The sequence below is a fragment of the Pocillopora verrucosa genome, chromosome 12 (assembly GCF_036669915.1).
Source record: "Pocillopora verrucosa isolate sample1 chromosome 12, ASM3666991v2, whole genome shotgun sequence".
NCBI lineage: Eukaryota > Metazoa > Cnidaria > Anthozoa > Scleractinia > Pocilloporidae > Pocillopora > Pocillopora verrucosa.
The window spans coordinates 4,483,327-4,555,090 of record NC_089323.1 but is presented as its reverse complement, the minus strand read 5'-3'; the positions used below and the strand labels follow the sequence as shown (position 1 = coordinate 4,555,090).

Here is a 71,764-nt window from a genome sequence, read left to right as displayed (position 1 = left end):
TTGCTATTCAAAAATGAAGGTTTAACCGATCTTGACTTAGAGGGTGCTGATAAAACGAAATATTCCTCATTGTAACTAACGATAAATTGCAAAAGAGAAGAAACGACAGAACTGAGATATAAACAGATTGTAACTTTAAGACGCACGTATCTCATTTTAGCTATTATGTGGATTGTATGTCTAGTTCCTAGACCGCGCTTTCAATCATCATCAGGATCAGATATAAGACTATGCACAACCAAATGCACTTAAAAGAACGCGATATTGTGATCTTTCTTTGCACAAAGCCATTTTCTAATTTCATCAAAATCCTGGGAATGGCAAATGTCTTAGTGTTCCTTAACACTGCTTTAAACCCGTTCCATTACAGGTTGAAGATAAGTGGAAACAAGCAGTAAAGCAGACAATCAGACGAGCAATCTGCTATGCATTGGGGTAGACCTTTTTTAATGTTGACATTTATTTTTTCTTCTACAGCTAATTTGAAAAACTTTCGGGAGAGAGGGTAAGATGTGTCATTTCATGTTGAAGAGAGTAAGAAAATATATGAAGAACTATAGTACGAAATAGTACAATATATTCGAATTATCTAGCGAACAACTAACTGGTCAAAAATTGTAGTTTAATAGCCATAACAGAACAATAACTTGTCGCCAATTTACGCATTTATAATAAAGTACTGCATGCTATTAGTTATTTTGGAATCAGAATGCGCTCAGGATTTTACTTTGTGATCAAAACTTGATGTGATATGTCACCTGAGCTCAGAGATGTGGTTTGTGATAATGTGCTGTTAACGAAGCTAGCAGCTCGATAAAGAAACTTTGTAAATTAAAAATGCGGACATCGTTAACATCTACTCAAATACACAGAAGGAAATGCTTAGAAAAGATGTTGATCATCTCTATTTCATATGGAGTTATCGTTTGATTAAGATTAAGCTCGAAAATTACAACAGGAGAAAATAACAAAAAGAAATAATTAAAAAAAAACTCTAACATGGTTAATAAGACTAGCTGTTTTTCAATATGTTACTATCATCGAATAAGTTATCAATGGTTATCAAGAGCAAAGTTATATTCCTCAAAAGCCTATCCGTCGATTCTTTGGGCAAGTAATTTTAAAAGCACTTTTATTACCAAATTCTACTGAAGTTAAAACAAGTAAATTGTAAAACATATTATTTTGGTAATAAAATGCATCACAGGAATATCATGTGCCGAATTCGCACATTTATAATGAAGCAGTGGACACATTCTTTTCAAGCAGAATGCGCTCACGATTATGCTGTTTTGTCAAAACTGGATGAGATATGTCACTTTGTCTCAGATATACGTGTAAGTATCACTATTTTTACATCGATTTAACATTTGAGACCAATCGCTTGCCAGAAAGCAACCAAGTAAGCAAATTATTACAGAAGAAACTCATGATAAGAAATAGAGCAAAAACTCCAACATGGTTATTAAGACTAGCTGTATTTCAGTATGTTACCAGCATCAATTAAGACCGTTTATCGAGTGCAAAATTGTAGTCCTCAGAAGGTTATGAATAGATTTCTTTGAGAAAGTAATTTTAAAAGCACCTTTACAACCAAATTCGAATATTCAAAAATATTTCGTGACTTTATCTCAGGCTTGGTACATACAGCTGGTCTTTGCGAACTCATTCTCTCATTTAATGACAATCGAGTACAAAGGCTGCTAACACCCAATCTTGAGTACCTACCACTGCTCCTAATTAAAAAGGTTTGTATGACTGCTCATCACTGCTAGGATCATCTCCGCGTTTGAATTTCATATGATGGTCAAACAAAGAACTTAATGATATTAAAATTAACGATTGATGGCGTCCCATAATCAAGTGAATTTATAATTACGCTTGTATCCGGGTAAGGCAACGAATCCGATTTATACAATCAACGCAACAACGCATCAGCCGATGCGTTGGACAAAGGTAGATTGTCGGTATCCTATCACTGGATGTTTATTCATGTGAAGAGGTTTTTGTTCTGTTTTCCTTTTCCCCTTATTACTAATTCAAATTTGCACAGAAAAACCGGCCTGTTCTTTTCTCTTTCGTGTCACTAACCACACAGCTTTCGGGCATTTCACATAGTCAGACGTTACTGATGAATTTTTACTCTCTATAACTGTTATTCAAAAATACAGGTTTAACTGGTCTTGACTTGAAGGGTGCTGTTAAGACGAAATATTCCTCGTTGCAATTAAGGATAACCTGCAAACAGTAGAAACGACAGCAGGATGATGACAAAAACAAATATAACGGGAAATGGAATACACACGCAAACATTTGAAATATTGTTATGCTCTCCGGTTTGGGTAGGTGAGTTGAAACAACAGTCCATTTCATTTTCAGCAGTCAACATTCTCTTCTCTATCACAGCAACTCTTGGGAATTCCCTTATCCTTGTTGCCCTTCACAAGGAATCTTCCCTCCATCCGCCATCCAAACTCTTGTATCGTTTTCTGGCAGCAACTGATCTGTTGGTTGGTCTTGTTAGCCAGCCTCTCCATGCTACCTATTGGATGTCTGTAGTTCAAGAACATTGGATTCTTTGTCCATACGCATGGCACGGAGGTGGCATAACAGGCTATGCGTTATGTTCAGTTTCCTTGTTGACGCTGACGGCCATAAGCGTGGACCGACTTCTCGCCATGCTGTTGGGACTGAGATACAAGGCGATTGTAACTTTGAGGCGTATGTACATCGTTTTAGCCATCTTTTGGGTTGTATGTCTAGTCACTGGCTTATTCTCTCATCTCAATTACCGTATAGCCTTTTGGTACACCCTTATAGGTACACCATCATGCCTAGTTATCTCAATCGTCTCGTACACCAAGATTTTTCGCGCTCTCAGTCATCATCAGGCTCAAGTACAAGACCACGCCCAACGACAGCCGAGCCAACCAAATGCACTGAACATGGCGCGATACAGAAAGGCAGTGTACAGTGCACTGTGGGTACAGTTAGCTTTAGTTGTCTGTTATGTACCACTTTCTACAGTGGAAATTGCGATCTCTCTTAGTAAAGAGAGCTCTCCGAATTTCATCATTATCAGGGAAATGGCGATTGTCTTTGTGTTCTTTAACTCTACTTTAAACCCGTTCATTTACTGCTGGAAGATAAGTGAAGTGAGACGAGCAGTAAAGCAGACAATCAGACAAGGAATTTGTTATGCAGAGGGGTAGACCTATTTTAACGTTCGCATGTACTGTTTCTTATATGGCTAATTTGAAAAATTAGAGATGTTAGAAGAGAGGGGAAGATATGAAGATAAAAGAGTAGGGAAAAATATGAAGAGCTACTTATAACTTTGTTAACATGTTTAAATACACATAAGGAAATGTTTAGAAAAGAAGTTGATCATCTCTATTTTTTTCATGGAGTTATAGTTTGAGACCAATTGTTTGCCTAAGATTTAGTATGAAAATAATAACAGAAGAAAAATGTAATAAAAAATGATTAAAAAACTCTAACATGTTTGATAAGACTAGCAGGCTGTGTCTCGGTACGTTACCAACATCAATTAGGCCTCTTTACTGGGTGCAATATTGTAGTCCTCAGAAGGTTATCCGTAGATTTCTTTGATCAAGTAATTTTAAAAGCACTTTTATTCCCAAATTCTAATATTCAAGAACATTTCGTGACTCTATCACAGGCCGCGTGCACACAGCTGGTCCTATGGGAAAACGTTCTCTCATTTTAATGAAAATCGAGTACAAAAGCTGCTAACACCCGCTCTTGAGAACTTAACACTACTCCTAATTAAAAAGATTTGTGTTACAGCTCACCACTGCAATGATCATTTCCGCGCTTGAATTTCATCTGAGTAGTAGTTTCGCATGCTACCCCTCCCTTCTTAGTAAAAGTCAAAATTAATTTCGATGAAGCTCAGAAACTCACGTGGAAATAAATAGAATGTTTGTATTGTTTAATAAAAAGAATAAACTCAAATCACATTTCCGAACTTCTAAAAATGCAACTTGAATCGAGAAGCTGAAATGTTCACACCTACGGGACCTGTAACGGGTTGCTTTCAACACATGCTGTGACCACGCGGAAGAGCATCAGAGGCAGCCATATTGGTAAGCCGCCCATTTGCGGTCGACTTCAGCTTGTATAAAATAGTCATTGCTCTATCATTGTCCTTTCCTCAGGAGCTCTTCAACAAAAAGTCCACATATCAATGATAGCGGCCAAGATAGTCAGCACTTTAAGAAATGTATAGAAAAAGGTATGGAGAATATGTACACTGATATTAAGGTATAAAAGCTGAATGAATTCCTGACAGTACCAATATCAATCCGCAACAATTGATTTAACTTTAAGCCTATATTGATGGCAAAATTTAGTCAACCGACTTGGATTCACTTGTGGAAAAAGACATGCCATATCTAACAAAATGTTTCTTACACATAGTGTAGTCCTGTAATAACTGGTTAGAGGACATATATCTGCGAGGCAAAAAAATAAAAATAAAACTAAGAGGAAAGAGTCCATTTTGACCTAAAGTTCATCGACACTCTTCTTCACCAGAGGCTCGTAGTGACAGAGTTTGACCCACTTCTCACCATTTAAAAGCTTGAATGCACGCAAATGAAATCAAATTTCGACTAAAGCAAATTGGTACATATATTGTTGTTGTTGTTGTTTTTTTTTTTAAGGAAGGGGAGGGCGAAATGAATTTTTCTTCTTGAGGGCTGTTTTAATAGTTCAAATCCCATAGTTTAGCCTTCATGAAGGCATTGGAATCTGTAATTCCATCGTTGTTGTTTTTGTTTTTTTCTTTCTTTCTTTCCTGTTGAGTATCAAAAAACAAGTAGTTCTACTTGGCTTGAGGCCACCCTGGCCGAGAACTACTCGAGAAGCGCTGTAAAATGATATATATGTTTTTTTCATTTAACGAAGGGCATATCACCATTCATAATGATTACTATTATAAAATTAATTTGTGTAATGAAAACAATTACTTCTGGGTATTTTGCAACTTAATCGCTGATAAGTCGAGTTCTTTCTTCAACGTTCTGTGATTCATTTTGGCTCAGTTACACACACACACACACAAAGAACTGAGAAAAAAACAAACAAACAAACAAACAAGAAAAGAGGAGACACCTCGTGGAAAGATGGCTTAAAAATTTGCTTTAGAGGCATGCATTTTCTACGAATTTTCATTGCGGACTTTGCTAACAGCTGTTCAAACATACAGAAGAAATGCTTAGAAATGAAGTTGATCATCTCTGTTTCACATGGAGTTATCGTTTGAGACCAGTCGTTTGCCTAAGATTAAGCTCGCAAATAATGACAGAAGGAAATTATAAGAAGGAATGATTTAAAAAAAACTCTGACATGGTTGATACGAATAGCCATTCTACAGTATGTTACCAACATCAATTAGAACTGTTCATCGAGTTGCCTCGTGAGTCTGCACTATTTTGACCACCGTGAAGACGAATATCGTTGTCGATAAGAGCACAGACCACAATAAACATGGCCACGGTCGATCTGTTAAATGGAGAGTTTCCTGCTAGCAACTAACTATGTATAGTAAATACAAGATGATTAGCAGAAAAAAAAAATTGTCCGAAACGAAGGACAATTTGTATTGTTAAAGGTGTTTTTCGTTAACTGTTCATCGCTACATCTATTTTCACACTTTTCAGGGCATAAAGGCAGAGATCAATGCAATTTGATCGGTAGAGACATTGTCATTATGTCAAAGATCCAGTCAAGTTCGACACGTAGAGAACAAAGAAAATAATTTTATTTTATTTTTTTAGTGGTTACTATGCATCTGTAACCATATATGAATTCTGAGTAGTTTTATGTAATACAGCTTTCAGTTTTCCCCAATACCGATTAACGTTCTTAAAAACGTATTTTTACCTTCAACTAAGATAATTCATGCGCTCTAAGTTTACGTAAATTATAAATTAAAAGTCGCCAAACCACCTTATATCGATAAAAGTTTTAATCTCTGGTTTATTCTTTCATCTCAATTACCGTGTAGCTTTGGAGGTATATCATCGTTCCTGGTAATCTCAACCGCCTTGTATATAAATATTTTCATATTTTGGTGCTCTCAGTCATCATCTGGCTCAAGTGTAAGATCATGTAAAACATGAGAAAGAATAAACCTGAAGACTAGAGATACAATCCAAACGATACCTAACATGATGTACGTGCGCCTCAAAGTTACAATCTCTTTGTATCTCAGTCTCAACAGTCGAACAAAACAAATGCACCGAACATGGTGCGACACAGAAAGACAGTGTTCAGTGCACTGTGGGATGCCGCCAGTATTAGTTGTCTGTTATGTACCAAGCTTAGCAGTGGAAGTTGTGATGTATACTAGTTTAAAACGATTATAGAATTTTGTCATTATCATCATAATCATTTGCCAAAATGGCGAATGCTTTGTTTTTTTTCAACTCCATTTTAAACCCGTTTCTTTACCGTTGGTAGATCAGATATAAGAGAAGTACGAAAGCAGACAGTCCTACAAGCAATTTGCCATGCATAGATTTCGATCTATTCGGACGTTTACATGTTCTGTTTCTTCCAAAGCTATTTATCAATGATGTTTTCCAGGAATACCATTTAATAAAGAGTAAGGAAAATTATAAAGAGTTACTTCTGATTTTTTATACTGTATTCAAGTTATATCAAGAGCAACCAAAAGATAAAAAAACTAAGTTCGGTAAGTATATCACAAGGATATCATGTGCCGAATTTACACACGTATAATGAAGCAATAGAGACTATTTCAGCTTTTCAAGCAGAATGCACGATTTTGTTGTTTTTTTCAAAACTTGGATGAAATATATCACTTTGGCTCTGATATACGGTCAAGTGTTTATGGAGTGTACCAGGAGCCTCGATTTGTTTATAACTTTGTAAATATGTAGACTTTGTTTTCATCTGTTCAAATATTTTGAAGTCAATTCTTAAGAAGTTGATTATCACTATTTTTACATAGATTTATCGTTTGAGATCAATCGTATGCCAGAGAGCAAGTTCGAAAATTATGAGAAAAGAAACTTATGGTAAGAAATAGTTAAAAAAAAACTCTAACATGGTTAATAAGACTTAATTCAGGACCGTTACGAATATCGCGAAATGAAAAACGCATGCAAATTTCTGATCAGTAAATAAGATGAAAAAGTTAAAGTTTCCATAAATGTCATAAATGTCATAAATGTCATAAATGAAGATAAATCTCATGGATAAAATAAGAATCAATTAAATTTGGTCGGTAATGTTTAAATGTTCAAAATTATTTATCGATCGACTGATTTCCGACTGCGATATTTAGACATCGTAGACTTATGTTCTAAATACTAAAATACTCCTAAATATTAAAATACTCCACAAAATTAAAAAAAAATGCTCCTTTATTTACTTTGTCTTGCTGAGTCATCAGCTAAGATGGGCAACCCAAACTGAAACTGATCTTTTAAAAATTATTTATCGATCGACTGATTTCCGACTGCGATATTTAGACATCGTAGACTTATGTTCTAAATACTAAAATACTCCTAAATATTAAAATACTCCACAAAATTAAAAAAAAATGCTCCTTTATTTACTTTGTCTTGCTGAGTCATCAGCTAAGATGGGCAACCCAAACTGAAACTGATCTTTTAATAAAATATAATGAGCATATCTCTATGAGCAGAGCTCATATTTAGTTGCAGTTGTTCTCACCAGCCTTTTCCAGGGGTTCGTTCAGTAAAACGGAGCGACACGGTAGTGGCGGTGGAATGATGAAATGGGGGAGTTTTGGGTCGGGTCGGGTCGGGTCGGGTCGGGTCGGGTCGGGTCGGGTCGGGTCGGGTCGGGTCGGGTCGGGTCGGGTCGGGTCGGGTCGGGTCGGGTCGGGTCGGGTGAACGCCGTTCTTTACCCGTCTGGACCCAAGCCTCACTCTTTTTCGGTGCGCCCTGATTATCGTGCCGTTTACTGTGCACTTCGCTTTACTAGCTGAACGCCTCAAACAGGCTGTGTTATCACTCAATAAGCTGTCAAAGAAAAAGGCGTAATGCAGAACACAAGAGACAGCACCATATATTTTCTTCGAGTCAGAAGCGGAGCCACTTATTACGAATGACGAATCGAGAGACAAAGTAAATGCAATCACCTGTCGTATACATAGCAACTTTAATTTTTACTACGGTAATGTTTTATAATCAAATGATTACTAACACAGAAAATTTAATTCATCTTACTGAATTGTTCATTAAGCAAACAATGTAAAGAGACTTCTGTAGCATTAAAGTTCACAAGGCAACCGGATGGACAATCAGACATGGTTTGATGCTACTCTGGTTTACAGATTTAACGAATGTAATCGAAGAAGTTACAATTCTTCGGTTACATTCATTAAATCTGTAAACCAGAGCAGCATCAAACCATGTCAGACCTCTGTAGCTTTTGCGCCTATGAAATGATTGGATATTTTTATTCGGTAGCAAAACCGTATCGTAAAAAAAAAGCTAGTACATGTATAGTTTTTCAAAAAAAAAAAATGGTGACCATAGATTCATACAGAGGAAGTCTTCAAACTACTTCCTGACCAAGTAACATCTACCTTGCAATCTTTTTGTTTTTCAGTTTGCTGTAAGTATGTGATCATAATTCCGGCTGACAAGACCCGGTATCACAACACTGGCATAAGCGCTTCATCATCTGTCAGTAGCTTTTACTGAAGGTTTTCCTTAGTCAAACACTGATATTTTCATTTTTTAAATTTTTTTTAAAATTTTTTTAAACAATGGTCACAGATTAAATAAATTTGTCCCTGTTATACGATGCCAGATCCAAAATGTCGTTTACCAATTACAGGTAACTAAGACAAACAGAAATCTTCAGTAGCAAACTTCCGCCGTAAAAAACCAGTGAAAATTTGCACACACATCGTCACCCGTGGGGGGAGTATTTGAATTATTTATGATCTTTTTACCAACATTTCCACCATTTAAAAGTGTGACATTTAGATACAAAAAAATAAAAATATTTTTAGAATAACTTTGCATCTCTAACCAACATAAATTTTGAAATTGGACTTTTTCTCTAAGTTTTCCTAAACTGTTAACAATTCATGTCATCCCGAGATCACGTGAATTAATAATTCACGCTATCAGCCGGGTAAGGCAACGAGTCCAATCCAAACAACACGTCGGCCTATGCGTTAATCAAGGTGTTGGCTAACGGCAATTGGTCGACTATCGACGAACTGTCGGTCGACTTTCGATATCCTATCACTGAAGGTTTATTTGAGTAAATAAATTTTTTTGAATGTTTTTTTGGGAAATTAAGCTATCACAAATGCAGTTTTACTTTCCTCCTATTACTAATTCAAATTCGTGCAGAAAGACTGGCGTTTGTTGCTCTTTCGTGTCACAAACCTCACAGCATTATACATAGTCAGACGCTAGTGATAAACTTTTACTCTCTGCAATTGTTATCCAAAAATTAAGGTTTAACCGACCTTGACTTAAAGGGTGCTGTTAAGACGAAACATTCCTCGTTGTATCTAAGGATAACCTTCAAAAGAGTGGAAACGACAGCAAGATGATGGCGACAACAAATCTAACGGAAAGTGGAACACATACGCAAACATTTCACGAATCGCTCTGTTCCCCGATTTGGTTAGGTGATTATAAACAACAGTCCATTTCATTCTCAGCAGTCAACATTTTCTTCTCCATCACAGCAATTCTTGGGAATTCCCTTATCCTTATTGCCCTTCACAAAGAATCTTCCCTCCATCCGCCATCCAAACTCTTGTATCGTTGTCTGGCAACAACTGATCTGTTGGTTGGTCTTGTTAACCAGCCTCTCTACGCTGCCTTCTGGATGTCCGTGGTTTACGAACACTGGAGTTTTTGTAGATACGCAAGGGATGCAACCGTCATATCAAGCTATGTATTATGCGGAGTGTCTTTGATGACGATGACGGCCATAACCGTGGACCGACTTCTCGCCATGTTGTTGGGACTGAGATATAAAGAGATTGTAACTTTGAGGCGCACGTATATCATTTTAGCTATCGTTTGGGTTGGATGTCTAGTCGGTGGTTTATTCTCTCATCTCAATTACCGTATAGCTCTTTGGTACCGCATCATAACCATACCATCATGTCTGGTAATATCAGTCGCCTCGTACACAAAGATTTTTCGCGCTCTCAGTCGTCATCAGGCTCAAATACAAGATCATGTTCAACGACAGCCGAGCCAACCAAATGCACTGAACATGGCGCGATACAGAAAGGCAGTAAACAATGCGATTTGGGTGCAGTTGGCTTTAGTTGCCTGTTATGTTCCACAGTTTATAGTGAGAATTGTGATCTTTCTAAGTGCAAAGAGATTTTCGAATTTATTCTTAATTTACGGAATGGGAATTTTCATACTTTTCTTTAACTCTACTTTAAACCCGTTCCTTTACTGCTGGAAGATTAGTGAAGTGAGACGAGCAGTGAAGCAGACAATCAGACAAGCTATCTGCTTTGCAGAGGGGTAGACCTACTTTAACGTTGGCATGTACTGCTTCTTCTATAACTTATATGGAGATTCTGCTTAGAGTTTAACCCGATTATCGGATTTCATCGTAATCAAGGGTATGGCAGATGTTTTAGTAGTTTTCTTTAACTCGACTTTAAACCCGTTTCTTTGCTGTTAATTTAAAAGCATTCTTATTACCAATTTCGAATATTCAAGGGAAATACGTGACTCTATCACAGGCCGTGTACACAAAGCTGGTCTTATGAGAAAACATTCTATCATTTCATGACAATCGAGTACGAAGCGCGCTCTTGAGTACCTATCACTACTCCTAATTAAAAGGGTTTGCATGATAGCTCACCACTTCAGGTATTATTTCCGCGCTTAAATTTCATCTGATGGTCAAAAAAAGACTTATGTCATTAAAATAATGAAAAAAGAGAATAAGTATAATGAAAGGATTAAATCTTTGGTTTAAGAACTACTATGCTCTAACCCCTTTTATGTGGTTTTCCTTAACATCTCTCTTTCATTCTCGGAACTGTTACGAATATCACGGAATGAATTTAAGGTTGTATGCAAATTTTTTATGAGTAAATAATATGAAAAAAGCTGACGTTGCCATAAATGTCACAAATGAAGGTATATTTCATAGATGAAACGAGAATCATAAAAACTTTGTCAGTCATGTTTAAAAGTTCAAAATTATTTACCAGGATCGACTGATTTCCCACCTCGATTTTTAGATATCGTAGAATTTTGTTCTAAAATATTCCAGAAAATTTTGAAATGCTCCTTTATTTATGTTGTCTTGCTGAGTTATGAGCTAAGCCAGGAAGCTCAGCTGAAACTCATCTTTAAACAGAATATGATGAAATGATGTAGAATGTCACATACTGTTAAGCATATCTTTATAAGCAGAGTTCATGGTTAGCTGCCATTGTTGTTACTAGCCTTTTAATGCTTTAATTTTGTAAAACGGAGCGAAATGGTGCATGGCACGATAGTAGCGGTGGAGAGAAAAAAAGAGGGAGGCTTGGGGTCGTGTCGGGTCGGGTGAACGTTGTTCTTTACCCGACTGGACCCTAGCCTCACTTTTTTTCACACCGCCGTGACTATCGCGCCGTTTATTGGGCACTTCGTTTTGCCAGCTTCGAACAGGCTATGTTGTCACTCGATAAGCTATCAAAAAATGCTCTGATGCAGAATAAAACTGACTTCTAAAGATATTTTCTTCGAGTCAGTAATGGAAACTCTTATTAGAAAAGAGCAATCGAGACAAAATGAATGCAATCACCTGTTGTATACATGACAACTTTAAACATTATTATGGCAGTTTTTCAAAAAACTCATACAAAACCCGGGCTAAATAACATGGTCTTGGTGACGATAGACTCACCCAAAGGAAGTCTTCAAACTGCTTCCCGACCGAGTAGAATCTACACTGCAACCTTTTTGTTTTTCAATTTGCCGTACGTATGTAATCATAATTCTGACAAGTCCTGATATAACAGCAGTGCCTAAGCACTTTGTCATCTGTCAATAGCTATCAATAGAGAGTTCAAGGCAGTTTGATCGTGAGAGAGGTTTTCATGATCTCAAAGTTCCAGTCAGGTGCGACACGTATAGAACAAAGAACAAAAATACAAATATTTTTAGGAGTAACTATGTATCTGTAACAATACATTAATTTTGAATAGTTTTATGCAATCTAGATTTCTATTTTTCCCATACCAATTATCCTTTTAAAAAATTGCCATTATAGATGTAGAAAATAGAATAATTGAGATAGTAAATTTTGGGCACGTTACTGAACTAGGGAAAAAATATTTTTTAATCTTGTCACGTGCGTAGGACAAAGAAGAAACCTTGAATTTCCCTACTGGAAAGTATTAGGAAAACTTATTACCATAACAATCACGATTGGACGCAAAAGCGGGTCAATAAAACTAACGAAGCGTCGATTTTGTTGTGTTGAAAACTTATTGGGGACAAGCAATTACAAGTAAAAACTTATGGAAAAGGTTCAAACTGTTTCGTATACTTAACTCAACACTTTAAATAAATTAAATTGATCATGCATTTTTCTTTGCAAATGAATTGTTTGCTCATGGATATTTGAATCCCGGAGACAAAAATGAAATTCAACATAGGAATGCTCGATTTACTTCATGTTACTAGAAGAAAAGGAGACAAAATTATGGAAATGTTTTCTAAATAGTATATCACCTGTGGAACTGATGTGATGATATGAATGTTCCTGGTTTCAATAGCACGGCCATCAGTGTTTGTCTCTTGAAAATCGTTCTCCCCTCTTACCTTGATATGAAATTTGCGTAATTTAAATAAAAATATATATTACCGTGAAAACTCGAAACACATCTTTACAAACTTAAAATATTCGATATGCCATGACCACTATCCATTATGAACCAGCGCGTTACAAGTTTTTATCAAAATTTTACGCGATCGGAGTCAGAATATTCTTAATTATCCGTCAGGAACGAATTCAGACTAGGGTCATTGTGTTTAACACAGTCTTTAAGTTAATTTGATATCTGAAGGTGAATATTCTTGAATTATCTGATGAGTAGGAAAAATATTAGCCCCGATCACTTGTCATGTGATTTAGAAAACAGTTCCTCGTCAAGCAACAAAAAATTTAGGGTTTTTTGATATTATAAACTGAGTTGATAACGTATATTAGCCACCGTAAAGAGTTTAGCAACTGACGTTTCGAACGTTAGCCCTTCGCCAGAGCGATTGGAGGAACTGTGGGTTGTGTGTGGGTTTATATACAAAAAAAAAAAAAAAGGGCTACGCTATCGGTGGGAATATGGTGACGCGAAAACAATAATAAATTAGTTAAATGAAAAGCGCTCGTTGATACCGTGGGATTAAGAGTGCCGATTTAAAAGGTAGATTTTTGTTCTACAGTTTTGCTTCTTCCCGAACTGCTTATGTGCGGAGGCGAGAACGAAAATCTCCTTTAAAATCAGGCACGTTTAATCGGTAAAAGACGGTAAAACGAAAATGGCTTAAAATACAAACCCGATAACAAAAAACCTCCAGAATGCGACTAAAAACTGAAAAACACACACACGAGAAATCGCACGCGTAACTTGCTTACCAACTGATCAAATTTAAATGTCTCAGCGCGCGCGCGCTAATCACACGACACGCCAGTCCGGTACTTTCTTCTTAACAGCCTAGGTGTAGGGAAAGGTCGCAAACTGCCATATGCTGCTCGTCATTTCTTTCTACGACGCAAAGGTGTTCTCGGAATCGGTCCACCTAGTCGTCTCCCTTTCAAGAAACAAGACGTTTACCCAGCTATTCATAAGATATTTGAAAAATGGTACCTCAACGTTCTTGACCTTTAATTTTCTCGTGACCATAAAAAATAATCCGGCTAAATTTGCGGCCATAAAAGAAGTGGGTAAATAATGAATGAGACGGTTAAGATAGAGATAGATAGGCTAACGACATAATGTCTTACACCTGTCGCTGTTTCGTTTGTAAGTCCACACTATTGCGACACGAAGAGAACAAATATTTACATATTAAGAACAACTTTGGACTTTTTCTCTGAATTTCTCTAAGCTGATACAATTCATGGCGTCTCAAGATCACAGGAATTAATGATTTACGCCATTATCCGGATTAAGCAATGAGTCCGATCCAAACAACATGTCGACAGACGTGTCGGTCAATGCATAGGCAGACAATCGGTTGATTGTCGACCAACTGTCGTTCGACTTTCGATAATCTATCACTGAAGGTTTATTTGAGCAAAGTTTTTTTTCCTTTTGTTGGGAAATTAAGTTATCACAAATGTACTTTGCCCTTATTACAAATTCAAATTTTTTCTCTTTCGTGTGACACACCTCACTGCTTTCGGGTATTTTACATTATCAGACGCTAGTGATGAATTTTTACATCCGTAATTGCAATCCAAAACCTCATGTTTAACCGATCTTGACTTGCCGTTAAGACGCAATATTCCTCGTTGTAACTAAGAATAACCTGCAAAAGGGTGGAAACGACAGCAGGATGATGGCAACAACAAATATAACGGGAAATGGAACAAACACAAAAACATTTGAAGGATTGGTTTCGGTAGATAAGTTTAAAGAACAGTTCATTTCATTCTCAGCAGTCAACATTCTCCTCTCCATCACAGCAACTCTTGGGAATTCTCTTATCCTTGTTGCCCTTCGCAAGGAATCTCGCCTCCATCCGCCATCCAAACTCTTGTATCGTTGTTTGGCAACAACTGATCTTTTGGTTGGTCTTGTCGGCCAGCCTCTTTATGCTACTTATTGGATGTCCGTGGTTCACGAACACTGGAGTCTTTTTCGGTACGTAAGGGAAGCAGTTTTCACAATAAGCTATGCGTTATGTGGAGTGTCTTTGTCGACGTTGACAGCAATAAGCGTGGACCGACTTCTCGCCCTATTATTGGGATTGAGATACAAAGAGATTGTAACTTTAAGGCGTGCATATATCATTTTGGCTATCGTTTGGGTTGTATCTCTAGTCGCTGGTATATGCTTTCATCTCAACAACCGTATAGCCATTCGGTGCAGCCTTATGGGTATATCTTCTTGCATAGTTATATCAGTCGCCTCGTACACAAAGATTTTTCGCGCTGTCGGTCATCATCAAGCTCAAATACAGGATCACGCTCAACAACAGCCGAACCAACCAAATGTACTGAACATGGTGCGATACAGAAAGGCACTACACAGTGCAGTGTGGGTGCAGTTAGCTTTAATTGTTTGTTATGTACCATGTTTTATATTGATCATTCTTTGTGAAGTGCGATGTCCGAATGACATCAGAATTGAGGGAATGGCAATTGTCTTGGTGTTCTTTAATTCATCTTTAAACCCGTTCCTTTACTGCTGGAAGATAATTGAAGTGAGACAAGCAGTAAAGCAGACAATCAGACAAGCAATCTCTTGCGCATAGGTAGACCTATTTTAACGCTGGCATATACTGCTTCTTTTAGAACTTATTTGAAAAATTATATTTGTTAGAAGAGAGGAGAAGATTTGCCATTCTATGATAAAAAAGGGTGAGGGAAAATATGAAGAGCTTTTTATAAATAGTATATTGTACTCAAATTATCTAACGAACAACTAAGAGGCGAAAAATTGTGGTTTAGTAGCCATAACAAAACAATAACATGTCGCTAATTTGTGCATTTTGGAATCAAAATGCGCTCAGAATTTTTCTTTGCGATCAAATCTTGATGCGATACATCACCTTAGATCAAAAATATGGTTTAGTGATAACGCGCTGTTAACGGAGCCAGCCGCTCGATTTTGTCACGATTGGGAATGAGCCATGGTGTTTACAACGAAACTTTGTAAATTAAAGATAAGGACTTTGTTAACATCTGTTAAAATATATAGAAGGAACTGCTTAGAAAAGAAGTTGATCATCTCTGTTTCACATAGAGTTATCGTTTGAGACCAGTCGTTTGCCTAGGATTAAGCTCGCATATAGTAACAGAAGAAAATTATAATAAGGAATGATTTTAAAAAACTTTAACATGGTTGATAAGACCAGCTATTTTTCAGTATGTTACCAACATCAATCAATTCTCAGGGCATAAAGGCAGAGATCAATGCAATTTGATCGGTGGAGACGTTGTCATTATGTCAAAGATCCAGTCACGTTTGACACGTAGAGAACAAAGAACAAAAATTTTATTTTTTTTAGTGGTAACTATGCATCTGTAACCATATATGAATTCGTAGTAATTTTAAATAATCTAGTTTTCTATTTTCACCAATACCGATTAATGTTTTTAAAAGAGGATTTTTACCTTCAACTAAGATAATTCATGCGTTCTAAGTTAATGTAAATTATAAATTAAAAGTCGACAAACCACCTTATCGATAAAAGTTTACTTGAATAAACATACTTTTTTTTTGTTGTCAAATTGTGAGTAATTCTATCACAAATGCAAATTTCCGTGCCGCTTATTGCTGATTCAAATTCGATGAGAAACCTGGCCTCATTTTTGCTTTTTCGTATGACACATCAGACAGATCGTTTGGGCATTTTGCGTAGTCAAACGCTGCTGACGAAATTTTAATGTAATCTTGACTTAGAAATTGCTAATATTCCTCGTTACTATCGATGATCTGCAAAAGAGTGGAAACAACTAAAGGATATTTCCTGTTGCCTTTTGGATACTGCTGGTGTTACTAGTTTATACTCGACTCGTTTTACGCAACCGGCGTTAAGTGTCTCTCAACGATGACCGCCGTCAGCGTGGGCCAACTTCTCGCCATGCTGTTGGGACTGAGATACAAAGAGATTGTAACTTTGAGACGCACGTACATCATATTTATCCTCGTATATAAATATTTTCGGTGCTCTCAGTCTTCATCTGGCTGAAGTATAAGATCATGTTAAACATGATAAAGAATACACGAGAAGACTAGAGATACAATCCAAACGATACCTAACATGATATACGTGCGCCTCAAAGTTACAACCTCTTTGTTTCTCAGTCCCAACAGCCGAACAAAACAAACGCACCGAACATGGCGCGATACAGAAAGGCATTGTTTAGTGCACTGTGGGTGCTTTCAGCATTAGTTTTCTGCTATGTACAAAACTTAACAGTGGAAATTGTGATATGTACGAGTATAAACCGATTATATAATTTCATCATAATCATCATTATCATTTGCCATGAAGGCGCATGTTTTATTTTTTTCAACTCCATTTTAAACCCACTTCTTTACCGTTGGTAGATCAGATATAAGAGAAGTACGAAAGCAGACAGTCCTACAAGCAATTTGCCATGCATAGGTTTCGATTTATTTCGACGTTTGCATATTCTGTTTCTTCCAAAGCTATTTATCAATGATGTTTGCCAGGAATACCATTTAATAAAGAGTAGGGAAAACTAGAAAGAGCTACTTCTATTTTTTTTTTTACTGTATTCAAGTTATATCAAGAGCAACCGAAAGGTAAAAAATCTCATTTCGCTAACTATATCACAAGAATATCACGTGCCGAATTTGCACGAGTATAATGAAGCAGTGGAGACTATTCTTTTCAAGCAGAATATATGATTTTGCTTTTTTTTCAAAACTTGGATGAAACATATCACTTTGGCTCTGATATACGGTCAAGTATATATGGAGTGTACCAAAATGAAATACGGGTTGTATGCAAATTTTTGAGTAGTATATAATATGAAACAGTTAAAATTGCCATAAATGTCATAATGACGGTAAATCTCATAGGTAAAATGAGAATCAAATAAATTTGGTCGATGATGTTCGAAAGTTCAAAATTATTTATCTATCGACTGATTTCCGACTGCGATATCTAGATATCGTAGACTTATGTTCTAAAATACTCCGTAAAATTTCAAAAATACTCATTTATTTACTTTGTCTCGCTGAGTCATGAGTTAAGCCAGGCAAGCCAAGCTGAAACTTATCTTTCAATAGAGTATGATGAAATGATATAAAATGTCCAAGGTCGTTAAGGATATCTCTATTAGCAAAGGCTCATATTTAGTTGCTGTTGTTCTCACCAGCCTTTTCCAGCGTATATTTAGTAAAACGGAGCGAAATAAATGTACAGCACGATAGCAGCGGTAGAGTGATGAGACGGGGGAGTGTTGGGTCGGAGCGGGTCGGGTGAACGCCGTTCTTTACCCGACTCGACCCAAGCCCCTTTCTTTTTTCGGTCCGCCCTGAGTTTCGCGCCGTTTACTGTGCACTTCGTTTTGCTAACCGAACGCCTCAGACAGGCTGTTTTATCAGTCAATAAGCTATCTGAAAAAGCTGTGATGCAGAATACAAAAGACTATAACATATATTTCCTTCGAGTTAGTTGTGGAGCCACTTATTACGAGAGAGGAATCGAGAGACAAAATGAATGCAATCACCTGTCGTATACATAACGACTTTAACTGTTACTACGGTAATATTTTTCAATCAAATAACGACTCTACACAAAAAATATAACTGGTTTATTTAGCAAACAATGTAAAAAGGTTTATGTAGCTTTATACTTTGCGCCTACAAAATGATTGAATATTTCTATTAAGTAGCAAAACCGTATTGTAGAATGAAAAGCTAGAACATGTATAGTTAAAAAAAAAGAACCAAACCAAACCAAAAAAAAACCTCGGCTCAAATAACATGGTATTAGTGACCATAGATTCATCCAAAGGAAGTCTTCCAACTGCTTCCTGACCAAGTAATATCAACGTTGCAATCGTTTTGTTTTTGAGTTTACCGTACGTATGTGATCATGATTTTGACAAGTCCCGATATCACAGCATTGGCTAAGCACTTCATCATCTGTCAATAGCTTTCTGTGAAGGTTTTCCTTAGTCAAACACTGATTTTTTTAATTTTTTTTTTCTTTTGAAACAGTAGTTTTTGATTTGATAAACAGCTAACTAAAACAAACATTACTTTTCGGTAACAAACTTCCGCCTTGAAACCAGATTCATTTGCATACAAAATTTTTCCCGTGGGAGGAATATTTGAATTGTTTATGATCTTTTGAGTAACATTTCTACCCTTTTATCTATAATGAGACCTTTCAGGGTTAAAAGGCAGGATAAATTGTCGTCGGTATAATTTCTTGTCGCTGGACAATTAATTCCCTTTTAGGATGGTTATTTAATGCAAGCTACACATGCCAACCTCTGGTGGAAATGTTGATATGTTTTCAAGCACGAAAGACACTTGAGATCGTTCGCGCTTTTTCCAAATAAGGTAAATATACCGTTAAAACGCTTGATTATCTATGTCTTACTAAAACTCGAAAAATCCCTCAAGGTTTGATCATGATGACGAAATTTACGTATTTTTGAATATAACATCACTTTTGACATTTTCCTCTGGTCCGGCGATTGAATCTTCAACAAGTAACTGTAAAGTGCAGGATCCGGCCAGCCTAGAGAAAATGAGTACAGAAAGCGGTCACGATCACAATTAAACAAACTGGCTCTCGATCGACAAGAACTTTGGAAAAAGATAGTTACAGAAGGAACGAGTTAAGAATTTCAAACTCGAAGGACTGGCAAGCGACACAGAACTTTCATTCTGGCCACGAAGCTCTCCCACAAGCGGACGAGGTCATAAAATTTTTCCAAGAAGCTTATCTCAAAGTTTGGCCGCATTAAAGAGCCTGTTTAAAGGCACCGAGTCAAGCTTTTTATTTAGTTTTCGAGTGGGTTGCACAGTTCCACGTGATCACAGAAACACCTGTCTGTTTGTTTGTTTGTTTGTTTTTTTTTTCCTTCTTTTTCGGCTGTTGTCGTTGAAAACTCAAAATCCCCCAGTGGCTTTCATTCGTTGTTTTCCTGATCCGGAAACCTCACAGAACTCGTAAGTACTTACACAAACTCTGAACTTGAAAATATTGCGTAGATCTGGCAGCCTACACTTGAAATACTCTGAGAGCCTAAAAAAGGTTTGCAATAAATGTATTTGAACTGATTCGTGGGATTTTCTGTACAGTTCCCACATGACTGAGTTCGCCATCTCTCGCCGATCTGGAATGAAAGCGAACTTCGCAGTGATGAACACTACATGAGCAGTAGTGAAAATAAGACCTGAAAAAAAAAAAAGAATTCAGGCCTTTACGGGATTTGAACCCATGACCTCTGCAATACCTGCGCAGTGCTCCGCCAACCGTGCTGACATGCCAATTAGAGCTGGTCACTATTTTAATTCCAAAAAAACCCTTGAAATATACAAAAACCCTTGAATATACGAAAACAAAATATGTGAATTACGAATGAAGTCGGGAATGAAAGCGATCTTCGCAATAATGCACCGCCGATCACAAATCTGTAGAAAACAATATGCCCAATTAATATGCTCAGCAAATCAAAAGGGGAAACGAGAAACATTAGTAAAAACATCTGAGCCTCACCAGACGGAAATATTAAAAAGACCCTAAAAACCAAAAAGAAAAACGATCGGTGAAAAGCAAATAAAAATCCATTAGAAAAAAAAACCCTTAGAAGTGAAGAGAAGAAATGAAAACAACAGGGAAAAAATCATGGGGGAAAATGAAATAAGAAGCACCAAATATGATCTAAGCACCCAATGTCAGGATTTGCGTGATGTGTATGGGCCGCAATATATTTTTCCTGTCTGTTTTGATTTCCATGCTTGAAGAAAACAAAAGACTTCAGAATCCATATTGTTCATTCTAATCTTTAGCCTATTCAGGACGGCTACGCAGACCATTGAAGCGAACTTTTCACAATTGACGAGTACCTCCCATGGTAACGAAATGGAAATGAAAGTTCGGAGTTCGAGACGCAATTCTTCTCCAATATGTCTATGAACTTGACAAAAAGAAACGTTTCAAAAACACTGCCCCTCATGAATCACCATGATGACGAATATCATTGTAGACAAGAATACATTGCTCGCTTAACCACTGTCGATTTGATGATTATTTAGTCTTGATTATATTATGGTGATCTCAAATGTTTGGTTTTCTAAGGTTTATTCCAAATTAGATGAAAATATGGCAGTTAGAATAAAAATTATTATTTGTTAATTTGTTTCGACCATTTCTTTATTGACAGCCTTGATCCCCGTTACCACAGTGAATCTGAATTTTCATCACAAGGAATTAAAATTTTATTGATATCCCTCCGCTCGAGAAAACTACGTAAGTAATGTTATCTTTACGTCTAACTATGGGTAATATTCCAGGAAAATAGGCAATTGGAGTTCTCAAGAGAAAATCGAATTTTAACAAATTATTTCCGATAGATTATTTTCACGGAAATCAGTCCACAAGCCTGAACGTAAAACACACGGTGATAAAACTGGAATTTAACAAAATGAATGTAAGTAACTTTAAGGATGCATTTAACAATTCCTCCAAATCAGGGTTTTTTGGCCCAAGCATAACGAAATTCAAATGGGACTCAAAGCAAACACTTTCGCTTCAGCTCACCATTGGTGCAACAGCCTTTGCTTGTCCATGGATCATATTTCTAAACATGTTAGTGATCTTAGCAATCAAGAAAGTAAGAGAGCTACAGAAAAACTCAAATATTCTGATTGCTAATTTGGCCGTGACTGATCTTTTAGTTGGCGCAGTTTCTATGCCACTTTCAATCGCAATGGATGCACTGATTCTTCGGGGAACTGTAACACGCAGCACAATCTATCTGATGGGTGAAATCGGTCTCTCTGTAATGATCACTTTATATGTTACCTCCTACCACCATTTATTGCTGATAGTTTGGGAGAGGTATGTGGCGATAGTTAAATGGACAGAGTACAAAGTGTTAGTCACAAAAGGACGCATAAAGAAGTACACTTTAATCGCTTGGATGGACAGCGTCACAAAAGTGGCTCTATATCGAGCATTAGTTTTCGCTAAAGTTCCTCAAGAGGTTCTACTTGTGATGAATATTGCGATCAACTTCAGCTGGCTCACTGAAACGTTAACGGTGGTATATTTTTATCGCATGATTTATATCGAGGTACGGAGGCAAAACAGATGTCAAATCAGCCCATTGAGTGCTCTAATTAAAGCAAAAATGGAAAGGAAACTTGCCTACACTGCGTTTCTGCTGTTAATAGCCGCTTTAATCTGTTGTTTTCCGATACTAGTAGTCATGACCTCGGTATCATACTCACCAGTTTTTCGCACGTATTCAGCTTTGCGATGGGCATATATCGGGATTCAAATAAACTCTCTAGCGAATCCCGTCCTATATTTCTATAGAAACAAACGTTACAGGAAAGCTCTGCTAAAAATGATAGGATTGGAGAAGACACAGGAAATCGAGCGAGTAGATCCCAAGGGGCGTTGTGCAAGACAGAACCGTTGCACCGTGGAGCTTGTGGACACCGAAGGAGCTCTAAGCATCAAACGACCATACTCATTTCCGAAGCAGACTCTTGGACCGAGGAGCACGAGAGTGTCAAAAACCACAACGATGGAAAGAAAAATATCTGCTCCATGTTTGACGATAATAGAAAGCTTGCAAAGCGGGACATGGTATGGAGATGGTATGACGCAGATAGAAAATATTCCATTTAAGACAACATCAGAATTTGTCCATCCTGATAACCAAACCATGGGCTCACATCACCACGAAACGATGAGGTCAAAGTTTTTAGATGGCGCGAACGAGTGAGACATTGAGTTGAACACGAGAAGAGAAATTTCATACCCACAAGCAACCATGTATTATTTTGTTCATCATATAAATACAATGGCCCTTTATTGACAAGAAAAGTCGACTCTAATAATGAATGAAAATTAAAGGATTGACAAATCCCAAGAAAAAATCGTAATGTTCGTTGGTGCACTCAAGATGAAAACATTCGTTGAATTACTACAAAAACAAACAATGGGCCTAATTCTCAATATACAAAATTATCAGTTTTTGAATTGGTCCTTACCGACAGAAGAAATCTTTCAGGCACACGGCAAAAATCGGCCTGTAGCAAATCTTCCAGTGGCCGATTTTTTATCTCAGCCATTAGAAATGCTATTACCAAAGCCACTGAATACGTAACTTTCGGTTTTTATTTTCGTATTTTGGTTTTCTTCCCTTTCTAGGAAAGTTTGAACGTCACTGTCTATAAGCGATATGGATTTTTCAATGTTTTAGCAGCCATAATCCAAAAAATTTTTCGACGAACGACCTTGGATGGAGGACCGTGAAGGCTTTGCCCTTCATTCATCAACCTAACCAAGTGGCGCACAAAGCTAGTGACGTGTCAGTAGGTTATGGACAATATCAAACATGCGTGAAAAAATACCATATTTTTTCACGTGTGTTGTTACGGCTTTCCTCAGGGCTGGAACTCCTCGTAGAACACGGGAGTTTATATGGTAATCGTTTATTGTCATGGACCTCTATTTGTTGACCTAAGATTTTATTCAAGTTGCAACCGAAATCCCCTGATCCATAAGTAACGCAATACTTATTGAAATTGTACGCGTTCATAAACTCCTGCTCAGGAAACTGAACTAAAAATGAGGCGATTTGATATAGAAATCTCCAACACAACCTTGAGAAAGCCTTGAAAGACAGGGTGTTCAATTCGTATCGCAAAATCGGGAAACAAGGCAATATGTCATTCATCACTAGCTGAAAAAATTTTTAATTAGTTTAAAAAAATCGATACCCGATTATTAACAGCAAATTTAAACTAGCACCCAATAGAAATATGTATTTTTTTTTACACAGACCGACAAGCACAAGGCAAATAATTTCGTAGCCAGTAGTCTCCTCTTTGAGACAGCCGAGCAAATGAAAAATGGGTAATCCACTTTATCAAAGTCTTAAAAATGGGAAGATAAAAGTTGACTTGCATCCACTTAATTACCCCCTGTTCTCCCCCTTAGTTGCCCTGTATTTGTTGTTTCCTTTTCGTCTTTTTTTTTTTATTAAAAAATTATTTTCTTTTAAGTCTTGCGAGGTTGATTCTGTAGATGTGCGGTGTTCGTTGTTTAGCCCGCCTCGAATGACTCCGCTGACCTCGTACTACCCAGGACTTGGTATCTCAATAAGAATTGAAAGATCTAGAGTTAACATAAAGTCTATTATTTTCGACTGTGATTAACAGACGACTTTATTACATTTACGTTTCGAATTTGAATTTTCATTACCAAAGGTAAATCGTTAATCGCACAGAAAATAGCAGCAAAATGAATCCAATCACTTGCCCTGTGCATGGCTGCGTGTTGGAAACATAAACAAGTAACAAGAAATTTAGGGTTTTTCAGTATTTCAAACTGAGTTCATAACGTAAATTGGTCATTGTAAAGAGTTTAAAAGCTGACGTTTCGAGCGTTAGCCCTTCCTCAAAGCGATTGGAGGAATTATGGGTTGTGTGTAGGTTTTCCTACAGAAAGTGGAGCTACGCTATTGGTGGAAGTTGGTGACGAGAAAACAAAAGTAAATTAGTTAAATGAAAGGCGTTCGTTAATACCGTAGGGATTAAGAATGCCGATTTTAAAGACAAATTTTTGTTCTACAGTTTTGCTGCTTTCCGAACTGCCTAGGTATAGCAAAGGGCCGCAAACTACTATATGCTGCTCAGAATGATCAGAGAGATTGATATGTCTAGCGACTGGTTTGAATGCGTCCTTTGTCCTTGCTCTCAGAATCGGTCACATAGTCGTTTCCCTTCCAAGAAACAAGAAGCTTACCTTGCTATTAATTAAATATTTGAAAAAAATGGAGCCTCAAGCTTCTTGAACTTTAATTTTCTCGCGACCATAAGAAATAATTTGGCTGAATTTGCGGCCATAAAAGAGGTGGGTAAATAGTGGATGATAAACCTAAGAGAGAGACAGGCTAAAGATGTAACATATTACGCTTGTCGCTGTTTCGTTCCTAAGTCAACACAGGTGCGACACGTAGAGAGCAAAAATTCAAATATAGTTAGAATAGCCTTGCATCTGGAACCAGCATTAATTTTGAAATTGGAGTTTTACTCTCAGTTTGCCTAAGCTGATAAAAATTCGTGGCATCCCAAGATCACGTGAATGAATAATTCACGCTATTTTCCGAGTAAGAAAACGAATCTGATCCAAACAGCAATTCGGCCGATGCGTTGGTCAACGGTCTACTATCAATATCCGATCACAGAAGGTTTACTTAGGTGAAGAGGCTTTTGTTCTGTTGTATTGTGAAATTAACCTATCACAAATACAGCTTTACTTTCCTCTTATTACTAATTCAAATTCGCGCAGAAAACATTGGACTTTTTTTCTCTTTCACGTAACAAACCTCTCACCCCTCGGGAATTTTATGTAGTCAGATGTTACAGATGAATTTTTGTTCTTTGCAGTTGGTATTCAAAAACTAACGTTTAACTGATCTTGAATTGGAGGGTGCCGTTAAGACGAAATATTCCTCGTTATAACTAAGGATAACCTGCAAAAGAGTGGTAAGGACAGCAGGATGATGGCGACAACAAATATAACGGGAAGTGGACCACAGACAAAAACATTTGAAAGATTGATATGCTCTCCGGTTTGGGAAGTTAATTTTAAACAACATCCCATTTCATTCTCAGCAATCAACATTCTCCTCTCCATAACAGCAACTCTTGCGAACTCTCTTATCCTTGTTGCCCTTCACAAGGAATCTTCCCTCCATCCGCCATCCAAACTCTTGTATCGTTGTCTGGCAACATCTGATTTGTTGGTTGGTCTTGTTAACCATCCTCTCTATGCTGCCTATTGGATGTCCTTGGCTCACGAACACTGGAGTCTTTGTCGATACGCGAGGAACGCAGGCTACATATCAAGCTTTACATTGTGTGGAGTTTCTTTGTTTACAATGACGGCCATAAGCGTGGACCGACTTCTCGCCATGTTTTTGGGACTGAGATACAAAGAGATTGTAACTTTGAGGCGCACGCATATCATTTTAGCTATCGTTTGGATTGGATGTTTAATCGCTGGTTCATTCTCTCATCTAAATTATCGTACAATCTTTTGGTACACCTTTACAAGTATATCATCTTGCCTGGTAATCTCAATCGCCTCGTACACAAAGATTTTCCGCGCCCTCAGTCATCATCAGGCTCAGATACAAGATCACGCTCGACAACAGCCGATGCAACCCAATGCACTGAACATGGCACGATACAGAAAGGCAGTGTACAGTGCACTGTGGGTGCAGTTAGCATTAGTTGTCTGTTATGTACCACAATTCACAGTAGAAATTGTGATCTTTCTTAGTGCAACGAGATTTTCGAATTTTTTCTTAATCTACGGAATGGCAAATGTCTTAGTGTTCTTTAACTCTACTTTAAACCCGTTCCTTTACTGCTGGAAGATAAGTGAAGTGAGACGAGCAGTAAAACAGACAATCAGACAAGTAATCTGCTATGCAAAGGTGTAGACCTATTTTAGCGTTGGCATGTGCTGTTTCTTCGATCTTACTTGAAAAATGACAGTTGTTTGGAGAAAGAGGAAGATACGTCATTTCGTGATAAAAAGGGCAGGGGAAAATATGAAGAGCTACCTCTAAGTAATATATTGTATTCGAATTATCTAACGAAAAACTAGGTGAAAAGAGTATAGTTTAACAAAACAGTAACGTATCTCCAATTTGCAAATTTGCAGTGAAGTAGTGAAGGCTATCAGTTATTTTGGAGTCATAATGTACTCAGGATTTTGATGAGATATGTCACCTTGGCTCAGAAATATGGTTTAGTGATAACGAGCTGTTAAAGGAGCCAGCCGCTTGATTTTGCCATGATTGACAATTAGCCGTAGTGTTTACAACGAAATTTTGCAGCTGTTCAAATACACGAAAGGAAATATTTAAAAAAGAAGTTGATCATCACCATTTCATATAGAGATACCATTTGAGACCAATTGTTAAGCTCGCAAATTTGAACAGAAGAAAATTATCATACGAAATGATTGAAAAAAACTCTAACATAGTTAATAAGACTAGCTATTTTTCAGTATGTTACCAACATCAATTAAGACTGTTTATCAAGTTGCCTCGTGACTCCGCACTATTTTGACCGCTGTGATGACGAATATCGTTGTCGATAAGAGCACAGAACACAATATACCATGGCCGTGGACGATTTGTTAAATGAAGAGTCTCGCTAACAGCGCTGCTTATTACTAGAACCTAACCTTATATTGTAAGTATAAGATGATTTGCACAAAAAAAAGGTCCGAAGCGAGGGAGAATTTGTATTGTTTAAGGTATTTGCCGCAAACTGTTCACCGCTAGATCTATTTTAAGACTTTTTAGGACATAAAGGCAGACTTAAATACAGCTTGATTGGTAGAGAGTCTGTCATTATCTCAAAGTTTCAGTCAGGTGAAACACGTAGAGAAAAAAGAACAAAAATTCCAATTTTTTTTAGGTGTAATTACGCAATTGTAACCATACATTAATTTGAATAGTTTTATGTAATCTAGTTTTTTATTTTTCCCAATACCGATTAACGTTTTCAAAAAAGGCTTTTTTTCTTTGGATGAAGATAATTGAGGGCGTCCCAAGTTTGCGTAAGTTAATATATTAACATTGGATAAACAACTCTATCAAAAAAAAGTTTATTCGACTGGCGTATCATGAAAGAGTTCTATCATCACAAATGTATATTTGCGAATACAAATTCGCAGAAAACCCAGTCTTTCTATTTCTCTTTCTTGTGACACACCAGACAATATGTTTGGGAATTTGGCATAGTCAAACGCTACTGATGAGGTCTGTATGTAATTGTTATTCACAAAGTGAGGTTTGACTGATCTTAACTCGGAGGATGCTGTTAAGATGAAATATTTGTCGTAGTTAATATGGATAATCTGTAAAAGATTGGAAACAACAGAAGAATGTTGCCTATTGCCTTTTGACTTATGTTATAAAATACTCCAGAAAATTTTAAAAACGTTCCTTTATTTACTTTTTCTCGCCGAGTCATGAGCTAAGAAGGGCAAGCCAAGCTGAAACTGATCTTTAAACAGAATATGATGAAATGATGTAGAATGTCCCAGGCTGTTACGCATATCTCTTTAAGCGGAGCTCATATTTAGTTGCTGTTGCTACCACAAGCCTTTTAATAAAACGGAGCGAAATGGTACACGGCACGATAGTAGCGGTGGAGTGATAAAACGGGGGAATTTTGGGCCAGGTCGGGTTGGGTGAACGCCGTTCTTTACTCGACTTTTTCGGTCCGCCCTGACTATCGCGCCGTTTACTGTGCACTTCGTTTTACTAGCTGAACGTCTCAAATAGGCTGTGTAATCACTCGATAAGCTGTCAGATAAAAAAAATAGGCTGTGAGGCAGAATACAAGAGACTATAACATATATTTTTTTCAAGTGAGTAGTGGAGCCACTTATTACGGAAGAGTAATCGAGAGACAAAATGAATGCAATCACCTTGTCGTATACATAACAACTTTAATTGTTGCAACGGTAATGTTTTTAAATCAAATAATGACTCAACGCAAAAAATTTAATTTCTATTACTCAATGATTTATTAAGCAAACGATGTAAAAATGTTTCTATAGCTTTATGCTTTGCGCCTAGAAAATAATTGATTGTTTTTATTCGGTAGCATTCCGTATATAGTAGGAAAGAAAGCTGGTACATGTATAGTTTTTCAAAAAAACAAAAACAAAAACCTTGGCTAAAATAACATGGTATTGGTGACCATAGATTAGTCCAAAGGAAGTCTTCGAACTGCCTCCTAACCGAGTAACATCTGCACTGCAATCTTTTTGTTTTTCAGTTTGCCGTACGCACGTGATCATAATTCTGACAAGTCCCCTATATCGCAGCATTGGCGTAAGCACTTCATCATCTGTCACTTTTTTTTTGTTTTTCTTTTTTTGAAACAATGGTCTCAGAGGGAATAAATTTGTCTTTGTTATACTATGCCATATCCAAAATGTTGTTTAACAGTTACAGGTAACTAAGACAAACAGCAATGTTCAGTAGCAAAATTCTCCCTTAAAAACCAGAGATAATTTGCACACACAATGTTTCCCGTGGGAGGAGCATTTGAATTATTTATGACCTTTTGATCAACATTTCCCCCATTTAAAATGTGCTGTTGTGTTGGGAAACTAATCTATCACAAATGCAGTTTCACTTTCACCATATTACTTATTCAAATTCGCGCAGGAAAACCGGCTTTTTTTCTTCAGGAATTTTACATACTCAGGCGCTACTGATGAATTTTACTCTCTGTAGCTGCTATTCAAAAATAAAGGTTTGACTGACCTCGAATTGGAGGGTGCTGTTAGGACGAAGTATTCCTCGTTGTAACTAAGGAGAATCCGCAAAAGAGTGGAAACGACAGCAGGTTGATGGCGACAATAAATATAACGGGAAGTGGAACACATCCGCAAACATTTGAGGCATCGCTATGTTCCCCGGTTTGGGTAGGTGAGTTTAAACAACATTCCATTTCATTTTCAGCAGTCAACACTCTATTCTCCATCACAGCGATTCTTGGGAACTCTCTTATCCTTGTTGCCCTTTACAAGGAATCTTCCCTGCATCCACCATCCAAACTCTTGTATCGTTGTCTGGCAACAACTGATTTGTTGGTTGGTCTTGTTAGCCAGCCTTTCTATGTTACTTATTGGATGTCCTTGGCTCACGAACACTGGAGTCTTTGTCGATACGCAAGGGACGCAATCGTCATATCAAGCTATGTATTATGTGGAGTGTCTTTGTTGACGATGACAGCCATAAGCGTAGACCGACTTCTCGCCATGTTGTTGGGACTGAGATACAAAGAGATTGTAACTTTGAGGCGCACGTATATCATTTTAGCTATCGTTTGGGTTGTGTGTATAGTCACTAGTTTATTCTCTCATCTTAATCACCGTGTAGCTGTTTCGAGCAGCTTGATAATTATACCATCTTGCGTGGTAATCTCAATCGCCTCGTACACAAAGATTTTTTGCGCTCTCAGACATCATCAGGCTCAAATACAAGATTATGCTCAACAACAGCCGAGCCAACTAAATGCACTGAACATGGCGCGATACAGAGAGGCAGTGCACAATGCACTATGGGTGCAGTTAGCTTTAGTTGTCTGTTACATACCACAATTTACGATGAAAATTGTGAAATTTCTTAGTGTAGAGATATTATCGAATTTCTTCATAATCCACGAAATGGCAAATGTCTTGATGTTCTTTAACTCTACTTTAAACCCGTTCCTTTACTGCTGGAAGATAAGTGAAGTGAGACGAGCAGTGAAGCGGACAATCAGACAAGCAATCTGCTTTGCAGAGGGGTAGACCTATTTTAACGTTGGCATGTACTGCTTCTTCTATAACTTATATGTAGATTCTGCTTAAAGTTTAACCCGATTATCGGATTTCACCGTAATCAAGGGTATGGCAGATGATTTAGTAGTTTTCTTTAACTCGACTTTAAACCTGTTTCTTTGCTGTTAATTTAAAAGCATTCTTATTACCAATTTCGAATATTCAAGGGAAATACGTGACTCTATCACAGGCCGTGTACACAAAGCTGGTCTTTTGAGTAAACATTCTATCATTTCATGACAGTCGAGTACGAAGCGCGCTCTTATGACAGCTCACCACTTCAGGTCATCTGATGGTCAAAAAAAGACCATTATTGAAATTATGAAAAAAGAGAATATGAATGAATGAAGTAGTGAAGGCTATAATCTTGAATGAGTATGCGCTTAGGATTTTGCTTCCTGATCAAGACTTTAGAAAATACGTCATTCGCCATGCCGCTGATTATGAAATAATCAGCGGCATGGCGAATGTTTTAGTTTTCTTTAACTCCACTTTAAAACGTTTCTTTACCATTGGAAGTTCAGAGATATAAAACAAGCAGTAAAGTTGACAATCATAGCATAGGTTTCGACCTATTTCAATATTTACTTGTTCCGTTTCTTCCAAAGCTACTTAACTGTTATGGTTGTTAGGAGAAAGGAGAGGATATAACATCTGATAAAAAGAGTAAGGAAAAAATAAAGAGCTACTTCTAATTTGTATATTGTATTCAAGTTATCTCAAGAACAACTGAAAGGTAAAAATCTTAGTTTGTTAGCTATAGCACAAGGATATTATGTGCCGAATTCGCACACTTCTAATGAAGCAATGGACATTATTCTTTTTTGAGCAGAATGCGCTTATGATTTTGCTGATTTGTCAAAACTGGATGAGATATGTCACTTTGGCTAATTGTTTAAGGATTGTAACAGGAGCCACGGGCTCGATTTGTTTAAGGCAAAAACTTTGTAAATATGTAGACTTTGTTTTCATCTATTTAAATTTATCACTATTTTCACATAGATTTATCGTTTGAGACCAATCCCTTGCAGAGAGCAAGTTCCCAAATTATGACAGAAGACAGTTATGATAAGAAATAATTAAAAAACTACCAGCTGTTTTTTTTATTATGTTACCAGCATCAATTAAGGCTATTTATCGAGTGCAAAATTGAAAAAGACACTTTTGATAAGAAATAATTAAAAAACTCTAACATGGTTGTTTAGACCAGTTGTTTTTCATCATGTTTTCAGCATCAATTAAGACTATTTATCGAGTGCAAATTTGTAGTCCTCAGGTTATCCATCAATTTCTTTGAGCAAGTAATTTTAAAAGCACTTTTATTACCAAATTCGTATATGAAAGAAGATTTCTTGACTTTATTACAGACCGTGTACACACAGCTGGTCTTATGAGAAAACATTCTCTCATTTAATGACATTCGAGTTCAAAAGCCGCTATTCACGCGCTCTCGAATACCTACCACTGCTTCTAATTAAAAAGGTTTTTATGACAGCTCACCACTGCAAATCACTTCCGCGCTTGAATTTCATCTGATAGTCAAAACATTATTTATGTCATTCAACTTCTGAAAAAAAAACCGTGTTTTGAAAGCTATAAATATTTGTTTCAAAAAGTACTACGCTCGAATCTATTTTATATGGTTCCCTTTAACAATTCGCATTTGTCCTCGAGATCGTTACGAATATCAAGGAATCAGTGACAGGTTGTATGTAAATTTTTGACGAGTGAAATAACATGAAATAGTTAGTGTTGCTATAAATGTCATGAATGTCATAACGGAAGGTAAATCTCATAAATAAAATGAGAATCAAATAAATTTTGTCCGTAATATTTAAAAGTTCAAATTTATTTATCGATGGACTGATTTCCGAGCGTGATTTCTAGATATCGTAGACTTATATTCTAAAGGACTTCAGATAATTTTAAAAATGTTCATTTATTTACTTTGACTTGCTGAGTTAAGAGCTAAGCTAGGCAAGCCAAGCTGATATATACTAATCTTTCATTAGAATATGATGAACTGACCTAGAATGTCCCAGCCTGATAGAAATATCTCTATAAGCAGAGCTCTTATTTAGCTGCTGTTGTTAGATAGCCTTTTCCAGGGGTTCATTTAGTAATACGGAGCGAAATGATACACGGTACGATAGCAGCGGTGAAGTGCAAAACGGGGAAGGCTTGGGTCAGGCCCATGAAATGATTGAATATTTTTATTTGGTGGCAAAGCCGTCTTGTAGATAAAATGGCTTGTACAGTTTTTCAAAAAAAACTAAAACAAAACCTTGGCTAAAGAACATGGTATTGGTGAACATAGACTCGTCCAAAGGAAATTCTCAAATTGCTTCCTAACCGAAGGGAATATGTGCTGTTACCTTTTTGGATCTCAGTCTGCCGTACGTATGTTATTATAATTCCGTCTGACAAATTCCGAAATCATAGCATTAGCATAAGCACCTTCTTCGTCTGTCGAAGCTTTCGATGATAGTTTTTCTTAGTCAAAGACTGATGTTTTCACAATTTCTTTTGAAACAAGGGTCACAGAGAGTGTAAATTTGTCCCCGTTATACAATGCTATATCCAAAATATCGTTTGCCAATTTGATAAACAGGTAACTAAGACAAACAGGATCGTTCATTAGGAAAGTTCCTCTTAAAACCGGTGATAATTTGCACACAGAATGTCTCCTATGGGAGGAATGTTTGAATTGTTTATGATCTTTTCAGGAACATTTCAACCCTTTGGTTTATGTTGAGACTTTTCAGGGTATAACGGCAAAATAAATCGTCGTTGAACTTCTTTTCGCTGAAAAATTGATTCCCTGTTAGGATGGTCATTTAATGCAAGGTACACCAACCTCTAGGGAATTTTAATATGTCTGTGGCACAAACAACACTTGAGATCGTTCGCGCAATTCAAATAGGGTAAATGATATCGTTAAAATGCTTGAGTATACATGCATTATTTACAGGTGATATTCAAGCCACAGTGGATGTGAAGTTGTTGTGAAGGTGAGATATCTCTGAAGATACTGATGACGCCGAGGACAAATCTAACAGCATTCGAGAGGCAAACAAAAACATTTGAAGACCTTGTTTGCTCGCCTGTTTAGCAGTTGGATTGCAACTAAATTTGATTTATTTCACGGCAGTCCACAATCTCCCCTTATTCATTGCATTTTTTGGGAACCATCTCATTCTTGTTGCCCTTCACAAAGTATATTCCCTTCTTCCGCCGTCCAAACTCTCCTATCGTTGTTTGGCAACAGGGGTTGAAGATGTTGTGCCATAGCAAATGGTGGCATTTTTAACTTTAGATATTGCAACGGGAATTATGTACCACTGAGATTTCAAGAGGTGTTGTTTACAAACTCCATAATTCTCATCCTTGGTTCACTTTCATAATGAACAGGGACAGATTCCTTCAAATTCTCTATTACCTTCAACTGACTGACAGCCAAAATAACACTTGGAATAACAAACTTTTCAAACTGAGACCAGTGTTGGATTATGTAGTAAGACAGTGCAAAAAGCACTACTACCGAAGGCGTGAAGTATCAATTGATGAGTGCATGATTGGTACAAAATGCAAAATAGGATTTGGCTGGTACTTGCCCTTAAAACCAACTAAATGGGGCATAAAGGTTTGGGTTATGGCAGATGCAGTGACAGGATACTGCTGTAACCTACAAATATACACGGGTAGGGAAGGAAATCACACAGAGAAAGGCTTAGCAAACAGGGTGGTGAAAGATGTTATGATAGACTATCAAGGACTTGGTCATCGGATTAATGTTGACATTTTTTATACTTCTCCTAAGCTATTCAAGGATCTCTAAATGCACTGAAGTCTGGCTTGTGGTACAGTGAGAAGTACTAGAAAGGGTGTGCCCCCAACATTAAAAGAAAATGTTGACCAGAATGACTCCCTTTTTCGCAAAGCAAAGATGACAGAGGGCTTCATGACTGCATTGCAATGGGAAGATAAAAGAGATGTCTTCGCACTGTCCACAATCCATGGCAATGCTGTTGGGGATAACTTGCATCATAAGCCCATCCTCATCTTTGGTTGCAATAAATACATGGGTGTTGTGGACTATAATGACCTACTGTTGGTGTGAAATGTGATACACACCTTTGTGAGCATCCATGCTTTCAAGAGTGGCACAGCCTTTCAAGGCTAAAATAGGTTTGCTTTCTTGCTGTTTTTGCTAGATTATAGTAAAAGCACTTTCTTTATAAAGAATTGAAAGGCTTTGATGTAATTTCGGGTGGAAAAGCCACAGATAAAAATTATTTTAGTTATTTTCCATGCGTTAGGTTCTTCAATTTTAATATATATTTGCACATTTATAAATACCGAGGGTCTGTCAGGAAATAATTATTTTTTTATTTGAAAAAAACATCCCTTGAACTAAAAATTGTACCATATGAACAACTGATTAGATATTCTTTCTCATAATGTATGAATTATTTTTCTAATGGGCAGAACCTCTGGGGAAAAATAGTGTAAATCAAGAAATTATAATTTAATTTGCATAAACTGCATTAATTATGTCGAACAAATTAGTTACCATGGAGACTGAAGATAATTATTTGTTTATGTTTATGACCCTATGATGTTCACAATTGTATAAGCTTTCTAACAATGTACAGCATTTCTACAATGCTTCCAAGTGGACTTTTTTAAAAAAGGATTAATGTTATACACACCTGAAACTTTTTTTTTTATTATTTTCTATCAAAAAATTCAGATTGGAAAGGGTTAAAGACTGCTCAAGGAAAGTGGCAGAAAGGAGATTTGGGCCCCTATTTGTTGACCTCAGATTTAAGTTAAGTTGCATCCCTTCGCATATTTATGATTAGCACAATTGTTCACGTCAGATACCGTGTGATTCAGTATATTTATTGCATGTCAATGTCAGAGCTAGAATGGATGTCACATTTTGCAGGACGTGCGATACATAAAAATATTGCTGCATAAACTCGAGATTGACTTTGGGATCAAGGGCAACCTGGCTGCTTGGCTTCACAGCTACTTAAAGGGGAGGCGACAGTTCACAGTCATTGACGGCGCAGCCTCTGATTTTCCTCGCATTAATACAGGCGTTCCTCAGGGATCAGTCCTCGGTCCAACCTTGTTCGCACTTTACACAAATGATCTACCTGATAATATAACAAATGCAACTGTTTTTATGTACGCAGACGATACCACCCTGTTCTGTATCGGAGACACCGTAGACATTGTTATTGCCGAACTAAATGCTGCTCTCAAGGAACTAGAGCTATGGTGCTTAAGAAATCAGCTATTGCCTCACCCCAAGAAATGCGAAGGCATGCTAATTCATCGAGGAAACTTCACTGGTCCACTACAGTCATTAATACTGATGAATCATTGTATAAGATGGGTTAAACACACCAGGCTGCTTGGAGTCTATATTGATAATAGACTTAACTGGGACTACCATGTCAAAGCACTAAAGATCAGCTTTGCAAATAAGCTTAACATGCTGAAGCGCAGCTTGTTCTTACCAAGACCCATGCTACTGGACTTATACTTTAAAGTAATCTACCCATCAATTATATATGGTATCACCGTCTGGGGCGGCCTTACTAATAAGGAGGGCCTAATTGCATTAGAGTCTTTACACTGTAGAGCGGCAAAATTAATTTTTAACTGGCCATGGGATATGCCTAAGTCTGACGTACTAAGAAAAGCTCGATGGTCTTCTATTGAAACCACATATAAAGTTAATTTAGCTAAACTGATGTTCAAAATAGATAAGAAGACTTTACCTATATCCATCTTAGATACCACCGAAGAAGTTGACGTGAATACTAAGAAAAATCTAAGAAGTAATGCCAACATAAAAGTACCAAAATTCAATACATATTACATGAAAAACAGTTTTTCCAGAAGAGGACCTATCGTTTTTAACACACTTCTCCAAGAATCAAATTTAAGAAATATAACCATTAAGCAGCTCTCCTCGTTAGCCTACAAATCAAAGGCACTTTTAAATTTGAACTTTAATTCCATTTCTCCACAGACAGTGAATTTTAAGGACCCCAATTTTAAATATTTTTAGATCTTCTAATTTTGATAGGCTACGTTAATTATTGTATTTTACTACATTTCATTTTATTCCATTTTACGCACGACCCCACAAGCGTGTAGTCGCTTTAACAATTATCGTGTTTAAATAAAGTCTTTGTATTGTATTGTATTGTTGTAAACATAGGTAACGCAATACACATTTGAACCGCACCCGTTTATAAACTACTGCTTGGGAAATCAAACCCAAAATGAGGCAATTTGGTATAGAAGTCTGCACCACAACTGTGAGTAAACCTTAAAAATCAGGGTTTTCAATTTGTATTGACAGGGTTACAAATCAGCAAAAAAAGCTTTACTTCATTCGTTATTAGCTGGAAAAATGTTTGTTTAGTCAAGAAATTCGATTCTCTACCATTTACAGCAAATGTAGACCAGCGTACAATTTGATTAGATTTTTATTTCCACACAGACCAACATGCACAAGGTAAAATCATTTTGTAACCGGCAGTCTCCTCTTTGAGACAGCTGAACAAAGGAAAATTGGGTAACTCACTTTATCAAAGTCCTGAAAATGGGGAGTTAAAAGTTGACTCGACCAACTGACGGTCTCCTTTCGATAACCTATTACTGAAGGTTTATTTGAGTGAAGAAAATTTTTTACGCTGTTTTGGGAAATTAACCTGTCACAAACGCACTCTTACCTTCCCCTCATTACAAATTCAAATTCGCGTCGAAAAACCTTTTTTTTTTCCTCTTTCGTGTGACACATCTTACCGCCTTTGAGTATTTTACAAAGTCAAGCGCCACCGATGAACTTTTACTCTCTGTAATTGCTCTTCAAAATCAAAGGTTTAACTGATCTTGACTTAAAGGGTGCTGTTAAGACGAAATATTCCTCGTTGTAACTAAGGATAACCTGCAATAGAGTGGAAACGACAGCAGGATGATGGCGACAACAAGTATAACTGGAGATGAAACACAGACAAAAAAATTGGACGGATTGCTATGCTCCCAAGTTTGGGCAACTGAGTTTAAACAACAGGCCATTTCATTCTCAGCAGTCCACATTCTCCTCTCAATCACAGCAACTCTTGGGAATTCTCTTATCCTTGTTGCCCTTCACAAAGTATCTTCCCTCCATCCGCCATCCAAACTCTTGTATCGTTGTCTGGCAACAACAGATCTGTTGGTTGGTCTTGTTACCCATCCTCTCTATGTTACCTATTGGATGTCTGTGGTTCACGAACACTGGAGTCTTTGTCGGAGGTGGCATACCAGGCTATGCTATATGTTCAGTGTCATTGTTGACACCGACGGCCATAAGCGTGGACCGACTTCTCGCCCTGTTGTTGGGACTGAGATACAGAGAGATTGTTACTTTGAGGCGCACATATATCATTTTAGTTATCGTTTGGGTTGCATCTCTAGTCGCTGGTTTATTCTTTCATCTCAATTACCATATAACCTCTTGGTACAGTCTTATAGGTGTATCTTCTTGTCTAGTTATCTCCATCGCCTCATACACAAATATTTTTCGCACTCTTAGTCATCATCAGGCTCAAATACAAGATTACACTCAGCAACAACAGAGCCAACCAGATGCACTGAACATGGCGCGATACAGAAAGGCAGTGCACAGTGCACTGTGGGTGCAGTTAGCTTTAGTTGTCTGTTATGTACCCTATTTTACGGTGGAAATTGTGATCTCCCTTAGTAAAGAGCGATATCGGAATGGCATCATAATTGAAGGGATGGCAGTTGCCTTAGTGTTCTTTAACTCTACTTTAAACCCGTTACTTTACTGCTGGAAGATAAGTGAAGTGAGACGAGCAGTAAAGCAGACAATCAGACAAGCAATCTGGTATACATAAGGGGTAGACCTATTTTAACGTTGGCACGTGCAGTTTTTTCTATAGCTTATTTTATCGAGTTGCCTGATGAGTCCACAACATGTTGACCTCTGTAATGACGAATACTAAAGCCCAACCTCATATTATAAATAGCCGAAGACGATCTGCAGAAAGAAACTGTCCCAAGAGAAGGAGAATTTTTACTGTTAATGGTGTTTGAAATAAAATGTACACTGTTAGATCTATTTTCAGACTTTTAGGCCACAAAGACTGAGTTTAATGCAGTTTGATCGGTAGGGAGCTACTCATTATCTCAAAGTTCCAGCCAGGTGCGACACGTAGAAAGCAAGGAACAAAAACGCAAACATTTTTAGGGGTAACTATACATCTGTAACCATACATTAATTTTGAATCTTTTTATGTAATCTAGTTTTCTGTTTTCCCAATACCGATTAACGTTTACAAAAATGATTTTTACCTTCAACTAAGATAATTCATGGCGTCCTAACTTTGTGTATGTCATATTAGAAGTCAACAAACCACCTTACCAATAAATTTTTTCTTAAGTAAACATATTTTTTTGTTGTCGAATTCTGAAAGAATTCTATCACAAATGTAGATTTCCTTGTCGCCTATTGTTAATTCAACTTCGAAGAAAAATCCGGCCTCATTTTTACTTTTTCGTATGACACATCGGACAGCTTGGCTGATGAAGTCTTGATGTAATTGTTATTCACAAAATAAAGTTTGACTGATCTTTACTTGGAGGGTGCTATTAGGACGAAATATTCTCGTTTCACCAAGGATAATCTGCAAAAAAGTGAAAACAACAGAAGGGTGTTGCTTTTTGCCTATTGATACTGCTAATGTCGCTGGTGAAAGCTACATTTTAGACTATATTGATCAGATATGTGGCACGGCCGTATGTCCGTGGTTTACGAAAATTGGAGCCTTTGCCGATACTCATTTTAAGCAACGGTGTAACGGGCTGTGTGTTTTGTTCAGTGTCTCTGTCGACGCTGACGGCCATGAGCGTGTAACGAATTGTAGTCCTCAGAAGGTTATCCATAGATTTGTTTAAGCAAGTAATTTTAAAAGCACTTTTATTACCAAATTAGAATATTCAAGAAGATTTCGTGACTCCATCATAGGTCGTCCATACACAGCTGGTTTTATAATAAAACATTCTCTCATTTTAATGACAATCGAGTATAAAAGCTGGTAACACCCGCTCTTGAGTACCTACCACCGCAGCTCACCACTGCAACTCACCCCCACAAGGATCATTCCGCGCTTTAATTTCATCTGAGGGTCAAAACATCATTATTCTATGTCATTAAAATTCTAAAAAAAAAATAAGTATTTTGAAAGCTGTAAGTCTTTGGTTCAAAAACTACTATGCTCTAACCTGTTGTTCCCTTTAACACTTCTTTTCCTTTCAAATATCACGGAATGAATAACAGGTTCTATGCAAATTTTTGATCAGTAAATAATAAGAATAAGTGAACGTTACCATAAATGTCATAACTGTCATAACTGAAGGTACATCTCAGATAAAATGAGAATCAAATAAATTTTGTCGGTGATGTTTAAAAGTTCAAAATTATTTATCGATCGACTGATTTCCGACCGCGATATTTAGATATTGTACACCTATGTCCTAAAATACTCAAGAAAAATGTTTCGTTATCTATTTTTTCGTGCTGAGTCATCGGCTAAGCCAGGGAATTCCAGCTGACACTGATCTTTAAATATAATTTGATGTAGAATGTCCTTAGCTTTTCAGCATATCTCTTTAAGCGGAGCTCATATTTAGTTGCGATTGTTTTCACCAGTCTTTTCCAGGTGTTTATTTTGTAAAACGGAGAGGAATGGTACACGGCACGATAGCAACGGTGGAGTGATTAAACGGGAGAGTGTTGGGTCGGGTCGGGTCGGGTCGGGTCGGGTCGGGTCGGGTCGGGTCGGGTCGGGTCGGGTCGGGTCGGGTCGGGTCGGGTCGGGTCGGGTCGGGTCGGGTCGGGTCGGGTCGGGTCGGGTCGGGTCGGGTCGGGTCGGGTCGGGTCTGGTGAACGCCGTTCTTAACCTGACTCGACCTAAGACTCACTCTTTTTTCGGTCCACCCTGACCATCGCGCCGTTTACTGTGCACTTCGTTTTACTAGCTGAACGTCTCAGACAGGCTGTTCTATCACTCGATAAGCTGTGAAAAAAGCTGTGATGCAGGATGTAAGAGACTACCAAATATATTTTATTCGAGTCAGTAGTGGAGCCACTTACTACGAAAGAGGAATTTAGAGACAAAATGAATGCTTTCACCTGTCGTATACATAACAACTTTAACTGTTACTACGGTAATGTTTTGTAATCAAATAATGACTCCACAAAAATAATTAAATTATCTTGTTGAATGATTTATTATTAAGAAAACTATGTGAAAAGGTTTCTGTAGCTTTATGCTTTGCGCCTATGAAAGGATTGAATATCTTCATTAGGCAACAAAATCGTAATGCAGAAAAAAACCCAGACAAAGTTTAGTTTTTCGGGAAAAAAAAAAAAACAAAACAAAACATAGACAAAACCTTAGCTAAAATAACATTGTATTAGTGACCACAGATTCATCCAAAGGAAGTCTTACAAATTGCTTCCTGACCAAGTAACATCTGCGCTGCAATCTTTTTGTTGTTCAGTTTGCCGTAGTATGTGATCATAATTCTGACAAGTACCGAGATCACAGCGTTAGCATAAGCACTTCATCATCTGTCAATAACTTTCACTGAAGGGTTTCCTTTGTAAAAAACTGATATTTTTCATTTCTTTAGAAGCAATGGTCACAGAGAGTATAAATTTGTCCTTGTTATACGATGTCATATCCGAAATGTCGTTCATCATTTTTAGAAAAATGTAACTAAGAGAAACAGCACTGTCATGATTTTGCTGGTTTGTCAAAACTGGATAAGATATGTCCCTTGGCTCAGAGATACGGTTAATTGTTAAGGAATAGTAGCAAGAGCCACAGGTTCGATTTGTTCATAACAGAACTTTGTAAATAAGTAGACTTTGTTTATTTTGAAGACAATTCTTAATAAACGAGTCGCTGAATTCTGACAAGTCCTAAGATCACGGCATTGTCTGAGCACTTCGTCATGTATCAGTAGCTTTCAGTGAAGGTTTTCCTGAGTCAAGCACTGATGTTTTCACAATTTCTTTTAAAACAGTAGTCGCAAGGAGTAGAAATCTGTCCCTATTACACGATACCATATATCCAAAATGTCGTTTACCAATTTGATAAACAGGTAACTAAGACAAACAACATCGTTAAGAAGCAAACTTCCACTTAGAACCAGAGATAATTTGCACGAAAAAAAGTATTCCGTAAGAGAAATATTTGAATTCCTTGTATTTGTAACTGAGGATAACCTGCAAAAGAGTGCATTATTAATGGTGTTTAAAATAAACTGTTCACCGCTAGATCTATTTTCAAACTTATAGGGCGTAAAGGTAGATTTCAATGCGGTTTGATCAGTAGAGAGATTGTCATTATCTCAAAGTTCCAGTCAGGTGCAACACGTAGTAAACAAAGAAGAAAAATTCAGACATTTTTAGAGGTAACTAGGTATCTGTAAACATATATTAATTTTAAATAGTTTTCTGTAATCTATAGTTATCTTTATTCTTCCCAGTACCGATATTTTTAAAATAACTTTGTATCTGCAACCTGAATTAGTTTTGAAATCGGACTTTTTTCTCAGTTTCATTAAGCTGATAACAATTCATGGCGTTCCAAGATCGCGTGAATTAATAATTTACGTTACTATCCGGGTAAGGCAACGAATCTGATCGAAACAACACGTCGGCCGGTGCGTTGGTCAAAACGTCAGACAACATCCGTCGACTGTTGGTATCCTATCACTGAAAGTTTATTTAGGTGAAGGTATTTTTTTCTGTCGTATTGTGAAATTAACCTATCAAAAATGCAGTTTTACTTTCCCCTCATTACTAATTCAAATTCTCGCAGAAAAACTGACCCTTTTTTCTCTTCCATGTGACAAACCTCACAGCTTTCGGGAATTTTTCGTACTCAGACACTACCGATGAATTTTACTCTCTGCGATTGCTATTCAAAAACAAAGGTTTGACTCATCTTGACTTAAAGGCCGCTGTTAGGACGAATTACTCCTTGTTTGCAACTAAGGATAACCTGCAAAAGAGTGGAAACGACAGCAGGATGATGGCGACAAAAAATGTAACGGGAGGTGGAACACAGACGAAAACATTTCAAAGATTGCTATGCTCCCCGTTGTGGGTAGGTGACTCAAAACAACAGTCTCTGTAATTCTCTGCAGGCAACATTTTCCTCTCCATCACAGCAGTCCTCGGGAATTCTCTCATTCTTGTTGCCCTTCACAAAGAATCTTCCCTCCATCCGCCATCCAAACTCTTTTATCTTTGTCTGGCAACAACTTATCTGTTGGTTGGTCTTGTTAGCCAACCTCTCTAAGCAACTTATTGGATGTCCTTGGTTCCCAAACAGTCTGCATATCAAGCTATGCATTACGTGGAGTGTCTTTGTCGACGTTGACAGCCATAAGCGTTGATCAACTTCTCGCCATTTTGTTAGGACTGAGATAGAAAGAGATTGTAACTTTGAGGCGCAGGTATATCATTTTGGTTTATTCTCTCATCTCAATTACATTATAGACCTTTGATGCAGCCTTCTAGTGACACCATCTTGCCTGTTAATCTCAGTCGCCTCGTACACGGAGATTTTTCGCGCTCTCAGTCATCGTCAGGCTCAAATACAAGATTATGGTCAACAACAGTCAACCAACCGAATGCTCTGAACATGGCGCGATACAGAAAGGCAGTGAACAATGCTCTGTGGGCGCAGTTAGCTTTAGTTGTCTATTATGTTCCACAATTTATAGTGAAAATTGTGATCTTTCTTAGTACAAAGAGATTTTCGAATTTATTCATATTCCTGGGAATGGCAAATGTCTTAGTGTTCTTTAACTCTACTTTAAACCCATTCCTTTTCTGCTGGAAGATAGAAGAAGTGAGACGAGCAGTAAAGCAGACAATTATACAAGCAATCTGCTATACATAGGGGTAGACCTGTTTTAACGTTGGTAGAACTGTTTCTTCTTAGCTTATTTGAAAAATTATAAATGTCAGAAGAGAGGTGTAGATATGCCAATTTATGATAAAAAAGAGTAAGGAAAATGACAAGAGCTACTTCTAAATAGTGCATCGTATTCGAATTATCTGACGAACAACCAACAAGTAAAAAATTGTAGTATAGTGGCCACAACAAAACAATGATGAGTCTGCAATCTGTGCATTGGTAATGAAGTATTGAAGGCTATTATTTGGAATCAGAATGCGATTGGGATTTTTTTTTGCGATCAAAATATGATGAGATATGTCATTTGCTGTAATCACTTTTATGTGGTGCCCTTTAACGCTTCCCTTCCGTCCTCTGGGCCGCTCCGAATATCACGGAATAAAAAAGAGGTTCTGTACAAATTTTTGATGAGAAAATAATATTAAAAAGTTAACGTTGTCATAAATGTCATAAATGAAGGTACATCTCGTAGAAAAAATGAGAATCAAATAAATTTGAATTGCTCAGTGATGTTTAAAACTTCAAAATTATTTATCAATCGATGGATTTCCAACCGCGATTTCCAGATATCGCAGACTTATGTTCTCAAATACTCCAGAAGATTTAAAAAATGTTCGTTTATTTACTTTGGTTTGCTGTGTTATGAGCTAAGCCGGGCAAGCCAAGCTGAAACTGATCTTTAAATGGAATATGATTAAATAATTTAGAATGTCCTAGGTTGTTAAGCATATCTTTATAAGCAGAGCTTTTTTCAGGCGTTCATTTAATAAAACGGAGCGAAATGGCACAATAGTGGAGTGAAAAAAACGGGAGAAGTTTGGATCGGGTTAAGTCGGGTCAGGTGAACGCCGCTCTCGACTTAAGTCTACCTCTTTTTTCGCTCCATTGTGACTATTGCGCCGTTTACTGTGCACTTGGTTTTACTAGCTGAACTCCTCCAACTGACTGTGTTATCACTCGAAAAGCTGTCAATAAAGGCTGTGATGCAGACTACGAGGGACTACTACAGATGTTCTCTTCGAGTCAATAGTGGAGCCACTTATTACGATAGAGGAATCGAGACAAAATGAATACAATCACCTGTGGTAGACATTACAATTTTAATTATTACTACGGTAATGCTTTAAAATAAAATAATTACTCAACAAAACAATTTAACTTACTTACTTAGTGGTTTATAAAGTATATAATATGTAAAAAAGGTTTTTTTAGCTTTGTGCTTTGCGCCTATGAAATGATTGACTATTTTTTGTGTGTAAAACCGCATTGTAGAAAAAACGCTAGTGTAGTTTCAGTTTGCCGTAGGTTTCAGTTTGTCGTACTTATGTGATCATAATTCTGACAAGTCCCGGGATCACAGCATTGGCATAAGCACCTCGCCATCTGTCAGTAACTTTCGGTGAGGGTTTTCCCAAGTCTCATACTGATGTTTTCATCATTTCTTTTGAAACAATGATCATAGAGAGCATAAATTTGTTCCTGTTATACGATACCATATCCAAAATGTCGTTTACCCATTTGAAGAACAGGTAACCAAAACAAACACCACTTTTCGGTAACAAACTTCCGCCTTGAAACCAGAGATTATTTGCATTCAAAATTTTTCCCGTAGGAGGAATATTTGAATAGCTTATGATCTTTTTAGCAACATTTCCACCCTTTTATCCATCTGGACACCTTTTAGGGTAAAACGGCAGGATAAAATGTTGGACAATTGAATCCCTTTTAGGATGGTTATTTTATGCAAGCTACACATGCCAACCTCTGGGGGAAATGTTGATATGTTTTCAAAAACGGAAGACACTTGAGATCGTTCCCGCTTTCCAAATAAGGTAAATATGCCGTTAAAACGATTGATTATCTATGCATTACTAACACTCGAAAAATCTCTCAAGGTTTGATGATGATGACGAAATTCACGTATTTTGGAAGATAACATCAATTTTGGCATTTTCCGCTGGTCCGGCGACTGAATCTTCAACAATTAACTGTGAAGTGCAAGATCCGGCCAGTCTAGAGAGAACGTATGAACAAAGCGGTCACAATCGTAAACAAACAAACTGGTTCTCAATCGAAGAGCACTTTGGAAAAAGACAGTTGCAAAAGGAATGGGTTGAGAATTTCAAACTTGAAGGACTCGCAAGCGATACAAAACTTTCATTCTTGCTAAAATGCTCTCCCACGTGATCACAGAAACACCTGTTTGTTTGTTTGTTTGTTTGTTTTTTGGCTGTTGTCGTTGAAGACTCAAAATCCCCCAATGGCTTTCTATGGTTTCTTTTTTTTTTTTTTTTCTGATCCGGAGGCCTCACAGAACTCGTAAGTACTTTCACAAACTCTGAACTTGAAAACGTTGCGCTTTATTTCTTTTTTTTGTGTGTTTCTTTTAGTCTTACCGCAGGTCAGGCAGCCTACACTTGAAATACTCTGAGAGCCTAAAAGAGGTTTACAATAAACGTAGTTAACAACTGATTCGCGGGATTGTCTGTACAGTTCCCACATGACTGATTTCGCCATCTCTCGTCGATCTGGAATGAAAGCGAACTTCGCAATGATGAACACTACTTGAGCAGTAGAGAAAATAAGACTTAAAAAAAAGCATACAGGCCTGTGCGGGATTTGAACCCATGATCTTTGCGATACATACGCAGAGCTTTACCAACTGAGCTGACACGCCAATTAGAGCTATGTTGGTTCCAAAAAAACCCTTGAATTGGTGAAAAAATGACTATGAATATATGGAAACAAAATATGTGAACTGCGAATGAAGTCGTGAATGAAAGCGAGTATGTACCGTAGTATGCACCGCCGATCACAAATCTGTAGAAAACAATATGCCCAATCAATATGTTTAGCACATCAAAAGGGTGAACCATAAACATTAGTAAAAACATCTGAGCCTCACAAGACGGAAATGTTAAAAAAAAGGTTTAAAAACCCAGACAGAAAAACGATCGGTGGAAAAGTAAACTAAAATCCATAAAAAAAAAAAAGAAAGAAAAAAGAAAAAAAGAAAAAATTGGAAGTGAAGAAAAGAAGCGACAACAACAGGGAAAAAATCACGGGAAAAATGAAATAAGAAGTAGCAAGTATGATCTGAGCGTCCAACGTCAGCATTTGCATGATGTGTATGGGCTGCAATATATTTTTTTCCTGTCTGTTTTGATATCCTTGCTTGAAGAAAACAGAAAGACTTCAGAATCCATATTCTTCATTCTAATCTTTGGCCTATTCAGGACGGCTAAGCAGACCATCAAGCGAAATTTTCACATTTGACGAGTACCTCCCATGGTAACGAAATGGAAATGAAAGTTTGGAGTTCGAAACGCAATTCTTCTCCTATATGTCTAAGAACTTGACAAAAAGAAACGTTTCAAAAACACTGCCATTCGTGAATCCCCATGATGACGAATATCGTTGTAGACAAGAATACATTGCACGCCTAACCACTGTCGATTTGATGATTATTTAGTCTTGATTATAGTATGGTGGAGATCTCAAATGTTTGGTTTTCTAAGGTTTATTCCAAATTAGATGAAAATATGGCGGCAAGAATAAAAACTCTTATTTGTTAATTTCCTTCTACTATTTCTTTATCGACGACCTTGATCCCGGTAACCACAGTGAACCTGAATTTTCATCGCAAGGAATTTAAATTTTATTTATATCCTTCCGCTCGAGAAAACTACGTAAGTAATGTTATCTTTACTTCTAAATATGGATGATTTTCCAGGAAAATAAGAAATTGGAGTTCTCAACAGAAAATCGAATTCTAACAAACTATTTCCCAACTAAATTTGAATCCGGCACCATAATACTCAATTGTAGCTGCAGACTGTCTTTCTGATGTCACCGGCCAAATTATGAATTTGACGCTTGTGTAGTTAATTGCTAATTTAAAAGGAAGTGAATTCGTGTGCAATATGGTGAAGAGGAAACAATTAAATAAATTAGACAATTAAACAATTAAACAAATAAATTAGTTTCATGAAAAGCGCTGTTTGATATCGTGGGGATTAATAGTGCCCGTTTAAAAGATAAATTTTTGTTCTACAGTTTTACTGCTTTCCGAAATACCTAGATGTAGGGAAAAACTGCAAACTGTCATATGCTGCTTAGGGAGATTAAAGTGGATGCGTCCCAGTCATTTCTTTCTACGTCGCGAAGGAATTATTGGAATCGGTCACTCAGTCGTCTTCCTTCCAAGAAAGAAGAAGCTTAACTCACCATTACTTAAGTATTTAAAAAAATGGAACCTCAAGCTTCTTGACCCTTTTTTTTACACATGTCGCCGTTCCGTTCCAAAGTTAACAAATTTGCATCTGTAACCTAAATTAATTTTAAAATTGGAATTTTTCTCTCAGTTTGCCTAAGCTGATAACAATTCATGGCGTCCCAAGATAAAGTGAATTAATAATTCACGCTATTATCCGGGTAAGGCAACGAATGCGATCCAAACAACACGTCAGCCGATGCGTTGGTCAAAGCGTCCGGAGGATTTATTTGAGTGACGAGGTTTTTTTTCTGTTGTGTTGGGAAATTAACCTATCACAACTGCAGTTTTACTTTACCCTAATTACTAATTCAAATTCGCCCAGAAAAACCGGTCTTTTTTTCTCTTTCGTGTCACAAACCTCACAGCTATACCTGGTTAGACAATAGTGATGAATTTTTACTATCTGAAATTGCTATTCATAAGCTAAGTTTTAACTGATCTTGACTTGGAGGGTGGTGTTAAGACGAAATACTTCTCGTTGTATCTAAGAATAACGACTGCAAGATGATGGAGACAAAAAATATAACGGGAAATGAAACACATACGCCGTTATTTGAAGAATCGCAATGTTCCCCGGTTTTGGTTGGTGAGTTGAAAAAACAGTCCATCTCATTCTCAGCGGTCAACATCCTCCTCTCCATCACAGCAATTCTCGGGAATTCTCTCATCCTTGTTGCCCTTCACAAGGAGTCATCCCTCCATCCGCCATCCAAACTCTTGTATAGTTGTCTGGCAACAACTGATCTGTTAGTTGGTCTTGTTAGCCAGCCTCTCTATGCAACTTATTGGATGTCAGTGGTTCACGAACACTGGAGTCTTTGTCGATACGCAGGGACAGCAACTCTCGTAACAAGCTATGTATTATGTTCAGTTTCCTTGGCTACGATGACAGCCATAAGCGTGGACCGGCTTCTCGCCCTGTTGTTGGGACTGAGATACAAAGAGATTGTAACTTTGAGGCGCACGTATATTATTTTAGCCACCGTTTGGGTTGTATCTCTGGTCACTGGTCTATTCAGTTATCTCAATTACACTATAACTGCTTGGTACGGCTTTATAGGTGTGTCATCTTGCCTAGTTATCTCCATTGCCTCGTACACAAAGATTTTTCGCACTCTCAGTCATCATCAGGCTCAAGTACAAGATCACTTTCAACAACAGCCGAGCCAAGCAAATGCTATGAACATGGCAGGATACAGAAAGGCACTGTACAGTGCACTGTGGGTGCAGTTAGCTTTAGCTGTCTGTTATATACCCTATTTGACAATGCTCGTTGTGACCTTTTTTAGTAACAGACATTTCATCATACTTAATGGAATGGTATTTGTCTTAGCGTTCTTTAACTCTACTTTAAATCCGTTTCTTTACTGCTGGAAGATAAGTGAAGTGAGACGAGCAGTAAAGCAGACAATAAGACAAGCAATCTGCTATGCATAGGGTAGACCTATTTTAACGTTGGCATGTACTGTTTCTTCTATAGCTTATTTTAAAAACTATAGACGTTAGGAGAGAAGGGAGGATAAGCCATTTCATGATGAAAAGAGGAACGTAAAATATGAAGAACTACTTCTAACTATATGTTTTATTCGAATAATCTAGCGAACAAGTAACAGGTGAAAAATTGTGGTACAGTAGCCATAACAAAACAATAACATGTCTCCAATCTGTGCATTTGTAATTAAATAGTGAAGGCTATTATTTGGAATAAGAATGTGTTCAGGATTTTTCTTTGCCATCAAAACTTGATGAGATATGTCACTTTAGCTCAGAAATATGGTTTAGTGATAACGTGCTGTAAGCGGAGCCAGTCATTCGATTTTGTCAAGATTGGGAATTAGCCATAGTGTTTAAAACTATTTTTTGTAAATTAAAGATGCTGTTTCCTGTGCACTTCATTATACTAGCTGAAGCAACAAAAAGGCTATGTTATCACTCGATAAGCTGTCAAAAAAAAAAAAAGAAAAGAAAAGAAAAAGCTGTAAGGCAGAGTACAAGAGACTACTACAGATATTTTCTTCGAGTCAGTAGTGGAGCCACTTATTACGAAAGAGGAATCGAGAGACAAATGAATGTAATCACCTGCTGTATACATAACAGCTTTAATTGTTATTATTGTGATGTTTTACAATTAAACGATGACCCAACAAAAAAAATTTGACTAACCTAACTTAATGGTTTATAAAGCATAAAATATAAAAATATATTTTTTTAGCCTTGTGCTTTGCGCCTATGAAATGACTGAATATTTTTATTCGGTAGCAAAACCGTATTATAGAATAAAAAAACCCTGGCATAGTTTTTTCAAAAACAAAAACGAAACAAATTTTTGGCGTAAATAACATAGTATTGGTGACCATAGATTCATCCAAAGGAATTTTTTAAACAGACCGATTGACATCTGCGCTGCAACCTTTGTTTCTCAGTCTGCCGTACGTATGTGATTATAATTCTGACAATTTCCGATATCACAATATTGGCATAAGCACTTCGTCATCTGTCAATAGCTTTCACGGAAGGTTTTCCTTCGTCAAACACTCATGTATTCATCATTTCTTTGGAAACAATGGTCACAGGGAATGTAAATTTGTCCCCTTCAAACGATGCCATATCTTAAATGTCGTTTATCAATTTAATAAACAGATAACTAAGACAAACACCATTGTTAGGTTGCAAACTTCCGCCTTGAAGCCAAAGATTATTTGCATACAAAATTTTTGTCAACAAGAAAGACAAAAACAAAATTCATGTCTGTACGGAATTTTAGTTCCAGATAACCCATGAAGTGGTGAATAAATGACTGTGACTATATGAAAATCATATATGTGAACTGCGGATAAAGTCGTGAATAGAAGGGATCTTCGCGATAATGAACCGTCGATCGCCAATCTGTAGAAAACAATATATCCGACATAACACACTCGCACACCAAAAGGGGTAACGAGAAACACAAATAAAAAACATCTGAACCTCACATGACAGAAATAATTAAAAGGCCTTAAAAAACCCAAAGAGGAAAAAACGATCAGTGAAAAAGAAAATAAAAATCCATTAAAGGAAAGCAAAAGTTTAGAGAATAAACGACGAAAACAGGGGAAAAATCACGGGGAATGATGAAATAAGTAGTGCAAAGTATGATTTAAGCGCCCAACGTCAGCATTTGCGTTATGTGCATGCGCCGCATTTTTTTTTTCCTGTCTGTTTTGATTTCCTTGCATGATGAAAACAGAAAAAACTTTAGAATCCCTATTGTTCATTCTAATCTTTGGTTTATTCAGGACAGCCACGCGGACCATCGAAGCGACCTTTTCACGTTTGACGAGTACCTTCCATCGTAAGGAAAAGGAAATGAATGTTCGGGATACGAGACGCAATTCTTCTCCAACAAGTCTACGAACTTGACAAAAAGAAACGTTTCAAAAATACTGCGTCTCGTGAATTTAATCCGGCACCATAATCCTCAATTGTAGCTGTAGACTGTCTTTTTGATGTCATCGGCCAAATAATAAATTTGACGCTTGTGTAGTTAATTGCTAATTTAAGAGGACTTTAATCGGTGTGCAATGCTTTTGTTTAAATAACCAGCTGCCAACAGAGTTTTTCACTATTCAACACATATTCATATCACGTCCAAAACTTTTCTCTGAATCTGAGTGACCCCACTTTACAACTAGATTTTAAAAACTGAATAAAGGACTGAAAAAATTTGATATTGGAGGATGATTAGCAAACAGATTCGACCCTTTTTTTAAATTCATCTATTAAGGAATAGATGGAGAGATTATGGTAACATCAAATTTCGTTAAGGAAAAGGAAGCGGCTTCCTGTTCAAAGGCTGCTGTAGCACTGATGTTCGTGTTGTGCTTCATATTAGTTTTCTGTTCAGTTTCGGACTGTTCACCACTTAACTTGAATGCAAAAAAAAAAAATAATAATAATGATTAAAAAAAAGATCTAAATAATGCGCAATTTCGGCAAATTATCGATAAAGAAAATGGTTTTAACCGACGCACTTTTGTTCTTACGAATCATATGCCATGACCAATCACGGGACGCACAGCGTTTAATCCGTTTTGCGATGAGCATGGGTTTCTTTTGTGGATTAGAAACCTCCTTTTAAACAAAAAACAAAAGATAATTTGTGTAACTGAAGAGGTAACAGCAGTTATTTCTCATAGCAGGCCTTCCATTTTCTACGTAACAGATTATTTGCACGGATATCAGTCTACAAGCCTGAACGTAAAACACATGATGATAAAACTGAAGTTTAACAAAATGAATGTAAGTAACTTTGAGGACGCATTTAACAATTTTCCAAATCAGTGTTTTTTGGCCCAAGCAAACCGCAATTCAAGTGGGACTCAAGGCAAACACTTTCGCTTCAACTCACCATCAACGCAACAGCCGTTGCTTGTCCATGGATCATATTTCTGAACATGTTAGTGATCTTAGCAATCAAGAAAATAAGAGAGCTACAGAAAAACTCTAATATTCTGATTACTCATTTGTCCGTGACTAATCTTTTAGTTGGCGCATTTCAATGCCACTTTCAATCGCTGTGGAGGCGTTGATTCTTCGGGAACTGTATCACGCAGCACAATCTATCTGATGAGTGAAATCGGTGTCTTTGTACTGATCACTTTATGTACTACCTTGCATCAATATTTATTGCTGATAGCTTGGGAGGTGTATGTGGGAATAGTTAAATAGACAGAGTACAAAGTGTTAGTAAGAAAAGGACGCGTAAAGAAGTATACTGTAATCGCTTGGATGGAAAGCGTCACAAAAGTGGTTTTATATCAAGCATTAGTTTTCGCTGAAACGTTAACAGTGGTTTATTTTTATCACATGATTTATATCGAGGTGCAGAGGCAAAACAGATGTCAAAACAGCCCATTGAGTGCTCTAAAGATTAAAGCAAAAATGGAAAGGAAACTTGCCTAAACTGCGTTTCTGCTGTTAATAGCTGCTTTCGTTTGTAGTGTTCCGATACTAGTAGTCATGACCTCGGTATCATACTCACCAGTTTTTCGCGGCTTTGCGATGGGTATATATCGGGATTCAAATAAACTCTCTAGCGAATCCCACCCTATATTTCTATAGAAACAAACGTTACAGGAAAGCTCTTCTACAACTGATAGGATTGGAGAAGATACAGGAAATAGATCGAATAGATCTCAAAGGGCGTTGAGCAAGGCGGAACCTTGTCACCGTGGAGCTTGTGGACACCGAAGGAGCTCGAAGCCTGAAACGATCACATTCATTTCCAGAGCAGACTCTTGTTTGCAAATTTTGGCTTGTGATCTTTAAGTGTCATGAATGCGTCTTTATCGGCTGTAGCGTCTACTCTGTCGTCGATTCCCAGTTTCGTCGCGATGTCTTTGTTTTCTTTATGGATTGCTTGTGTCGTCTCAGTCAGTGCTTTCTTGTAGGATTTCGTGATGCTTTTTTATAGTAGATCGTTGTATGTCGATGGCTCAAGTTTGAAGAAGTTGGTCGTTTTGTCAGCGGCGATCAGTAGCATGGGTTCATTTTTGATGTGGTCGGTGTCTTCAACGACTATCTTCACCGACTCATCGAAAATACCGAGCAGTTTTTACGTAGAATTCGCTGGAAAGCCCACTTCTTTCTCAACCCCGACACGGTCTCGCCCTCCAAGGAAACTTACGGCTTCAAATCAACCAAGAACCCGCCTCCCATTGAAGAATTAAAAGATTTCGAGGACGACATGCTAAGGATGATCCAGTCCGTAAAATTCAAGCAAGTAAACAGCCCCTTCCTCAATAAGCTAAAAGAAGACACCGACCACATCAAAAATGAACCCATACTACTAATCGCCAGTAAGAAAAACCCAGTTGCCAGAGCAGTCACGGAACCGGGCCGACCTGCAATTCCTAATGCTTGTTCGGTTGGGAAGCATTTTGGTCAAAGGGCTGACAAGAAGAGGAGATGCAAAGTTTGTGCAATCACTAGAAATGCAAGAGGGAAACCTGAAACATACCAAACTAAATTTTAATGTCCTAAATATGAATCACCTTTCTGAGCATCCATGCTTTCAAGAGTGGCACACCCTTTCAAGGCTTGCTTGCTTTCTTGATGTTTTTGTTAGATTATGGTAACAGTACCTTCTTTATAAAGAATTGAAAGATTTTGAAGTACTTTTGGGTGGAAAAGCCACAGAGAAAGTTATTTTAGTTAATTTCCATACGTCAGCTTCTTTAATTTCAAGTTACATTTGCACTTTTAAAAATACAAAGCGTCTATCAGGAAATTATTATTTTTTACTTGAAGAAACATCCACTGAACTAAAAACTGTGCCATGCGAACAACTGATTAAATATTCTTTGTAATTATGTATAATTTTTTTTGTTAATGCGCAGAACATCTGGGAAAAAAATTGTGTAAATCAAAAAAATTATGATTTAATTTGTATAAGTTACATTAATTATGTCAAATAGATTAGTTACCATGGCGACTCAAAATAGATATCTGTTTATATCTATGACTCCTGATATTTTCAATTGTATTACTTTCCAACCATGTATAGCATGTCTACATTGCTTTCAAGTGGACATTTTTATTAAAGGAAAAATATTATATCTCTCCAAAAATTCAGTCTGGAAAGGGTCAAAGACTGCTTAAGGAAAGTGGTAGTAAGATTTTCGTTAAGTTGCATTAGTTGGCATGTTGGTGATTTGCACAATCGTTCACGTCAGGTACCGTGTGATGGAATGGATGTCGCATTTTGCAGGACGTATTTCACAATAACTAATCCTTTACGGTGTCAGTAATAATTACTCTATGATGCATCGATCAATTCGAAGCTTTAACGACCCCCTACCCTGTGCAACCCATGGGCATTGAACCGTCTTCCGTGCCCGTGAGGTGGGGAATTTGAACCTTGCCTGGCTGAGACGTGAAATTTGAGCCGCAAGCGTAAAGTCTTTCCAGCTGTAGACAAGTGTTATATATTTAAATTTAAAGATGTTTAGAGGCAAAGAGTTCACTTTGGCGACCGAATGGCTTTGAAGAAAAAGTCCTTTAGGTCTTGGTTTATAAGCCTCGTCTATGTGGGGGTGGGGGGAGGGGGTCATCCGGGGAGGGGATTTTGAAGCTTCTAAGCTTCCAATTGATCAACACATAGGTAACGCAATACACAATTAAACCGCTAACGTTTATAAACTACTGCTTGGGAAAGCAAACTCAAAATGAGGCGATTTGGTATGGAAATCTGCACCACAACCGTGAGTAAGCCTGAAAATCAGGGTTTACAATTTCTATTGATAGGGTTGCAAAATCAGGGGAAAAGGCCTTATTTCATTCGTTTTTAGCTGGAAAAATGTTTGTTCAGTTAAGAAATTCGATTCTTTATATATCATTTTACAGAAAATGTAGAATAGCGCACATTTTGATTAGATTTTTTATTTCCACTCAGACCAGCAGGCACAAAGCAAAATCGTTTTGTAACCAGTAGTCTCCTCTTCGAGACAGCCGAACAAATGAAAATTGGGTAACATAATTTATCAAAGTCATGGAAATGGGGAGATAAATGTTGACTTGTATCCCCTTAATAAGCTCTTTTTCTCCCCCTTAGTGCCATGTATTTGTCGCATCATTTGTTTCTGTTCCGCCTTTTTATCATGTCCACCTTTCAAATGTTTTACATCTTGCGAGGTTGATTCTGTAGATGTGCTGTGTACGTTGTTGGGCCCGACTTACAAGACTCCGCTGACCTCGTGCTATGCAGGACTCTATACCTCAATAAGAATTGAAAGAGTTAATAATCAGTCAATTATTTTCGTCTTTATTCTCCCTAATATAAAGGTAAATCGTTTATCCTTCAGGAAGAAAGGAACAAAAATAATCCAATCACTTGCCGTATACATGACAGCGTGCTTGAAACAAAAACAAGAAACAAGAAATTTAGGGTAATTTTGTATTATGAGACGAATTGATAACCTAAATTGGCCACTGTAAAGAGTTTAAAAGCTAAAGTTTTGAACGTTAGACCTTGGAATTGTGGATTGTGTGTGGGTTCGTCTACAGAAAGTGGAGCTACGCTATCGGCGGAAATACGGTGACGAAAAAAACAATAATTAAATGGATCAATTTTTGTTTTACAATTTTGCTGCTTTCCGAACTGCCTAGATGTAAGGAAAGACCGTAAACTGACATACGCTGCTTATGCAGATTAAAGTGTCTAGCTAACGACTGGTTTGGATACCTCATTGTCATTTCTTTCTACGTCGCGAAGGTGTTCTCGGAATTGGTCACTTAGTCGTCTCCCTTCCAAGAAAGAAGAAGCTTACCTCACTATTAATTAGATACTGATTTGAACAAGTGAGACCTCAAGCTTCTTTACCTTTAATTTTCTCGAAACCACCAGAAGTAATCCGGTTGAATTTACAGTCACAAAAGAAGTGGGTAAATAGTATTTGAAAAACTTAAGATAGAGATGGCCTAACGACTGTTACGGGAAAATTTACTGATTTTCCCGTGTGTGTTATTCGGAGCATATTTATTCGTAAACTTTTACATTTAACCATTTCAAGTCCTTTCATTTTAATAAATCAAAAAATGTATAAAAACCACAGTAGCTTTTGAATAGATTTTTGTTGTTACTCGCTTTCATCATATGCACCTGCTTGTCGGCACTTTTGTTATTTATTACATGGTTTTTTTAGGTAAATATAAGTGTTAATGGTCTTTCTGGAAACATTGGTTTTCATGGTAGATAGCAGCTGAGTTTAAACGCGTAAATCTAATTTCTTTTCATGCAATGGTTTCCAAACCAATCTTGTATAAATAAGCAGAAACTTTTAATTGCTTTTTCGTTTTTTTATTTCCTGAGCTGCGCTATTGCAATTAAGATAGGTATTGTTTTCTATACCAGAGCTGTAAATTCGCACCTAGGTTTCCTACTTTAATGGCCTAAAGTTTATTGCATCCGTCTTTTTAATTTTGAGATTCTTTCCGTCGTAGAAACAGATGGAATATTTAAGTAGTTTTTGTTTAGCTTCAAAGAGACTTTTTTCCGCTCCTTTGTGTCCTTATTCAAATATTGCGATTTGTGTAACAATAGCACCTCGCACCAGTTACTTCTTAAGCAAGTACCTTGTACAGCTTTGATGATTACAAACTAGAGTATGCTAGAGGTCATGTCGCTTGTTGGCCTGACCTAGAATAAAAGTACTGTGGAACCAAAGATTGTCTTATCCTTGACGTCCGTATAAGCTCGCTCGAAGTAGATCTCCGTGTACCAGGAAATCGTGACGAGTTTCCGTTCTCGCTGCCAAGTCGTCTCTACAGAGTTATTTCCCCCAGTTGTTGTTGTCCCGTCCGCGAAGATTCAGTTTCCCAGTTTGGGGCGAGAAAACTTATCGTCACAGTGGTGGTTACGCCGGGCACTTCTTGGGGCTTCCAGGACGTTATCAAGGTCAGAGAAGACGCCAATCCAGTTTCACGCCAGCCGATGTAATCCCTTGAGCGCCGACAAGTAAAGAACCGCTCAAGTTACGTGAGTACCAGAAAATTTCCTTTGTCTCTTTATGAAGGCCGTGAAGAGAGTTTTTACGAAAAGTTTGCCGCGTTATAACTTAAGAAGCCGAAAATCAGCCGTTCCCGTTGCCAGAAATAGTACGCCAAAAGTAAACAGAGAAGTGCAGGCTTCTTTGTCTGAAGAAGAAAATTGTACTTTGTCATTTGAATTACCATTCCACCCAAGTTCCTTGCCGCCCACGGCACACGTCACCAGTTCCAGCGAAGAAATAGAACCTATTCAGTCCAACGGCCTTCCGAGATTTTCCACCGCATTTTCCGAACAGAATCCAGCCAACAGAACGAATACCGAAGCGATCGATATTAGTATTGATCCGTGTGAAGGCCCATCCATTGTTCAGCAAAGTTTACCAGAGCAAACGACCTCCTTTGTCCCGCGTCAAGAGAGCGACGCAAGTCCATCCGAAGATTTTATCCCAAACCAGTCTAGTCAGCCACACCACGGTCCCCGAACCGATTTAGAAGTTGAGGAAACCAGCGATTCCGAGGTCGACGAATCCCTAGAAAGAAGATTTTTCCAGTTAATTAATTCACCAGAGCATTTTGACGCGTTGGTGCGAAAAAGCATTAATTACACAAAACCAAAACAAACAAAAACACGAAAGAGATTGCGCTACGAATCCAATTTGAGCAGTGACTCTGAAGACGAACCGAGCGAGACAGAATCAGAAGCTATTGAAGAATTTTGTGCCGAAAGCGCTGTCGCAAACGAAGGTGTGTGTGAAGAACCTGATAGTGAATTCGAGCGAAGCAACCCTTTGAGCGACGAAGAAATTAACACTCGGCACGATATGCAAATGAACTCTGACGAAATGAGTGATCTCCGAAGACAAGTTATGGATATCCAGCAACAATTGTGTAGACAAGTCCAAACAGCAATAGAAGGAGCAACTGTACCTGAACCAGCCTTGGCGAAACCTGCACTATTCCATGGCTATGAGAATGAAAACGTAGATCGCTGGCTTCAGCGCTTTAAACTCTATTTAACCAACAGAAGAGTCAATCCAGAAAGTGATCAAGCAGCCATCCAGTTAGCTTTACATCTCCAGGGCCCAGCTGAGTCCTATTACTACAATCTTCCTGGCGACGTACAAAGTTCCTTCCGATGCTTGAGTACTGCCTTGAAAGAGAGGTTTTCGCCTGCACATCGCTCATTAAGGTTACGACAGGAACTTTCAGTCAGACGCCAGGGTTCAAATGAGTCCATTGAAAAATACCTGGCCGACCTGAACGACAAATTTAGCTGTCTCAATTTACGCGATGAGGATAAGTTGAGTTATTTGATTCAGGGCCTCAGACCTGACATCCAAGCCGACGTACTAAAGAAAGAACCTAAGACATATGCTGCCGCAGAAGATACAGCACGGTTGATTTACTCAATCCAACAATCCGTAACCCAGCGACGTGAAGACGATATATCACGGATTGTCCTGCAGGAAAGATTATCGAGATCACCATCCAATACCAGTCCAAGTAATCGGGAATCTTCCGCATCAGACCAGGCAGTTTCAGCCATAATTGAACAACTCCACAAGAACAATTCACAGAGAGAAGACTCGATTTTAACCAAGCTCGAAGCCCTGTTGGCAAACAACAGTGGGAAGAAGTCTGACGAACAAAAGGAACTAACTCTTTTCTCCAAGTTGAGTGAACTCTTGAACAAGGCCCAAGGTTCCACGGAGGACACGCCAAAGCAGCTCGTTGAGCCTCTCGCAGCTTATTTAGAACCAGAAAGACGAGGGACCCCGGATTATAAACATGAAATCCAACGCATGGAAGCTAAGTTGGAAGAGTTCTTCCGACGCGTGGATGCTCGAATAAATGGCCTGGCCAGGCGAAATCAAAATAGTCGCGAAGAACCACCAAGACAGCGAACACGAGAGGGACGACCCATTTGTTACTCTTGTGGACGAGTTGGCCATGTGCAGCAAAATTGTAACCAAAGGTCTCCACGCGAACCCAATCAGAATTTCGAGCGGTACGAGCCAAACTACCAACGACGCCAAGAAAGTGGAAATTATCCTCCCCGCTCCGGTTATAATCAGCCACAACTAAGGGATGACTCACCTTCTCGAAATCCAAGAAGCTCTCACTTAGCCGCCATAGATAGCCAAGGTCATGAAAACGATAAAATGGCCCCACTAGGACAAAATCACCATACGTTTCCACAGCGCGAACGCGAGTTCCTGGGAAAGGACTCCGGTGAAGACGACGCTCAGGCCGATGAGGAATTGTACCAACAGTACCAAAACGGGTCACGATTTTACCCAGCGACAGCCAGATATGATGAAGTAGCAGAAAACAAGCTCACGAGCGCGCTTCTGCCAGCTCTAAAAAACCAACTGAGCGTTTGTCAACAAACCGTAGAGGACGCTTATGCAAATGATGGAAATTATGGAAACACATCCGCTGACCACTCTGAGAATGACCTACCGGGAGGTCTGGTGACGAAAACCGACGCAGATATAGCCACCCGTCCACTGGGACCGACAAAAACTCTCAAGGCAGAGAAGAGAAAGCCTGACAGTAAGAAAAAGTGCCAGCCAATTAAACTTATTTCGTTCCCCGGGGCTGTTCGCAGAGCTCAAAAGACGATTAAAACCAACACCAGTCCAAGTATGAACCCTGAGAACGAGGCGAAAAACGGCTCATCTCCAGATCCTTCTCCGCCACAGATTAGCACTTCCGCCGGATGTGAACCTGAATCAGTCATCTCAGTTCCAGATCCTTCCCTGCCACCTCTTAGAACTTCCGCCGGATGTGAACCTGAACCAGTCACCTCAGTTGCAGACCCCTCTGTGCCACCACAACAAAGTACTTCCGCCGGATATGAGGAAAATTTGCCACCCAGTGGCCCGGTTCCTGACGAGACCCCATATGAATCCATTGAAGCTACCGCTGTCCAATGTAACGTTACGTCCGATGAGCCCAGACCGCGTGATTCTATGGTCACCGCCCAGTTGAATGACAAAGACTCAGGGCTACTTTCAGACAATAGAGCAAACATGTTTGCCATTGATGAACAGTCCACCAGAGACCTATTTGACGGAAAATTACCAAGGTTACAGAAAACCCCCCCTGACTGCCAGTTATCAGATCTAGTAGAGGACGTTAGATGCTTTGAAGATAGTGACAATCTCAGCCCTTATCTTGTTCCTCACCAATTTCCAGACCCAGACTTTAGGATTTTTGCCATGCAAGAGCAAATTAACGAGCTTGGAATGAAGCTAGATGGAATCGTCCGGAATATAAAGCCTAAACAGGAAGTTAGTTATAAATGGAGGAAGTACAGTTTCAAGACTAAACCCGTATGTTATCGATGTGGACGCCGTGGCCATATTCAGTATTACTGCAACTATAACCAATCTAATGACGGTTTCCAGAAGGAGAGACAGGTCCTACATCGTGCTACCAGACCAACTTACACTCAATCAGAAGAATCTTCCACCCACGAAGAAGAGAACCAATCGTATGCTGAGGGGACTGCATCACATCTCGAGAGTCAGGAAAACGCCACAAACAACCCTGATTTACTACAGAAGATGAAGCCGACACGAACTAGTAACCGGATTAGAAAGCCGAGAAATCCAAACCAGAAGCCAAGAAAGTTACAAATACCAAATCAGTCAAAAGTCCAGCTACCCCTCGTAAATGAAGCAGACGCGTACCCTAGCAACCTGATCACTAAAGGTAAAATAGCAGGAAAACCTGTTCGTCTAATGTTGGATACTGGTGCAAGCGTTTCAGCCATAAAAGAAGAAGTTTTAAAAGAGATCTACGGTGACGTTCCCTTTTCCACAGTTAAGACTGGGAAAGACAACCTACAGCTAAGAAGAATTACCTTGCCGTTATATCTTAAGGAAAGTCAGTTCCCTTGTGAATTCCAGGTCGTGCACAACCTTACTTATGACGCCATCCTTGGTCGCGATTTCCTCCAAGTAAACAGAGCTATGATTGATCTCGATAACAACACCATTACTCTAAAAGAATCAGCAAATCAACAAGAGCAAGCATGTTCAGCCTCAGTGCCTTTGACAGGAACGTTTAAACCTCAAGAAAAGAATGTCAGAGGAAATGAACACGCCTCTACTAGTGAAGGTTCAGTGAAGCCTTCTGCAGGAATTTTGCCTTCCCGTTCTCCAAACAACAAAGAAGTTGCAATATTATTGGTATTAGTGCTCATTGCTGTGTCCCTGTCCGCAACATTTCACACCGACGCAAATAGTAACTTCAGGTCTGTTATCCAAAAACCACCACCGTCCTTCGCACAGGTGTCACAAAAGAAGGTTTGGCACCAAGGCGATCTTTCTAATACCCCAGCCAAAACTGATTACAGAATGGAATCTAACGAGGGATTTGATCAATATCAAGAAGCACCTCCAGGAATGGAAATGCCTAAGTTCATGATGCACCTAAGGAGACTACTTATCCTCAGACCCATGACTGACTTTAGCAACAAGTAGAGAGTACCACTTAGCTGTTGACCAGGAAGTAAGATAGGATCAAGACGATTGTTAACTTGTTATTTTTTAAATTCTTCCAAGAAGTATGTTAACAACTCCTTAGTAAATAGAAGATTACGCGCAGTAAGAAATACGACATAAGGGCATGCAAGAAGAGAAATACTGCTTTAACTCGAGTTAATGGTTATAAGAATGCCAAGTGCAATGGTCACTACGACCTCTAAGTTTCTAGGAGTTTTCCTCGACCAGGAGGTCTCGATTTAAGGTGGGAGGAATGTTACGGGAAAATTTACTGATTTTCCCGTGTGTGTTATTCGGAGCATATTTATTCGTAAACTTTTACATTTAACCATTTCAAGTCCTTTCATTTTAATAAATCAAAAAATGTATAAAAACCACAGTAGCTTTTGAATAGATTTTTGTTGTTACTCGCTTTCATCATATGCACCTGCTTGTCGGCACTTTTGTTATTTATTACATGGTTTTTTTAGGTAAATATAAGTGTTAATGGTCTTTCTGGAAACATTGGTTTTCATGGTAGATAGCAGCTGAGTTTAAACGCGTAAATCTAATTTCTTTTCATGCAATGGTTTCCAAACCAATCTTGTATAAATAAGCAGAAACTTTTAATTGCTTTTTCGTTTTTTTATTTCCTGAGCTGCGCTATTGCAATTAAGATAGGTATTGTTTTCTATACCAGAGCTGTAAATTCGCACCTAGGTTTCCTACTTTAATGGCCTAAAGTTTATTGCATCCGTCTTTTTAATTTTGAGATTCTTTCCGTCGTAGAAACAGATGGAATATTTAAGTAGTTTTTGTTTAGCTTCAAAGAGACTTTTTTCCGCTCCTTTGTGTCCTTATTCAAATATTGCGATTTGTGTAACAATAGCACCTCGCACCAGTTACTTCTTAAGCAAGTACCTTGTACAGCTTTGATGATTACAAACTAGAGTATGCTAGAGGTCATGTCGCTTGTTGGCCTGACCTAGAATAAAAGTACTGTGGAACCAAAGATTGTCTTATCCTTGACGTCCGTATAAGCTCGCTCGAAGTAGATCTCCGTGTACCAGGAAATCGTGACGAGTTTCCGTTCTCGCTGCCAAGTCGTCTCTACAGAGTTATTTCCCCCAGTTGTTGTTGTCCCGTCCGCGAAGATTCAGTTTCCCAGTTTGGGGCGAGAAAACTTATCGTCACACGACGTAACATCTTACACCTGTCCCCGTTTCGTTCTTAAGTTCAGACAAGTGTAACACGTAGGAAACAAAAATTCAATTATTTGTGGAATAAATTTGCATCTGTAACCTATATTAATTTTGAAATTAAAATTTTTCTCTTAGTTTGCCAAAGGTGATAACAGTTCATGGCATTTAAATTAATGATTCACGCTATTATCCGGGTAAGGCAACGAATCCGATCCCAACAACACGTCGGCCGACTGTCCGCCGACGATTTTTTTCTGTTGTGTTGGGAAATTAACCTATCACAAGGGCAGTTTTACTTTCCCCTTATTACTAATTCAAACTCGCGCAGAAAAACCGGCCATTTTTTTCTCTTTCCTGTGACAAACCTCACAGCTTTCGGGCATTTTGCTTAGTCAGACGCTTCTGATGAATTTTTACTCTCTACAATTGCTATTCAAAAACTAAGGTTTAACTGGTCTTGACTTGGAAGGTGCTGTTAAGACAAAATATTCCTCGTTGTAACTAAGGATAACCTGCAAAAGAGTGGGAACGACTATAGGATGATGGCAAGAGCAAATATAACGGGAAGTGGAACACCGACGAAAACATTTGATGGATCGGAATGTTCCCCCTTTTGGGTAGGTGAGTTTAAAACACAGTCCATTTCATTCTCAGCAGTCAACATTTTCCTCTCCATCACAGCAACTCTTGGGAATTCTCTTATCCTTGCTGCCCTTCACAAGGAATCTTCCCTCCATCCGCCATCCAAACTCTTGTATCGTTGCCTGGCAACAACTGATCTGTTGGTTGGTGTCGTTAACCATCCTCTCTATGCTACCTATTGGATGTCCGTGGTTCACGAACACTGGAGTCTTTGTCGATACTCATTTAAGTTAACTGGCGTAACAAGCTATGCATTATGTTCAGTGTCATTGTTGACACTAACGGCCATAAGCGTGGACCGACTTCTCGCCATGTTGTTGGGGCTGAGATACAAAGAGATTGTAACTTTGAGGCGCACTTATATCATTTTGGGTATCGTTTGGGTTGTATGTCTAATCACTGGTTTATTCTTTCATCTCAATTACCCTATAGCCGCTTGGGGCAGCCTTATAAGTATTTCATTTTGCCTAGTTATCTCAATCGCCTCGTACGCAACGATTTTTCGCGCTCTCAGTCATCATCAGGCTCAAATGCAAGATCATGTTCAAGAACAGTCAAGCCAACCAAATGTACCAAACATGGCGCAATACAGAAAGGTACTACACAGTGTACTGTGGGTGCAGCTAGCTTTAGTCGTCTGTTATGTACCATATTTTACAGTGGAAAGAGTGATCTCTCTTCGTAAAGAGCGATTTCCGAATTTCATCATAATCAGGGGAATCGCAGTTGTCTTAGTGTTTTTTAACTCTACTTTAAACCCGTTCCTCTACTGCTGGAAGATAAGTGAGGTGAGACGAGCAGTGAAGCAGACAATCAGACAAGCAATTTGCCATGCACATATAGAGGTAGACCAATTTTAACGTTGACATATTATTTGAAAAATTATAATTGTTAGGAGACAGGGAAATTTATGCCATATCATGATAAAAAGAGTAAAAATATGAAGAGCGACTTCTGAATAGTAAATTTTATTCGAATAATCTAACGAGCAACTAACAAGTAAAAAAATGTAGTTTGGTGGCCATAACAAGACAATAACATGTCTCTAATTTGCGCATTTGTAAAGAAGTAGTGAAGCCTATTATTTTGGAATCAGAATGCGCTCAGGATTTTTCTTTGCGCTCAAAACTTGATGAAATATGTCACCTGAGCTCAGAAATATGGTTTAGAAATAACGTACTGTTAACGGAGCCAGCCGCTCGTTTTTGTCATCATTGGGAATTAGCCCTAGTGTTTATAACGAAACTTTCTAAATTAAAGATGCGGACTTTGTTAACATCTATGCAAATACACAGAAAGAACTGCTTAGAAAAGAAGTTGATCATCTCTATTTCATAAGGAGTTTTAGTTTAAGACCGACCGTTTGCCTAAGTTAAGCTCGCAAATTATAACAGGAGTAAATTATTATAAGAAATTATAAAAAAAAACTCTGACATAGATGAGGCTAGCTGCTTTTAAGTATGTTTCTAGCATCAATTAAAAAATCATATCGATAGCAATGCTACAGTTCTCAAAAGCCTATCCATAGATTCTTTGTGCAAATTTAAAAGCACTTTTTTACGAATTTGACTGAATATTCAAGATGTCGTGGCGCTATGACAGGGCATTTAAACACAGCTGGTCTTGTGTTAAACATTCTCTCGTTTTAATGACGATCGAAAGCAAAAGCTGATAACACACGCTCAAGAAAACTCAAGATAGCTTGTTGTTATATTAAGAAGGATCGTTAATCACCTCAGGATCACCGTCATGAAATATCACCTATTCTCTACCCTAGCTATAGTTTCTAACTATCGATGACAGTTATGTCTCTTTTAATGTGAAAGAGCAATAACACAAACGAATTGATGTTTACTCGGTAAGTTTACCAAACCATAACAATTTTACTACCATGTCGCAATCTGATTGGCCAATTTGCCGTTGTCGAAAAGAGTACAGACAACGCTTCTCGCATTACGCGTAATGATCTTGATCACGTACTGAAAGGATCGTTTAATTTCACATGGATATTGTAGTTAAAAAAAATCGACAGTGGTTTATCGTGGTCTATACTCTTATTGACAACAGTATTCTTCATTACAGTGATCAAAATTTGTTGCGGAATCACTCGGCTTCACAGACCACGGTCGATTTGATAAATGGAGGGTTTTCGCCAACAGCACTGTTTACCCCTGAAACATAATCTTATGTTCTACATAGCTGAAGATGATTTTCAAAGAAAGAATTGTTCCATGATAAGGAGAATTTGTATTGTTAATGGTTTTTAAGTAAACTGTTTACTGCTAGATCTATTTTCAGACTTTTTAGGGCATAAAGGTAGAGTACAAGGCAGTTTGATCGGTAGAGAGAGCGTCATTATCTCAAAGTTCCAGTCAGATGAGACATGTAGAAACTCAAACATTTTTAGGGGTAACTATGCATCTGTAACCATAAATTAATTTTGAATAGGTTTGTCTAATCTAGTTTTCTATTTTTCCCAATACCGATCAACCTTTTTAAAAAAGGACTTTTACCTTCAACTAAGATAATTCATAACGTCCTTAGTTTGCGTATGTCATATTAAAAGTCGACAAACCACCTTATGAATAAAATATTACTTGAGTAAACAGATCTTTTTTTTGTTGTCAAACTGTGAAATAATTCTATCATAAATGCAAATTTCCTTGCCGCTCATTGCTAATTTAAATTTGAAGAAAAACCTGGCCTTAATTTTATTTTTTCGTGTGACACACCAGACGGCTTGTCTGGGCATTTTGCATAGTCAAACACTACTAATAGAGTTTTTATGTAGTTTTCAATTACAAGGTGAGGTTTGACTGATCTTGACTTCGATGCTTCTGTTAAGACCTAATATTTCTGGTTGTCACCATGGATAATTTGCAAAAGAAATGGAAACAGCAAAAAAATTGTTTCCTATTGCCTTTTGGATACTTCTGGTGTCGCTGGTTTATTCTACATTTAGGCTATACCGACTAGATATGTGGCACGGTCTTATAACTATACGGCCTCACCATGTTACCTATTGGATCTCAATGGTTCACGAACACTGGAGTCTTTGCCGATATTCATTTTACGCAACCGGCGTAACAGGCTATGTGATATATTCAGTGTCGTCGCTGACGGCCATGAGCGTGGACCGTGCATAGCAGCTTTAACTGTTACCTCGGTAATGTTTTGCAATCAAATAATGACTCGACAAAAAATTTAACTTACCTTACCTAATTTAATGGTTTATTAAGCAAACAATGTAGAAAGGTTTCTGCAGCTTTATGCTTTGCGCCTATGAAATGATTGAACATTTTATATTCGGTGGCAAAGCCGTATTGTAGAAAAAAAGGCTAGAGCAGTTTTTCAAAAAAACTAAAAAAAACCTAAGCTAAAGAACACGGTATTTGTGAACATAGACTCATCCGAAGAAAATTTCAAATTACTTTCTCACCGATTGAAATCTGTGTCGCAACCTTTTTGGTTCTCAGTCTGCCCTACGTATGTGATCATAATTCCGTCTGACAAGTCCCGCAATCACAGCATTGGCATTTCGTCATCTGTCAATAGTGAATGTTTTTGAGATGTAAAACACTGATTTTTTCACAATCTATTTTGAAACAATTGTCACAGAGTGTATAAATTTGTCCCCGTTATACGATGTTATACCAAAATGGCGTTTGCCAATTTGACGGACGCAGTGAAGCGCTCTGCAAATTTCACAAAATTTATCGTTAGTTTCTGAATTTTTAGTTCCTATTTAACATGGGAGACAATGTGAAGTCTTTAGGAAAAGCCAACGATAACCTTAAGAGGCAGTTGCAAGATTTAACGACAGATTTCCAAACTTTCAAGAATAAGATGGCGGAAAAGAATGACGCCACGAGAGCATCTTTGCCGACTGAAAATGATGTTCAATACCTCAGTGATGGTTATGATGCTCTTGTGCAGTCCAAAACGAATATGGTAGAAGATTTAGAAAATCTATCCTTGCGATTGGTTATATTGACGTAGAATGTCACAGGGATCGACAAAGCCATCGACGAAATGCTGTTCTACAGTTACCAATATAATATAAAAATTGTCGGTGTCCCACACATTAGTGAGAATGAATTAATCTTCCGAAGAGACTGTAGAACTATGTATTAAGTTATTCTTAGTCTTGGGGGCCGAAATACCAATCTCTGACATAGACATAGCACGCAGGGTCCCTCAACGAAACAACACGAGCAGCAATGGCCGCCGAAGACCTAATCCAATCATTTGCAAATTCACGAGAAGGATGACTCGTGAAAAAGTCTCAGCCGCGAAGAGCAATACCAGTACTCTCATAGTAGATGATTTGGGTCTACCCGCACGGCAACCGTTGACCGTATTGCGATTTACAGCCGCTTAACATCCAAGTTACAGGAGTTGCTGTATGCCGCAAAAGTCCACTAGAAGTCATTCAATTACAAGTGGTGCTGGGCGAAGGGGGCGGCTGTATATCTTTACAAGACAGATACATTTGCATCACTCCTGCTGAGATCAACAAATGATTTAACAAACCTAAGAGCACGTGAATCTTCTCCATCTGGCCATCAATCCAGCGATACCTGAAGCTTGATCTGTAAACAAGTCATTCTAAGCAGCTAAGTGCACTTTTAGTTAATTTAGTCCTCGTAATATTGTAATTCCTATAATATGGAAGGTACGAGTAAAAACGCTGATAAATCTAGAAGATCTTTATTGAAGGAACTGCCATATTTTAGCTCCAGAAGAGATTTATCTATGATCCACCGACGATTTAACAATTCTTTCGTGATTCCCTAAAAAATTAGGACAGATTTGGACAAGTTGTCGAGTATTTATGACCTGGATTTGTTTACTCTTAACACCAATATAGATCATAATTTTTCTCCCGTGGGACAGTCTCACATGCGAATACACAGCCGATATTTTCCTCGCATAGTTTTAGGGAAATGAAAACCAAGCAATTGGAAGATGAAATCAAGAAAAGTTTTTCTGTTTTTTACAGTAATGTAGTTCGTTTAAACCGGCACTTTGAAAATCTCCAAACTCATCTTTTGCATGAGCTTGAGTTTCTCTTTAATGTTATTGGTGCCACTGAGACAAAAATTATCAATTTCAATTTTTACACATGCAATGCAAATATTCCAGGCTATGTTTTCGAATGTGCTCCCACGCCTCTGGAGTCAGGTAGTGTTGGGTTGTTTGTTGACGTGACATTAAGCTATTGTGTTTTAGAAAAGATCTCGAATGAAGCCTTTTAGTTGCTGTGGATTGAGATTTCTTTTATCAAAAAGAAAAGCGTTATTTGCTGCATCTTATACAGGCAGCATAATTCACTTCAACACTTTCAGCAATATTTTGATGAAACAATTGAAAATTTGACTTCTTCGGGAAAACACGTTGTAATCATGGGTGATTTCAACATAGATCTTCTTAAATGAGATACGTCCTCTTATAGCCACGACTTTATGTCTTCTCTTTAAAGCTGTTATCTAATCCCCACAATTGACAAACCAGCCCGGGTTCGTAGCTCTTCTGCTACTCTTATCGATCCTGACCAAGTTGTGACCGGCGGAAACATAGTATCTGATATTAGTGATCATTTCTCGCAATTTGCATCTTAAAATCTGTGCCGACAATACCATTTAAAACTTTTTGACTCTAACTTGACTAATATGAGAAAAACGTGGGGATGAATTAATAGCATACTTGCACGCAAATCAAAGAAAAGTAAATCCATCACGTCCATTAAAGATCCTTCGGATTCTGACAAAGTTATCAGAGACCCTATCAGTATAGCTAATGTTCTCATCAAACATTTTGCCTCTGTTGAGCCAACTCTAGCAAATAACCTGCCACCCGCTAAGCGCCATTATGTTGACTTTCTTAAGAGAACTAAATCAACTGATTCGTCTTTCGCTTTTAACTTAGTTACTTGGAATTTCTTGCATACCAAAAAATAAATCTCATGGCTTATACTCTTGTCCGACACAGATATTAAAGTGCTCTTCAAATCTTATAAGTGGCATTCTGGCGGATATTCTAAATACATCTATTTCAACTGGAGTTCATCACTCTTACTAACATTGAAGCTAAAAATGGCAAAGGTTATTCCGATTTTCAAACAAGATGATGATACAAAGTTAACAATTATAGGCCGATCGCTCTGCTTTCTAATTTCAACGGAATCTTTAAGAAAATATTGTTTAAAAGAATTGAGTCTTTTATTGAACAGAAGAATCTGCTCACTCCATCCCAATATGGCTTTCGCAAGGTACATTCTACTCAGCATGCAACCCAGATATTGTGAATGCAATAGAGACAAATATGAACAACCGTTTATTCTCATGTGGGATTTTCATTGATCTGAAAAAGGCTTTTGACACTGTAGATCACGAAATTCTTTTGCGCAAGTTAGATCACTATGGTTTTCGCGGCATTATAAACATCTGGTTTTCTTCCTACTTGCAAGGGCGAACCCAAACAACTCAAATTGGTCCTCATATTTCTGCAAGGTTAGATTCTACCTGTAGAGTGCCTCAGGGTTCTGTTCTAGGCCCACTGCTTTTTTAGCTATATATGACTGACGTACAGGAATCATCAGATAAGCTTAGTTTTTACCTTTTTGCGGATGATACAAATATCCTTTTTGCTAATAAAAATCTGAAATCGTTTAAATTCGACGTAAATCACAAACTTAACAAAGTATATGACTGGTTAATTGCAACAAATTGACCTGGAATATTAAAAAAAGTAATTTCGTTATACTTTGCCCTGCCCAAAGGAAACTTTCTTATCAACCCAAAATCGTGATATTTGATAACAAACAGAACAAGAAGGTGGCTCCGGAGCATAAAGATTATGTCAAATACCTCAGGATTTTAATTGATAAAAATTTGTCTTGGAAACACCATATTGACCATATAATCATTCAAGTAAGCTGAACCGTAGGATTAATCGCAAAATTACGACACTTTCTGCCAACGCATATCCTCTTAAATATATATATATATATATATATATATATATATATATATATATACCGACGCATACCCTCTTAAATAAATATATACCAAGTTCGTATAGCCCCTAACTTAACATACGATCTGACAGTTTGGGGCCAGGCTTGTAAATCTTACCTTGACAAGCTCCCAAAGTTGCAGAAACGAGGTCTTTGCTTTATCTACTTTTCTGATCATAATGAGCATGCAATTCCTTTATTTGTTGACGCTCATATCTTACCGCTAAAATTTGTTCATTATGAATCTATGGCTAATTTGATGTTTGACGTTCGAAACAGAACAGCTCCATCCAATATTCAAGATCTATTCAGCTTGACGTGATTTTACTTCTTAGGTGCAGATTTCCATTGTCTTCCGAGACAGACGGTTGCCAACGGATTTCAAGATATATCTAATGTTTATTTTTACAATACACATTCTTCTGCCTCTAATAACTTCTATACCAAACCTTCTAGGTTTATCCGTTCAAGCGAATTCCTTCTCTCGAATAGGAGTTAAAGTGTGGAATGCAATACCTCAAGCAGTAAGAAATCTTTCCAAAAATGCGTTGAAAAGAAAACTTAAACACATTTTATTCATCATATTAGGTTCACAAGACTTTTGTACAGATTTATCTGAGATTATAAAAAATTTAAAATCCTGGTAATACTTTTCCTTATCTGTCCTGACTATTTTTATATACAGTAAATGTACCTTTAATATTTTTTCTATTTTTCATGCATGACCAGTCGACCTCATCGCCTGAAGAAGACCAGCAGTATGCAGTCGGAACGTCGCGATCTACATCACACGTGACTACATCGTGAGACAAACGAAAAACTTAGCTTTTATTGTTTAAGAGTAGATTTTCTTGCCACCTGTTGCTAATTCAAATTCGCAGAAAAACCCGGCCCCTTTTTTTCGTTTTCGTGTAACGCACTAGACAGCTTGTTTCTGCATTTTGCATAGTCAAACGCTACTGTTGAAGTCTTTATGTAATTGTTCACCAAGTGAGGTTTCACTGATCTTGACTTGGAGAATGCCGAAGTCGAAAACTTCTCCGTTGTTACTATAAATAATCTGAATGCGCAAAAGAGTGGAAACAACAAAAGATGCTGCCTATTGCCTTTTGCATACTTTGTGGTGTCGCATGGTTTATGCTACATTTTAGAGTATACCGACTAGATATGGGCCTTATCATTATAAGGCCTCCCTATGCTACCTATTGGAAGTCCGTGGTTCACAAACAGTGGAG

General features: G+C 37.8%; 10 protein-coding genes across 10 annotated transcripts; all 10 read left to right on the top strand.

The window, feature by feature from the left end:
* Window positions 1–2,267: 2,267 nt before the first annotated feature.
* LOC131793458 (melanocortin receptor 5-like) lies at window positions 2,268–3,212 on the top strand. The gene has a single exon (XM_066159452.1). It carries the CDS (start codon window positions 2,268–2,270, stop codon window positions 3,210–3,212), a length of 945 nt encoding a protein of 314 aa, XP_066015549.1.
* A 6,332-nt stretch (window positions 3,213–9,544) lies between these two features.
* LOC131793453 (melanocortin receptor 5-like) lies at window positions 9,545–10,887 on the top strand. Its single transcript, XM_059110869.2, has one exon. The coding sequence runs from the start codon at window positions 9,596–9,598 to the stop codon at window positions 10,541–10,543; it is 948 nt and encodes a 315-aa protein (XP_058966852.2). The 5' UTR covers window positions 9,545–9,595; the 3' UTR covers window positions 10,544–10,887.
* A 3,693-nt stretch (window positions 10,888–14,580) lies between these two features.
* Window positions 14,581–15,498, top strand: LOC136277420 (melanocyte-stimulating hormone receptor-like). The gene has a single exon (XM_066159450.1). It carries the CDS (start codon window positions 14,581–14,583, stop codon window positions 15,496–15,498), a length of 918 nt encoding a protein of 305 aa, XP_066015547.1.
* A 5,887-nt stretch (window positions 15,499–21,385) lies between these two features.
* Window positions 21,386–22,696, top strand: LOC131793460 (melanocyte-stimulating hormone receptor-like). Its single transcript, XM_059110875.2, has one exon. It carries the CDS (start codon window positions 21,386–21,388, stop codon window positions 22,694–22,696), a length of 1,311 nt encoding a protein of 436 aa, XP_058966858.2.
* Window positions 22,697–25,483: 2,787 nt separating this feature from the next.
* On the top strand, window positions 25,484–26,428 carry LOC136277419 (melanocyte-stimulating hormone receptor-like). The gene has a single exon (XM_066159449.1). It carries the CDS (start codon window positions 25,484–25,486, stop codon window positions 26,426–26,428), a length of 945 nt encoding a protein of 314 aa, XP_066015546.1.
* A 2,939-nt stretch (window positions 26,429–29,367) lies between these two features.
* Window positions 29,368–30,312, top strand: LOC136277418 (adrenocorticotropic hormone receptor-like). Its single transcript, XM_066159448.1, has one exon. The coding sequence runs from the start codon at window positions 29,368–29,370 to the stop codon at window positions 30,310–30,312; it is 945 nt and encodes a 314-aa protein (XP_066015545.1).
* Window positions 30,313–33,745: 3,433 nt separating this feature from the next.
* Window positions 33,746–34,180, top strand: LOC136277417 (piggyBac transposable element-derived protein 4-like). The gene has a single exon (XM_066159447.1). The coding sequence runs from the start codon at window positions 33,746–33,748 to the stop codon at window positions 34,178–34,180; it is 435 nt and encodes a 144-aa protein (XP_066015544.1).
* Window positions 34,181–37,345: 3,165 nt separating this feature from the next.
* On the top strand, window positions 37,346–38,270 carry LOC131793461 (melanocyte-stimulating hormone receptor-like). Its single transcript, XM_059110876.2, is given in 2 exon segments — window positions 37,346–37,665; window positions 37,667–38,270. Coding segments are annotated over 2 exon segments (924 nt in total).
* A 9,883-nt stretch (window positions 38,271–48,153) lies between these two features.
* LOC131793462 (melanocyte-stimulating hormone receptor-like) lies at window positions 48,154–49,086 on the top strand. Its single transcript, XM_059110877.2, has one exon. It carries the CDS (start codon window positions 48,154–48,156, stop codon window positions 49,084–49,086), a length of 933 nt encoding a protein of 310 aa, XP_058966860.2.
* Window positions 49,087–63,411: 14,325 nt separating this feature from the next.
* LOC136277416 (melanocortin receptor 5-like) lies at window positions 63,412–67,510 on the top strand. The gene is made up of 2 exons (XM_066159445.1): window positions 63,412–64,299; window positions 67,250–67,510. Exons 1-2 carry the CDS (start codon window positions 63,412–63,414, stop codon window positions 67,508–67,510), a joined length of 1,149 nt encoding a protein of 382 aa, XP_066015542.1.
* Window positions 67,511–71,764: the final 4,254 nt, after the last annotated feature.

What these genes read in the sequence shown, in the direction of transcription:
- LOC131793462 (XM_059110877.2), top strand. Translation starts at nt 48,154, where the DNA reads ATGATGGAGACAAAAAATATAACGGGAAATGAAACACATACGCCGTTA.
- LOC131793458 (XM_066159452.1), top strand. Translation starts at nt 2,268, where the DNA reads ATGACAAAAACAAATATAACGGGAAATGGAATACACACGCAAACATTT.
- LOC136277416 (XM_066159445.1), top strand. Translation starts at nt 63,412, where the DNA reads ATGGCAAGAGCAAATATAACGGGAAGTGGAACACCGACGAAAACATTT. An exon ending in ACTGCTGGAAGATAAGTGAG is followed by an intron (nt 64,300 to 67,249) that starts GTGAGACGAGCA and finishes CTGAATTTTTAG; the next exon opens with TTCCTATTTAACATGGGAGA.
- LOC136277420 (XM_066159450.1), top strand. Translation starts at nt 14,581, where the DNA reads ATGGCAACAACAAATATAACGGGAAATGGAACAAACACAAAAACATTT.
- LOC131793460 (XM_059110875.2), top strand. Translation starts at nt 21,386, where the DNA reads ATGAATGTAAGTAACTTTAAGGATGCATTTAACAATTCCTCCAAATCA.
- LOC131793453 (XM_059110869.2), top strand. Translation starts at nt 9,596, where the DNA reads ATGATGGCGACAACAAATCTAACGGAAAGTGGAACACATACGCAAACA.
- LOC136277418 (XM_066159448.1), top strand. Translation starts at nt 29,368, where the DNA reads ATGGCGACAATAAATATAACGGGAAGTGGAACACATCCGCAAACATTT.
- LOC136277417 (XM_066159447.1), top strand. Translation starts at nt 33,746, where the DNA reads ATGAACAGGGACAGATTCCTTCAAATTCTCTATTACCTTCAACTGACT.
- LOC136277419 (XM_066159449.1), top strand. Translation starts at nt 25,484, where the DNA reads ATGGCGACAACAAATATAACGGGAAGTGGACCACAGACAAAAACATTT.